The sequence below is a fragment of the Protopterus annectens genome, chromosome 10.part0 (assembly GCF_019279795.1).
Source record: "Protopterus annectens isolate FY-2018-M chromosome 10.part0, PAN1.0, whole genome shotgun sequence".
Taxonomy (NCBI): Eukaryota; Metazoa; Chordata; order Ceratodontiformes; family Protopteridae; genus Protopterus; species Protopterus annectens.
The window spans coordinates 1787029697-1787101785 of NC_056744.1; the positions used below are offsets into that span (position 1 = coordinate 1787029697).

The 72089-nt window shown below is 39.4% G+C and overlaps 1 protein-coding gene across 1 annotated transcript; it reads right to left on the bottom strand.

Moving 5' to 3' along the window:
• Window positions 1-927: 927 nt before the first annotated feature.
• LOC122814501 (extracellular calcium-sensing receptor-like) lies at window positions 928-59471 on the bottom strand. Its single transcript, XM_044087076.1, has 5 exons — window positions 59217-59471; window positions 54138-54983; window positions 23375-23602; window positions 8939-9062; window positions 928-1841 (listed from the first exon to the last, which is right to left on the bottom strand). Exons 1-5 carry the CDS (start codon window positions 59469-59471, stop codon window positions 928-930), a joined length of 2367 nt encoding a protein of 788 aa, XP_043943011.1.
• Between the last annotated feature and the right edge of the window lie 12618 nt (window positions 59472-72089).

Consider the following 72089-nt stretch of genomic DNA (forward strand, 5'->3'; position numbering starts at 1 on the left):
ATTCAAGTCACCCATTATCAACACCAATTCTTGTTGTCCTGCTTTATCTAGTAGGTCCTGCAACTGCTATCTGAATGCAGTCACAACCCTGCTGTGAGGCATAGGCTGAGATTATGAGTACTTCCCTGCCATTAGGCTGGAGTCTGATTGCCATGCGTCTGTCACTAATTCTGAGAACATTTCTCAATGTCTTCTAAAGTCTCTCAATCACCACAATTCCCACACCATTTCTAGCCTGTCCCCCTCCTGAGTAGTGGACTCTGGATCCAAAGCCAAGTGGCGTTGCTGCACTGCTCTTCCATCTTGTCTCCTGGATACATACATAGGCTGTCCCATCTCCTCCTTACCATCGTGTCATCCACCTCCAAGCTCCATCTTGTCAGTGAATCTACATTGAGTGTAGCAATTATTAGCTCATGTTTTGCAGGTTGATTGGTTTCATGTTTTATGTCTTATTTATTTATTTATTGATTTATTTAACATTTGTTTACCAGGAAAGTCCAACTTGGAACAGAGACATTTTTAGTGGAGTCCCTGGGAGAAACGCTCCATAAACATCTTCTTAACGTGGGAGGAAACCGGAGCACCCAGAGGAAACCCACATGAATGCACTTGATCATTTAGTAGTCACTGTTTGCTACTTTCACATTTCTATATGTAATCCTTTTATGTTACACACAGGCACACATCCATACACACACAGACACACACACACAGACACACACACACACACACACACACACACACACACACACACACACACACACACACACACACACACACACACACACACACACACACACACACACACGCACGCACACACGCACACATGCACACAAGCGCACACTCATGCTTGCACACATCTGAGCTATTAAATCTAATTGTTTTATTCAGGAAATATGTCCTTCAAAGAGGCAGCTCTCTACATTAATGTCTATGCAGGTCCTGCTTCCTTCCAAAATGCCCTTTGGTATTAATTTCAGGTCGTAAAATAATAATATAACATTTTGGGAAATATATGCAGCCGAGTATCCCCAAGCCTGAAGATATGATAGCAAATATTTCCACAGCAACCATATATTTACCCTGAGTGCTAAGGTAGGCAGGGATAAAAGATATCCAAACACATACAAAAACCAGCATGCTAAATGTAATGTACTTGGCTTCATTAAAGGCATCTGGCAAGTGCCTTGCTAAGAAGGCTACAATGAAACTCACACTGGCTAGTAAGCCCATGTATCCCAGCATGCAGTAAAATGACACTATTGCACCCTCATTACAGCGAAGGATTATTCTTCCTGAATTAAATGTCATATCCTGTTCAGGGTAGGGAGGGGCACTGCCCAGCCAAGCAATACAAATAATCACTTGAACAAGCAAACAGAAAATTAAAATAATGTTTGGTGTCTTAGGCCTGACCCAGCTCCTTAGTTTGCTGTTGGGGTTTGTAGCACTGAATGCTATGACCACTGTGATGGTTTTGGCCAATATACAGGAAACACAAAGGGAGAAAGTCACACCAAATGTAACTTGATGGAGAAGACAGTTGATGTTCTTGGGATAACCAATGAAGATGAGGGAGCAGAGGAAGCAGAAAGTAAGGGAAAGGAGAAGAAGGTAGCTCAGACTGCGGTTGTTAGCTTTCACAACAGGGGTGTCCCGGTGTTTGAAGAAGACACAGAGAATAACTGCTGTGGTACAGGAAGCAAAAATGGAAATAGATGTCAAAGCACTTCCCATTGGTTCTTCAAAGGAGAGGAACTCAACGACCTTTGGAATGCACCGGTCAAACCTCTCATTGGACCAGTGATCAGCTGAGCACTTTAGGCAGTTGTTAGAGTCTGTGGAGAGAAAACAATATGTCAGCCATACTTCCATACAGTAGTAACAGATGAGAAACTGCAGCTGAATCCTCCATTATCATGAGTACTTCACCAGCATGAAAACTTGATTTATGCATTAATCTTATTTATATTTATTTTTAATTTATAACCACACACACACACACACACACACACACACACACACACACACACACACACACACACACACACACACACACACACAGACAAAATGTAACCCACTAAGAAGCAAACCAGGGGACAACAGCAACACTAAATACTGCAGTACTGAGCTGTTTTATAAATAGGCCAGTTAATCTATCACTAGTGTTTACTTTGCTTCATTTTATTTTTCATTATTTTTGCTCATTCTCTCCAAACTCCCTCTCCCTTGCTGTTTCTGGCCTACTACAGAGCTATCATCATGTTCTTAGTACTGGTCTACCCACACTATGCCAAACTGGATGACATGCCTTAAACCTGTTGGGAGAGGTTACTCCATTGTATTCATATGGCACAGGTCATGTCCCTCAAGTCAAGCCCTTTGGCCTCCCTCAGTAAAACATCAGCTTAGCAGAGTGTAGGACCAGAGTTGTGCTCAGTGTCATCACAAAAAGAACCAGAGTTGTACTCAGTGTCATCAGAAAACTTCTTAGGGGCAATAAGTAACAGAGAAAAGCAAAATATTTGTACTCGGCGGGGAACCTGATTGGAAATCCTTTCATAATGTAGCCACTTACAGGCAACCAGAAGCCAATGCAAATAATTTATTGGACCCCGCTCCCTTGTTAAAGAGAACATGTTATGAGATTATCCATGTTCTCTGCCTGCACCAACCTAGGCTTACTCTGACCTACTGCTGGTTCTCAGAGTCATGGACCACAGACTATAAACTATCTCTAATGGCTAGTAGGAAGAAGCCATTTAATACTAATTATTGATACAAACTCTCAGTGTCATGGACCACAGACTACAAACTATCTCTAATGGCTAGTAAGAAGAAGTCATTTAATACTAATTACTGATACAAACACAAAGCTACTGCTCACCTTATATATGACCCAGTTACAGGTCTGTGTATAGGCCATCTGTAACCTCCCATCCAAAAATAAGGGCACATCAAATGGAGATACTGCTGCCCCTTAGCTGCTGTCCTACATCCTGGCATTAGACAATCACCTAGGAAAACATTTATTCATTCATAAAGTTTCAATTAACCTGTTTTATATTTTGCAGGGTTGAGGAGATGCTGGTGCCAAAATAAAAATAGTGAAAAATAACAGCACCTGTTACCATGGAGTCCCAGCCTGAGTCAGCTTTTAGTTTTCTGAGTCAGTGTTGCAACTGCCTCATGTTTACTGACAGCTCACCTCTTCTAGAGAAATGCACCTTATCTAAGCTGGAGGCTAATCTCTCCATCCCACCTACCCACTGTGATTAACCTGCGCCGGATAAATACTGTATTACCACATTACCAAAAACATTGCTCCTACATATGCTGAAGTAGTAGAAACAAAATTCTTATGTAAGCCTCCCAGACCATCTAAACCTCCTACTAGCTAACTTCAGTCACATAGTACAAATACTAACACTTACACAAACACTTACTGTTACTGGGAGTCACCTGTACTGCAAGCCTGAACCCTTAAAATCCAATAAACCTGCAGTAAGTCCCAGAAATGGCTTAGTCATTGATGGCTCCATTATAAGAAATACAGACATAGCATTTACCAGGTTAGCAAAGAAAAACATGACCGCTGTGCCTGTGGTGAAAGGATTAGGGATGTAAAATGGACCTTTTGGTCACTGTGTCACCCCAGATGTAGTTATGACCTTGTAGTTGGACATAATTGGATAAATGGTTTTAAGCATTCCACTCGGGAAGGTGGTATGCAAGGAGACACTGCCGAGCTCTCTGTTTACATTTTCAAAGAGGGCAAGGTCCTGGCATTGAGCAATATTCTACCATCACCAGGAATGATAATCGAATTCAAGGATAAAGTAATTGGCTTCGATTGTTATCTAGTAAACTGATGTAATTCTAACCGGATCCAGTTTGTGTCTGCGTGGGATGAAATTGTCAATAGGCCCCTCCTCCCGCTTTGCCAAGAGTATTCACCCTTGGATTTCGCATATTGGCTAAAACTTTTGTTACCCTTATGGTGCCTTTTTTATGCAGAATTCATCTGCTGGACATCCCAACATAATAAGCTTCTGCCTGGATAATATCACGGTAGCACCACCGGATGGCAGAATCCTAAACATCAAACTTTGTGAACTTGTAACCTTCCTTAACCTCGAGGACATCAGCATTTGTGTAATTCCAGAAAGCCGGTTCCATTGCAGTGATAGCACTCCCAGCATTCCATGGTGCAACGCCTGTCATGCCATCAGCTGTGGGGAACTATCAGTATTTATTTATAACCCTATTGTCTGTCACCAGATTTCACTTGATGCAAATTTGGGAATGGTCAAAGTCTTAGTTACTCTCATAAAATAAGCTATCGCATTATAGCCAGTTATAGAGCTCTATCTGTGACCCCTTCCGAGCATGAATACTTTAACCAGTTAAAAAATTAGCAGTTGAACACAATACCTTTTTATGTGTAACTTAAACTATCCACATATAAACTGGCAAACATTTACTTCCAGCAACAAATATGCCCAGAGAGGTAAGGACTTTGCAAATGTCAGTACGCTTGATCAAATTGCCCCCCTAGCCACCAGAGGTGTTAATCTTCCTCATCATGTCCTCAGAAACATTTCTTCCAGTAGCACCATCTCGCTTATTAACCTTTCTCTGGTCAAATCTGCTGTGATATTCTCTATAAGAATTTGCTTTGTGGCTCCTAATAAATTCTCTACATTCAGGAATTACTTAAAGCAATTATTCACTATTTACTGATTGTATTGATAATCACAAATGGTATGGCTCCTGATCAAACCTTGTAACTGAAGCTGCTGCCCACTGCTTTGAATTTTACTCCCTCATAGGCAGATGGATTGAGGCATCCATACCAGACCAAAGTAAGCATAATTATATATTTCTAGAACTAGACCCACATGGTGGAACCACCTTATCACGAACTCTGTAACAAAAACAAAAAGCTCCTGAGCTTCATTAAAAGATGTCCACTTTATTGTTATAAAAGGGATTTAAAACTGGTAAGCCTTTAGGAAACAGAAGGCCAACTATAAACTTAGGGTTGCAGCGAATTCAGAAGAAGACCATAAGGCCTTCTTCAGATATATTAGGAAGTTTAGAAATAACTTACAGTTCTGTACTGAACTTATCACCAGCATTACCCCCTTCTTTGACCCAACATACATTGATAATAGTTTTCTCCTCCAGCTCCACTCCACATACACTCTCTTTTGCCCACCCCATTCCCCCTCACCCTCCCTCCTAAGATTAAGTTTAACCAAGTCCTTCTGGCACTCTCCAAAATTAGAAACACTCCTTCTGTGTGTACTGACATTATCCCTGGATGTGTGTCCTGACATTATCCCTGGATGTGTGTGTGCTGACATTATCCCTGGGTGTGTGTCCTGTCATTATCCCTGGATGTGTGTCTAGACATTATCCCTGGATGTGTGTCCAGACATTCTCCCTGGGTGCGTGTGTGCTGACATTATCCCTGGACATGTGTCCTGACATTATCCCTGGGTGTGTGTGCTGGCATTATCCCTGGACATGTGTCCTGACATTATCCCTGGGTGTGTGTGCTGACATTATCCCTGGATGTGTGTGCTGACATTATCCCTGGGTGTGTGTCCTGACATTATCCCTGGATGTGTGTCCAGACATTCTCCCTGGTTGTGTGTGCTGACATTATCCCTGGGCATGTGTCCTGACATTATCCCTGGGTGTGTGTGTTGACATTATCCCTGGACATGTGTCCTGACATTATCCCTGGGTGTGTGTGCTGACATTATCCTTGGATGTGTGTCCTGACATTATCCATGGGTATGTGTGCTGACATTATCCTTGGATGTGTGTGCTGACATTATCCCTGGGTGTATGTCCTGACATTATCCCTGGGTGTGTGTGCTGACATTATCCTTGGATGTGTGTCCTGACATTATCCCTGGGTGTGTGTGCTGACATTATGCCTGGATGTGTGTCCTGACATTATCCCTGGATGTGTGTGCTGACATTATGCCTGGATGTGTGTGCTGACATTATCCCTGGGTGTGTGTCCTGACATTATCCCTGGATGTGTGTCCTGACATAATGCCTGGATGTGTGTGCTGACATTATCCCTGGATGTGTGTGCTGACATTATCCCTGGGTGTGTGTCCTGACATTATCCCTGGATGTGTGTGTCCTGACATTATCCTTGGATGTGTGTCCTGACATTATTCCTGGGTGCGTGTCCTGACATTATCCCTGGATGTGTGTGCTGACATTATCCCTGGGTGTGTGTCCTGACATTATCCCTGGATGTGTGTGCTGACATTATCCTTGGATGTGTGTGCTGACATTATTCCCGATGTGTGTCATGACATTATCCCTGGATGTCTGCTGAGAAGTGCAAAGTCCAGTCCAGCAAAACCCCTCTGTGAACTCTTCAACCTGGGACGCTCCACTGGTTATGTCCTCAAGGTGTGGAGAATGGCTGTTGTTGTGTCCTTGTATAAAGCTGGTCCCACTAATGACCCTGGGAATTACAGGCCTAATAGTGTCACTAATATTATTTACAAGGATAACAAAGAATACATTACATTGGCACTAATAAACAATATAGTGACATTATATCCCTGGATACACAGAGGCTCAACTCTGTAAAAGGCAGAGAATATCTTCTTGACCTGGATGACCTCTTTGAAAAGGTTACTGAGGTCATGCATCAGCTCCCACTGATTATCTGAACCTTGCAAAGGCCTTTGACATTATCCCTCTTGCTGGGGTTATTGACGAATTCTCCCAACTCAGCATTAACCTGTAAATACATCAAAGGATAGGTAACTGTCTGGCTGAGAAAACTCATGGTGTTGGGGTTGAGTATTTGGTCTAGACATAAAAATGTCACCAGTCATGTCCCACAGGGCTCTCTCCTGAGTCCCCTTCTCTTTGATATATATTTATTTATTTATATTTATATATATTTCTCTGACATAAAAGGCAGTATAAGGTGACTATAGCTAATCAAGTTTGCTAATGATTGCATGATTGGCTAGATCAAACAAGTGCTTGTTGTATTAATCATAGTTTTTCCCTTAACACAAAAAAAAAATTGGCATTGTTTCGTAGCATCACTACTACTTACCTTATAGATAACATTCCACTTAAATTTGACATAGTCGTCAGGGTCTTGGGTGGGAATGTTGCTAACAATCTCTTCCTTGATCACCATGTGTCTGTGGGGGTTAGAAAATACTTCTACCTCACACAACTCGTCCTTCATGGTATCCCATCAAGGTCCTAAGAAGTTATAGCCCCTCTTTATTCATCTCTTGCCAGGTCCGTCACTGAATAAAACGCACCCTTCAGTATGTACCAGACCAAGCACCTAAACCAGCTGGTAAGACCTCAGTGTTTCCTCACCAAAAAAAGTTCTCAGGACTCAGTACCCTGAGCTACTCTGATAGAATAAAAGCTCCTTTAGTCCTCTTAGTGTCATCAGATTCCTGAAGGGGGTCTCTACTTCACCTTCCGTGTTACAAATGACTCAGTACCCTTTGAACTCCTTCACCTAAAAAAGACAAGAGGTAAAGCAAACATCCATTATAAAGACCAAAATCTGTGCTCCCACATCAATAATACAAAATGGCATGGCAGATACCTAATCCAGTGTATACCCTTTTTCTGGAATAGGCTGCCCTTAGCTATCAAGCAGAATACCTTCCTAGTAACCTGCAAAACCAGTCTGGATGACTGGATGGGTGAATGCAACTTTTCACTGGGAATATGTGGAGAAAGTCTACTTAATGAGGGACATTGATAATCTCCCATATTACTGGGTGATGTTGCAGAGCTTCTTAATGGCCTCCTTTGGCCATAAACTTAGCAAAAACCTGTGAACCTCAGACCCTATGAATCGGTCAGTGCCAGGCACTGAGAGCCCATTCTGGAAAGGGCACAAGTCCCTGACAGGATGCACAGACACACACCTGCAGCCCAATTTGCAGAATTCCTGTTCGGCTGTTGTTTGTCTTTGGGAGGTGGGTGGAAACCAGAACACTTGGAGAAGATACACATGGATGCATGGAGTGCATGCAGCCTGTGTAACGTTGTAGCATATTCAAAGCAGCTAAAGATGAAGAGAAGTTATTCGGAGTAACATGTTACTTTCAACATCTCCTTGTGTACTACATGCTGTATCTTTTCTGTCTTATTAACAGTATCTCAGGTCCTGGCAGAAAACAGTTCAGTGTGAATGAGTCCGTCCGCCCAGCTAACAAGCAAACAAATACATGCATAAGTACTCAAATGGCAAATAAACCAAATAATCTACTATGAAATATCAAACCTTACACATATTACAGTTAAATTCATCAGTATTATAAAAATAATTGTACAAAACAGCATAAAATACTAACCATTAATTGTTTTTGGAGATGAGCAGCGCCCTCATTGTAGGGCAAAACTCACACCTCCCATCTCAATACATTTTCCTTTTGGAGTCACACAAACTTAGAGAAAAGGACAGATATGTCAGAAGATTAAACAGCTTTTTCTCTTCTCTGAGTTCCTTGGATTCCTTGCAAAGCAGAGCACCTGTGTCACAGCAAACCCTAAGGTACTAACATGTCTACAATGACAACATCGAATGTGATTTTATCTCTGATATTTTAAGTTCCAGCAGCAGAAAGCGCAATCAATGGTTGTGATGTTCCTTGAATAAATAAATCCTTTGCATGTAGTAATGTGAGCAACAGAAGGCAGAACACTGATCCACATTGGCACCCACGTACATACTATGTGGTCAAGCAGATAAGATACCTAATGGCATACCTAACACTGGTTACGTTATTGATAATTAGTAATCCCTCAAACGGATCAGTAAAAGAGCTTTAAAATATCCCAGTAACAATACAACAAAGAAACACAAAAACATTTGCAAAAAATATAATTTGAGCAAAATGTGACTCACCTGTCTGGTTAGCAATTTCTCCAGGTGGACACAGGATACAGTCGTAACAGCAAAGTGGCATTCCACGGATCATAGACTTCCGATATCCTAGGGGACATTTTTCATTACACACAGACTGAGGTACCTAAATCAAAAGACAAAAAGGGTTGCTGTCATATTTTATTCATTTATTGTTTGATAACTAGGTCACACCTTGTATAACTATACGTTTTATGTTTCCATTCCCATTGTTTTTACTTTTTAAATGTTAAAGTAATTTATAAAGAGAAAAAAAATGCAAGAGTTTAGCTGTGAATTAAACTTCTGTCACTTATCCAGAAACACTCTCTCTGTGAAACCGGGGTTTTGTGTCCCTGACAAACACATTCTTTGAGACTTGATTTGCACACACACACACACACACACACACACACACACACACACACACACACACACACACACACACACACACACACACACACACACACACAAATGTATAACTTCGGTAGATTGCTGAAGCCTTATAAACTGATATGCTTTTTCTAGACTTTTCTCTCTGGTATGGCTTGGATTCCGTAATCATTTTCACTTGGATTGAAAATTTTCTCTGAGTCTGTAATACTTGTAAGAACTGGAGTGACTCTGAAAATAGTTTTATAAAACTACCTTTGCGAATGAAGTAGTCTATAAACATTGGCTGACCATGGACATAACTAAAACTGGAAATACACACCAGTAAACCATGGCATGCAATGTAAATTTTTAATTTGAATATCCCCTAGTTTTAACATATATTTTTTTACTACTGACATTCATTTCTCCTCCACTTCTCTTGCTTCCTTCAATTTCATTCTTATTACTCCGCATCTGAAATACTGTTATTCTATACCACTGCATTACTATCCCTGTCAGCTGCTGCCTTCCTTCCATCTTACCAACACATAGGTCTGCATGCAGTGTAGCTAAATGGGTAGAGTCATGGTCTCGTGTGCAGTAGGCCCATGGTTCGAATACATCTGTGACACCCGTGTCCTGGCCCAGCAATCAAGGAGCCTCAATCCTCACCACTAACACCAGAGAGGACGTCTCATATATGAGAAAAGGATAACAAATACACACAGTAAAGTACAATTTCCCTTAAGAGCACACAGAGATCACAGTCAGTCTGGGGCTGGTCACTCCCTTGCTCCCCAGGTCCCCAATAAGACTCCCTACTGGGACAGCTATAGGGTCCAGATCTCAGCCTAGCTGGGCAAGATAAAATTTCCAGCACCCCCAGCACCCTCTCTGTCCAACCAGTACTTCGTGTCCCTGCCCACGTAGCTGACACACACAAATTTAAGTTTAAACAACCACACAGACACTCCTCGGGAAGGCTGGCACAAGTTCTCCAGCTGTGCCCCTTTTACCCAGACTATACAGTAGTAATTACTGCCACCACCCAGCTAATATTATCAGCTACCCAAAGGCCCTTAAAAGGGTGTCCAATTATTACTGTACAATATTATTATCCAATTAGTAAGTGTGACTAAACAGTCTTAAGGCTTATTATAATGACCTGGTACAGTATCCTTATATACATGCAATGTACTCTATCTCTACACAAAACCAGCCACAGTTAAAAGGTTTTAAAATATTTAATAATAAATAATTAAAACCACAAGACAATACTTTCTACTACACAGTTAGTGCTAGTCAAACATTCAGAGATCACACAGAAATACTTAAAATAAATCAGTAGTACAGTTCTGACGTCACAGAAAAACACTTAGCCTAATATTTCTAGCTACTAGCTATCTACAAGAAAACACACTTCTAAAATAACTTACTTACATACAGCAACAGGCAGTGCTATGAGTTGGATAGTCAGACAAAAATGCTTAATAATCTCTGATTTTCTCTCTGTTTAAATTGCTATTTTCAGTCCTGATAAACATTACCATCTTTTTACTTCCTGGAGTTCCCAGGCTACACATTAACTACATTTACATTCTTAACATCTTGCTTTTGTTATCTTGCAGCTGGTCAGGAACAGAGCAATAAAAATACATTTGCATGTTTAAATCTAGCAATTTAACTCTTGGTTAAAACAATAGAAGAATTTCTTCATCTAGACTTTTCTGCACCACTGTCCCTTCATAGGTTCATAGGTTCATACTAGGCTATCTGCCCTAGGGCATTTATAAGCCTAGCCAGAATGTGTTTGGCTTTCACCACGCATTTTAAATTTATTTTGCTATGCCCTTTTTCGAGGTTAGTATACTGTGCCTCTGTCTAACAGTGACACAGAAGTGATACCCGGGGTAAACCTACGATCTCCCATCCACTCATCAAGATTCCTCTTGAAGAGAGTCAATGAGGGACTCTGCCTAACCTGGACTAGCATTTTATTCCAGAGTGAAGGGAGCCTCTGGGTTATGAATCTGTCCCTCCAGCATGTCCTATTTATTTCAGTGCTGAGGTTCAAGTCTCTCGAGCGCGTAGCTCGATGGGATTTGGATTTTCTGAGGTGCAGCATGTCCATTAATTCCGGGTTGGACATGGCTTTATACGTTAGGCAAAGATCGCCTCTGAACAGGCGGTATGCCACTGAGTAGAGCTGGAGTTTCTTTAACCGGGCAGCATATGGCATCTGTTTGAGCCCTTTGATCCTCTTGGTGAGGTACTTTTGGGGTCTTTCCAGTTGCTGCAGGTGTCTGGTAAGGTACATCCCAAAAGGGGCATTGTACTCAATTATGGGCCTGATGAGAGATGAGTAAAGAGGCACGATGACCTCCCCTGATCTAGATGTGAATCCCTTCATGATTAGGTGGGCTATATAAAATGTTTTTCTAACCACTTTGGCTACATGGTTGTCAAATGAGAGATTGCTATCAACTTGGGTCCCCAAGTCCCTAATTACTTCTTCTGTACTTAATGGATTACCACCTATGTGGTAATTTGTGGGCACTTTGTTTTGCCAAAGGGGATGACTATACACTATTTGGCATTTAGCTTGAGGCCATGGCTCTGGCACCAGTTGTCTGTTTCTATGAGGCCCTTTTGGAGGATGCTTGTGTCAGCTGGAGAGTCGATTATGGCACCCAGTTTGCAGTCATCTGCGAACTTGGTCAGCCACAGTCCTTCTGTGTTGGCCTGTACCTCCGAGAAATATATACCGAACAAGAGAGGTCCCAGGGCTGAGCCTTGTGGGACACCACTTGTAACTGGTTTGGAGTCTGACATGGCTCCAGCAATTCTAACCATGTGGGTTCTGTCCTTGAGCCAGTTTGCAATCCATCTAGTGACATAGGGGTTTATATTTAAGCTGGTGAGCTTATCTATAATGCCAGAGTGGGGTATTGTATCGAAGGCTTTTGTGAGGTCCAGGTAGGCTGTGTGGACCACCTTCCCCTCATCAATGGCCTTGGTGACTGTTTCAAAGAAATCAACCAGGTTTAAGAGGCAGGATCTGCCCTTAACAAAGCCGAACTGGGTAGGATCCAGTGTTTGTAGGTCCCCAATATCTTTATGTATGAGGTCCATGATGATCCTTTCCATAGCTTTGCAGACCAAGCTAGTCAGGCTTATGGGGTGATAGTTTCCAGGATCCGTTGAGGCACCACCTTTATGGAGAGGGACCACTGTTGCTGTACGTCACTCTTTGAAAACATATCCTGTAGTAAGGCTGAGATTGAACAGTAGTTTTATGTTTGGGTTTAGCTCTTCTTGGAGTTCATGTAGGACGCAGCCCAGGACACCGTCTGGTCCCATTGACGCTGTGTTTTTTGCTTTGGAGAGGGCGACTCTTACCTGAGCATCTGAGATGTCAGGGGGGCAGCACTCTGCTGGGATAGATATTTGCCCTTTTGGTGGGGAGAAGTTTGCTGAACCTGTCAGCTAGGATGTTGGCAATGTCTGTGGGTTCAGTGTATTTTTTGTCATTTTGGACTAATTCTGAGCATATCTGGGAATTACCACCCAGGTTCCTAACATAACTAAAGAAAGCCTTGTGATTATCCTTAGTGTCCTGTGCAATTTTTCTCTCGAAGCTGGCCCTAGACAATTTTATGAGTGCTCGTAGTTTTTTGCTAATACTGATCAGTGATGCCTTCCCTTTCTGGGATTTTGCTCTATCATTTAGTAGCTTCCTCCTTCTATTGTATAGTTTGTTTATGGCTGGGGTCCACCAGACAGGAAGTCTGCCTTTGGAGGATTGGGTCTTGGTTTTATTTGGGATCGCATGATCCATGCATTCCTGAAGGTGTTCATAGAATGCGTTTATAAAGGAATCTGTGGTCTGGGCCATATTTTCCACAGGCCCGGAGGCTTTGAAGGATTCCACCTCGGTTTTGAGGAGTGTGAAATTTGCTTTAGAGAAGTTTTTCACTGTGGTTTTCTGGGCAGGGAGTGGGGCTGGGATGTGAATATCCAGTGAGATTAGTTTATGGTCTGATCTTACCAGTGAGGGATACACTTCTGGTCTGGAGCATAGAGTCCCCATGTTGGTGATGATCAGGTCCAGTATGTTTTCTCCTCTTGTGGGAGTGGTAACAAGTTGTTCCATAGCATTTGAGTTTATAAATTCTAGGAACCTTTGGGCTAGGGTGTTGGAGCTAGAGTAATGCTCCCAGTCTATGTTTGGGTAGTTGACGTCGCCCAATGTAATGGTGTTTGGAGAGACCTTCATATTTTTCAGTGTTCTCAGGAAGGCCGAGTGGGGTTCCTGGGTTTGGGAGGGTGGTCTGTAGCAGGCTATAAACTGGAAGGCAGTTTTACCCACTGTTAGTTGCACATGGATAGTCTCTGATGCTTCGTGCTTTGCCACCAACCTGGAGGTGTGGGTATCTTTGATGAATATTGATACTCCCCCTCCTTTTGTGGTTCGGTCCAAGTTTTGGGGTTGAAAAGCATGGTATGAGGTATAACCTGGTAGTGCTGGGGTGCTCTTGGGAGCCCTGAACCAGGTTTCTGTTACTGCACAGATATCGATGTTCTCCATGCTAAGGAGAGTTTTGAGTGCGTGCATCTTGAGGTTTAGACTTCTGGCGTTGAGTAGCATTACTCTTAGTTTCTTATCCCTTGTGATACCTATGGAGGTGGGTTTGTCTTTTGAGCCTTGCCTAAAAAAGGCACTATGGGGGTAGCAAGAGCCTTTGCCAATATCCGAAAGCCCAGGGGTGACAGGTGCAAGCCGTCCCTAGCGAAGCATCGTGGCTTGCCGAGCATATCATCCCAAGCTGACAGGCATTGGATCCCCTTTAAATGACACCAGTACTTAAGCCAGTTGTTGAAATTGATCATCTTGTCTTCATATTGTGGCATCATTCTTGGTGAGGGTAAGATGCTACTCAAGGTCAGGGTCATACCAGCCTGTGCTACATGCTCAGAGAGCTCCTTTATGTCTCTTTTCATGTAGTCCAGGGAGGTACGTCTCAGGTCATTCACACCAGCATGGACAATGACTGAGTCATATTTGTACTTGCCTTGGAGTGACCTGAGTGATTGTGTTATGTGGCGGAGCTTAGCGCCTGACAGGCTGCTCACTGTGACCCTCTCCTTGTTCAGCCTGGTGAGCGGGACGTCAGTGTGCCTGACGATAGAGTGACCTATTACAAGTGTATCAGGTGTGTTGTTTAGTCTTAAGGGCTGTGACTGTTCGGCACACTGGCTTTGTGAGATATGTGTTGCACGTGTTTTGTTTTGGGGTAGCAGTTGCTTAGGTGTCTGCTTTGGAGGTCTCTGCTGCTTAGGCAGATCTTTATTTAGAGCCTCCGAGTATGTTTTTGTGTGATTATGTGTTTGGTTTGCTGTCGTGGTAGGTCTATGTGAGACTGGAATTGTAGTGAGTGTGGTTTCCTTCTCCTCCTGACTGGTTATGCCAGTACTGAGTTGAGAGAGCTTAGCCTCCAGTTTGGTTATATGGTTGCATCTCTCACATGTGTTGGAATTTGTTGGGAGGAAGAGAGGGTTGTCTGTGTACATGAGGCAGTTGTAACATTGCCTCAAGATTCCCAGATTCACCAGCTGGACCGGAGAGGAGATTGACAACTGACCTTTGGACATGCTAGAATAATATTGGGAATTCCTTAATAATTGAAAACAAGGGCCAGTGGGGAGTGAGGGTGTAGTGCTTTTAATTTTTAGTGCTGACTTATATAATTGCTTTAGTGAGCAAGTGCCAGGTAACTTAAGTGCAATGTGTTACAGGTAACTTAAATGCAAAAACGACAAACAGTAACTTTCTTTCAAGTGAAACAAGAAATAAGTACAGTAAGCAATGCAGATATCACTAGTGATCCACAGAAGTGCTGAGAAGCTGCGTATTAGGTGGAATTAGCATTCCAGGGAAATAACAAGCAAACAAACAACAAGCATATAAACAAAGCTAGATTCAGCAGGCCTGGATCTAGTCTATGCTACAGCAAACAAGGTGTACCAATTTCAGTAAGATACAGTTCAAATATTCAGGCACTATAAACCTTTAACCAGAAATTCCCAGCTCAGAAGGGCAGAGTCCAGCCTCTTCTCCCACAAGAGTGCAGACCACGAACCTTCTTAATGTAAAATAACTGGCCTGAAGCCCAAGTGCTTAAACCAGAACTAATACACTTTAAGAATAACAGACACTGGGCTCTCAATCAGCAGTTCCCAACTTAGAAGGATGAAAGCTACCTGTCCTGCCACCACAGTGCATGCCACAAACCTTCCTAATGTAAAACAACTGGTCTGAACCCCAAGTGCTTAATCCAAAAGACTTAGAATGATAGCTACACTTTAATCAAGTTACTACCAAGCAGTAATAAATACAATTGAATACTTTAGAGAATGCCTGGATTAGTGCTCAAGTTACACAAACAAAGCTAGATCCAGCAGGCCCGAATCCAGTCTATGCCACAGCAAACAAGGCGCACCAACTTCAGTAAGAAGCAGATCAGATATGCATGCACTATAAGCCTTTAACCAGAAATTCCCAGCTCAGAAGGGCAGAGTCCAGCCTCTCCTCCCACAAGAGGGCAGACCACGAACCCTCTTAATGTAAAATAACTGGCCTGAAAGCCCAGGTGCTTAAACCAGAATTGATACTTTTAGAATAACAGACACTGAGCCCTCAGTCAGCAGTTCCCAACCTAGAAGGATGTAAGCTACCTGTCCTGCCACTACAGTGCAGACCAAAAACCCTCTCAGTGCAAAACAACTGGTCCGAAGCCCAAGTGTTTAAACCAAAAGGCTTAGAATGAGTTACGCCAAGCAGTAATAAATACAATTGAGTACTTTTAAGATGATGCAAAAGTAAAATAAAGTAGGTAGAAACACAAGTACAGTAAAAGCAGATGAATTTTTTTTTTCTGAACAAGTGCTGAGATCAAAGAAACAGATTTGAGTGCTGAAACTAGAAAACTGGCTAGTTATAAGAAAAAAAAACTAAGCTAGAAGGCTTCCCTCCAACACAGAAGGGCTTGGGGGCTCAGAAGCCTACAAATAGTCTATACCACTAAACAGGAAAGGCAGGAAACAAGCTTAATTTTTTTTTCTGTTTCCCAGATGCTCTCTTTGTACACAGTAGGAGTGCCTGAAAACAGAATATGATCTCACTGCACTCAGTTGAGTGAGCAAATGAGATGGGCCCAGAAGGAGTATCCAAACACAAATTTACAAGAGGGGTGGGCAGTTTCAAGGCCACTAAGATTAACACCAAAACAAAAACAGGGAGGGTGGGTAGGACTAACTGAAGAGCAGAGTCAAAACTTCCAGTTCAGTTAATATTCCTGCAACACAGTCAAAATCAATTTAAATACTGTATTTTCTTGAAAAAAAGTGCAGATAAAGGTACTTAAATTCTCTTATACGTCCAGTTGAATACAGCAAGTTCTTAGCCGGCCAAAGCTGAGGTTTTTAAGCAGAAAATATTTCACACTGTACCACTTAAATAGGCAAGGACAGGAAATCAAAGAATATGGCTACCCCCACACCTGTAATTACTAGCAAATAACAAAATTCAGCAAACACTGACTAACTTCCAGTTCAGTTAATATTCCTGCAACACAGTCAAAATCAATTTAAATACTGTATTTTTTGAAAAAAAGTGCAGATAAAGGTACTTAAATTCTCTTATATGTCCAGTTGAATACAGCAAGTTCTTAGCCAGCCAAAGCTGAGGTTTCAAAGGGTCACCACAGGTTTTTTCTGGGTCAGTAGAGAGTACTGTTGCCACATTTTTGTAACAGCATTTTTTTTTTCATTTAAAACAAGCTTGTGATTCACATTCATATTTACAAATGATAGAATTATGTATAAAATTCTATCGGGCTAGGCTGGCAGCCTTCACCCATCTCTACCAGTCTTCACAACATCTAGGGGAAAGTGAGCATTAATTTTGTTGGGAGGTTGGCATAATGGTTAAGGTGTTTACCTTACAGACACAAGGTACAAGGTTTGATTCTCACATGGGGTAATTAGCTAGGCTTAAAATTGCATACAAGGACAGTTAGCCTAGTACTAATCTATGAACCTATGAACTCTTCATCCCCAGCCCATTCATCTCTCAAAATGTGACACATGTCCAGCTATTAATAACCCCTAGTCTCTTCTCTGCTACTGTCAACCTCTTTAAAAGTGTTTCTCCTACAAAAAACATAATCAACAAGCCTTCCTCTAGAACAAGGCTGAATTTCAAACACTCTTATGTATACTCTCTGTGGTCTTTTCACTTGTAAACATGTGATGACAGCCATCTTAACCCAGTTCCTGCAGCCACTAAGCAAAATAAACAAGACTGCCACATCAATAAATGGTCATCCCCAAAGCCATTCAGTCTCCATGTATTCACAGCTAACCATAGAAGTATAAGAAACAGGCTAACTGATGTGCATGCCTGGGTAGCGTACCTCTCCCCAGATATACCAGTAGCCACAGAAACATGGCTTAAACAAGAAATGAAAGATGGAGACATTTTATAGCAGGCATAAAACACCTTAAAATTTGACAGAACCCATAAAAAAGGTGTGGTGGGAGTGGCCATGTTCTACAAGACTACTTTAAACCTCTGTAGGTCTCATATAACTCAACCCCACTCTTCAATGCTGAAATAATTACAGTATCCTTGAAAATTAATGTTCAGAAAAGCCTTTGCATTATAGGAGCCTACACCCCCCCAGGCAATATCACACTATCCTTAAGTGAATTACTCTGTCACACTATTCTTAAGTTTGTTTACTCTATCATGTATGCCTGCTGCTTTGGAAACAGTTTCAGACTGAGTTTTCTCTCTGTCTTCATTGTGCTAACTGAATAGCTGCTTGCAAGCCTTCTTTTTGGCATCATTATAAACAAATGTCTGTTTGTGGGTCTTATAGATAATAATTACAATGGTGTCAGCTTTAACATTGCATACACTAATCTACAAAAAGGAATGATGGATACAGAGTCCATGTTGGACATCTGTATCCTGGCCCACACTCCATGGCAGCATGCAAGAAAAGTATGTCTCAGCGGCTTACCTACAATATCTGCCCCCCCCCCCTCCCAGTGATATAGGGTGCCCTCCAAAAAATAGGGAGCCAGAAATCCAAATCTGTAAGCAATGTATGCTGTTATTCTGGGGTGTCTTTCAGTAACAGAATATCCTCAAACCATCCACCTAAGTAACCGTAGTATAGTACCAACAGCAGAGATACCCTTACTGAGTTTCTAGCATGTCTCTAATGAACTGAAGTATGAAGATGGAATATGCTGATGGTATTGTGTTGCATGCAAGATTGTCTGCTACCGAGATGTTCGTGAATCATTTAGATGGCATGTTATGGAAAACCACAGCATTACAACAATATGCTTTGAGAACGTGTGGCAGAGCACATTACTGTCTGGGTGAATGCAGTCAGTCAGTGTTCGGTAGTTTCTTGCACATACTCCCTTGCCCATTATGCCAGTCTAGGTTTGCCCACAGACTTTCGCAGATGCGGAGATGTGGAGGTATTCACAAACAGAGCAGCAGTTCACTATACTGCATCGCTTTGCAGAATCGGATCTCAAGTTTAAAGTCCATTGTGCAGCGCAGTTTTTTTTGCAAAGTTATGTTCATTTGATGTTAGCTTTTTTGTTTTATTTACATATCCCAGTTAACTCGATTAACTTTTTTTAACAGATGCTTCTATTTTATTAGATTATCATAATATAGTCAGATCAACTTCACATTTTATTTTTTAAATATAAGAGTAAATTAGCTTTCTATATATTTCTTAAAATAATACCATGAAACATATTCTCAGAACAATTCTTTACATTCGACACAAAAGGCTTGGTAGTTTGTTTTCCATGTTCTAGCCCATCTTTTGACTTAGGTCATGGCTCAAAATGGTCTTTAGACCAGTCCATCTATCATTACAATTATTAAATCAATTAATCAACAAATAGAATTCTGACCTTCTGTATTTCTTCAAAAACTGCCTATAACTTTAGCATCAGCTTAAATGCCACAGGGGGATAAACCCTAATCATGACCTAGGTGACTTGGGGTGAGTTTGACTAATGGATCATCACCTGCTAGAGCCAGTGTATGAGAAAAGAGGAATGAAGAGATGTAGCCGGCTTTCTTCTCCTGAAAGGTAGGGGAGAGGGCACATGTCCGTGGTAGAAACTGTGGTATAGACTGTCAGTCACTCACATGTGCCTGTGTGACATTGGATCACATCTCATACACATGAACATGCACCACCAATCTCACTGCATGCTTATTCCTTGAATGCTGATGAGCAAGTGCAGTAGGTGATGAGCATGTGCAGTACATGATGAGCATGTGCAGTAGGTGATGAGATGTGCAGTACATGATGAGCATGTGCAGTAGGTGATGAGCATGTGCAGTACATGATGAGCATGTGCAGTAAGATGAAAGGACTCAAGTAGAAAACTCTGTTTTGCTGCAAGGATGATGTTGCCTCTCCCACTGCATGCAATCCTCACCTCTAGGAACTCAAGCAAAACAAATGGATTAATGGGGTAGTGGCAGAGCTGATAGTAAACAGTGGAGCAGCACAAAGAATGCAAACAATTATTGCCTGTAACTTCAGCCTACATTCTTTGAGTAGCTTTTTACAAAAATGAAATACTTTTTTTCTAATAAAATTTTGTTTCACATGACCTGTTGCTGGTTTTAACCAAATCTGATGCAATTGCCATTTTAGTAAAATGTGTCTTATTTGTAAACAATCTGAACTCATTCATTAATAATTTATAATGTTATTTCCGATTTGGAAATAATTACTTCCACATGAATCCTATTGAAACAGATAATTTTTTTAAACCCTACTAGGAGTATATTACTAATTATTGCTGTTTTTTTTCCTTTTCACCCTTTTTGTAATAGTTACATATTGATCCCATGTTTAATATGAACTTCCTATTTTATTTACCCAGTAACCTGTAATTTCTTAAATCAAATGTCCATCAGTGAAATATATTTCTTTTGTTCTACTGAAGTCACCTAATGGATGGATTTACTTGATACTATGCAAGGGCTTAACTGTGTTACCTCAAAAAAAAAAAAAAATAGAAACAATAAACCTGCACATATTTATGTCTCATCAAAATTCCCATGTTTAATGTTGGTGAAAAGAATATTATTTTATTATATGTAGAAATGTCAGGAGTTTATTTTTTAAAAGAAAATGAAGTGCTCAATGATCTAAAAACTCAGTTTTTGTGTAAAAAGAAGAAGCAAAGAAATGAAACAAAGAACTGAAGTAGTGAGTGGCTAAATCCCAAATCTCTATAAGTACGTTCAGTACTGCTACCACTAAAACTTGGTAAAGTAAGCCACAGACTAATTTGTTTTTTTATATGTAGTTCACTAGGTTTTTTTGTACTGTATAAAGCATAACAAAAGTAATCAAGAGCTAGGTGAGTGCTTTTGCCTTCCTTGGTTTGTTCAAATCTAGTGGAAGTTATGTTTAGTATTCAAAAAGGCAAGTGCCTTTACGTGTTTGCAGTAAAAACTACAAAAAAAATCCAGCCAAGTGAGAGTTTTCGCTGTGTGATATTTGTATGTCTTTAAGGGGTCATTTGCATATATCCCATGGGCCTCCATTACAGGAGGTTTAAGGTATCACACAGTTAAAAGTCTAGCTTGGCTGGGTTTTCTTGCAGCTTTTACAGAATGGTTTGTCGGTGTGATCTTTTTACCCTTAAGATGTTATGTGCTTGCAAAGTGGGAGGACCACCCATGGAGTATAAGGAAGACCATGGGAAAACATTTGTGGCTCTTTTACAGACAGGGTGATAGCTCTTCATCTTGCAGTTAGCCATATGAAGAAATCATGATTATTGATGATAATAATAATAGCAATAATGTTGTTAGAGGGTTGACAGTACATTTTTCTCCTCTCTTTTGTTTATGACATTGCTATGTGTTTAAGCTGGTTAATACTCAAAGAAACTGTACATAGAACATGGTTCTCCAGCCAGTGCAATGTCTCATGAAAATTGCCATGTTTAATGTTGGTGCAAACAGTATTATTTTGTTATATGTAGAAATGTCACGAGTTTGTTTTTTTAAAGAAAATGAAGTGCTCAATGATTTTTTTTTTTGACGACATGCTCTGCATCAAGAAATTGTGCAGTCCCTAAGAATCTGAAAACAGCAACCTAAGTGAGACTACCAAATAGCAGGGTTTTGGTTTTAATATCAACAGTCAGGTAGTGCACATGTAATCACAAAAGCATACTGTTAGGTCATTCTGTAAGGCTTTCAGGTGACTGCAGTGCTTGCCGGGATGGAAAAGGATAATTCATTCATCTTTATATATGTTTGTCTAAATAGGGGCTCATATGGCCATCTCTGCAGTATTAGCCACCCGCTTATGCTATGGAGTTCCACACATATTTCTATGATCAAGCAACGTATGTCTAGATGCATATGTGTGTGTGTGTGTGTGTGTGTGTGTGTGTGTGTGTGTGTGTGTGTGTGTGTGTGTGTGTGTGTATATATATATATATATATATATATATAGGTTCACTTTATAATCCCGAAATACTGAAATATTGAATTTCACTATCTCAAGACTATAATAGTGAAAGCGGAATTACACAAAAGACCACATAACCGAATCCGGAAATGTCGAATTAGTGGTTATTGTGGTGGGCTGTGTTTTACTGGACAGCTGGAGATTGAGGTAAGTGTTTATATTTTAAAATTTTGGGTAGGAAATTTATTGTATGTTAGTGTGGTGGGAAGTTCTAGGTGTAGGTTAAGGTATGTAGGTAAGAGTGTGAGTGTGTAAGTGTTGAGAATGGTGTTGTTTGTATGTATGTGATGTGTGTTTGGGCGAGGGGAATGTAGATTGTGTAGTGGTGGGTTTTGTGTCTGTGCCATTTTTAGTGTGACCTCAGAGTTGATATATATATATATATATATATATATATATATATATAAGTAGTGGGGGCATGGGTGGCACAGCCCCCCACATGGTGCGTGCAGGGGGGCTTGCCTCCTGCTTATATCTAGGGTAGGTGTGTGTCTTTGTGTTGTTTTATTTGTGTGTGTTTTATTTGCTTGTTGTAGTATGGGGAGTAGGGTGTATGTGTATTTTTGTGGTGTAGGGTGTGTTTATAAGGCGCGGTTTTGGGGTTTCTATATTTTGATTTTTCAGCTTTATAGTCTCAAGATACTGAAATTCGATATTTCAGTATTTCGAGATTATAAAGTGAATCTATATATATATATATATATATATATATATATATATATATATATATATATACATATATATGTTTGTGTGTGTGTGTGTGTGTGTGTGCATATACTGTACATACTGTGTAAACACCCCATACACCAAACAGGAAGCAGAGTGAGAGGTATGTATGAGACTCTGAGAGCAGATGTACACTGTCCACACCATACGGCTTCCATCCAGTGACTAGATTAGTTCAGGAGGGAACATACTCCAATCTCCTTGACCACATTCAACTGGGGAGGTTACGCAGGACATGTGGGCACAACTTAGGAAACACCACATCTTGGACATGCAGCATTAGAAAAACAGAATAATAAAGCAGAAAAGGAAAGAAAAATTAAAAAAGAGTAATGAAATAAATAAAGTAAGAAAACAAAGGATTGAAAAAGGAAGGATTAAATGGGTAAGAAACTAGATGGAGAGAAAAGTAAATGTAAATAATGAAGCAAATAAAAAATAAAACAAAGATTGAATCAAAAATAATGAGCACAAAGCAGCCGTTTCTAACAAAAAGCATGAAGTCATGAAACTAAAAGCAGAAGGCCTACTTTCAAAAATGTCACAAGTTATTGTTATTACTGCTAATGTATACGTCTAACGTATAGCTGATGGAGCAGAGTTCTTGGAAGCAGCACGGCCAGGAATGGACAAGTGAATACACAAATGAATGAATGAACAAGATATACGTGAATAATTAAAGTAGTGAATGAATGAATGAATAAACGACAGCATCTGAGACAGAGCTCCTTACATCAGTAACTCCTTGGTTCCACATGATGGCAGTTTTGTTGATGACAATGCCCTGACCAGGGGAGGTTTGAGGGGTATATTTGCCCACTTTGGCATACTTCTCAGGAATCCCAGGAATCAGCTGCCAGTTCAATATGTCATAATAAGGCTGAGGGTCTCCATTATCATCAAAAAATATCTCCTCGCCTGCTTTATTCTCAAATCGGACATGCCTGAGATAGTGTAAAACCTGGAAAGGTACAAGAAATTCAGTTATTGATGCAACAGCAAGAAAGCTTTTTGTCTACATAACTGTGGTTACACATAGAGTTTAAGCAGTTAAAAGTCCAGTGTCAACATGTTAGAATAAATGCTTTCATCATAGAAGACAATATATTCAAAACTTAAGTTGTCTGCAGCCTCAGTCAATGTATATCTGAAATAGTTTCTTTCACTATAGTAATATTTCAGTACATGTTTTTAGACAATATGTATTGCAAATGGAATAGCATGGCTACATGATCATGCATTTGTTTGTTTGTTTTCTAATATCCACATGAATAGCATGGCTACATGATCATGCATTCGTTCGTTTGTTTGTTTGTTTTCTAATATCCACATGAATAGTACGGCTACATGCTCATGCATTCATTTGTTTGTTTGTTTTCTAATATCCACATGAATAGAATGGCTACATGATCATGCATTCATTTGTTTGTTTGTTTTCTAATATCCACATGAATAGCATGGCTACATGATCATGCATTCGTTTGTTTGTTTGTTTTCTAATATCCACATGAATAGCATGGCTACATGCTCATGCATTCATTTGTTTGTTTGTTTTCTAATATCCACATGAATAGAATGGCTACATGATCATGCATTCATTTGTTTGTTTGTTTTCTAATATCCACATGAATAGCATGGCTACATGGCCATGCATTCGTTTGTTTGTTTGTTTTCTAAAATCCACATGAATAGCATGGCTACATGATTATGCATTTGTTTGTTTGTTTGTTTTCTAATATCCACATAAATAGCATGGCTTCACGATCTTGCATTTGTTTGTTTGTTTGTTTTTCTAATATCCACATGACTAGCATGGCTACATGATCATGCATTCGTTTGTTTGTTTGTTTTCTAATATCCACATAAATAGCATGGCTTCACGATCTTGCATTCGTTTGTTTGTTTGTTTTCTAATATCCACATGAATAGCATGACTACATGATCATGCATTCATTTGTTTGTTTGTTTTCTAATATCCACATGAATAGCATGGCTACATGATCATGCATTTGTTTGTTTGTTTTCTAATATCCACAAGAATAGCATGGCTACATGATCATGCATTCTTTTGTTTGTTTGTTTTCTAATATCCACAAGAATAGCATGGCTACATGATCATGCATTCTTTTGTTTTCTAATATCCACAAGAATAGCATGGCTACATGATCATGCATTTGTTTGTCTGGCTGCAGTTTTGTATATAATTGTAAATTACCCTAATATCCACATGAATAGCATGGTTACATGATCATGCATTCATTTGTTTGTTTGTTTTCTAATATTCACATGAATATCATGGCTACATGATCATGCATTCATTTGTTTGTTTGTTTTCTAATATCCACATGAATAGCATGGATACATGATCATGCATCCATTTGTTTTCTAATACCCACATGACTAGCATGGCTACATGATCATGCATTCATTTATTTGTTTGTTTTCTAATATTCACATGAATAGCATGGCTACATGATCATGCATTCATTTGTTTGTTTGTTTTCTAATATCCACATGAATAACATGGATACATGATCATGCATTTGTTTGTTTGTTTTCTAATATCCACATGAAAAGCATGGATACATGATCATGCATTTGTTTGTTTGTTTGTTTTCTAATATTCATATGAATAGCATGGCTACATGATCATGAATTTGTTTGTTTGTTTTCTAATACCCACATTATCCTATTCAGGGTCATGTGTGGGCTGAAATTTCTCCTGGCAGAGAATGGGCATAAGGTATGCTACCATTCCTAGGGTGCACCACACCAAGGATGTTTTCTAGGCAGAAATGTAGACAGTCACAAGGAAGGCATGCATACTCTGCACAGAAGAGACCCCAGCCAGGAACTGAACCTGAGAACCATGTGCTGAGAAACAGAAACTCTAACTGCTATATGACTGTGCCACCCAAACAGTCCTTTGATTTACATCTAGTTAATTTTGTTTCTGCGAAAAGGAAATGGAATTCAGATTTTTGCTCCACTTCACTCACATTACTCATGTAATCAGCGTTAAGGCTACCGCACCACAGAACCATGGGAAATGTGAATTTCACCTTCTGTGACCAATGTGTAGCTTCAGCAAACCGTTGATTAGTACAGAGCCAGTCACTGCAGATTTGTTTGGCTCTTCCTTAGATCTTATATCCTGATTTAAATGCATTGTAAACTTTAATTTAGCTAAAATGATCATACCCTGCAGCCAGGAAACCGATTCTGGGACACTTCAATGCTGTTATGGTAAATGATATAGGCAGTTGAATGGTCCTGGTTGGGAGGTGTAGCTTGCTTGATCTGAACCTGAGTGGGAACTGTTGTTAGATTTTTGTGTTCACCATGGCTTTCCCATAATGAACATCAAGTTTTAACACCTGACTGGTCATAACTTTACTTAATATTAGAGCAACTCAGGCCTATGAGTAATGACCAAATCTGTAGTTTTGCCATTGGATCTGAGAACATAGGTTCTGGACATTTGGGTTAGGAGAAGTGCTAAACCGTCAACTGATGAGACTTCCTCGTGACTTGGGTCAGATGGTGAGGGTGATAGCTTGACAGATCTGGGGAAACCCCAATGTGTAGTGAAGATGTCATAAGAATGCTTAGCAGATGGTCCTGAGTAAAGGGAGTTCAACTCCCACCTCTGGAACAGCTTCTTCTATATACAGTGGGGGAAGGTCAGAAATGTGAAATCCAAATGGACCTTCTTTAAGACCCAATGGCAAGGAGCTGTGCCCAGAAGTTAGTTTGAGCTTGTTATGGTTGACATAATGGTTAAAGTGCTTACCTTACAAACACAAGATACAGAGTTTGATTCTTATCTCTGAGGGGAAATTGGCTAGCCTTAAAATGGCCTGCGAGGACAGCTATCCTAGTATTTACCTATGAACCTATGGGAGGAAACCCAAGGACTGACCACTGATTACCAATGTATAGCAGAGACCTTCTGCAGAATGGTAACACAGGTTTCTCTAGATCTGTCTGTCAGATTGTGAGCATATCAGATATTGTTATCTGTACTAACATGTCTGGCTGCAGTTTTGAATATAATTGTAAATTACCCTGTGTTATATATGCCAGCATGACTAGCTATAATTTTGCAAATAAGTTTATATTTTTGATTATTACTTTGGTTTATGTAAAATGTTAAAATCAAACAGTGTTTGTCTGGCTGACCGAATGTACATGCTTTTTAAAATGAATTCTGAATGCAGGTTGTGCCAGTCAGCAGACCTGGAGGTGATGTCATCGCGTACCAGAGCTGAAAGAAATAGAATCTCCACAGCGGTTGTTTTTGTTTACTTTTCAAAAGTTTGAAATAAGAGAGTAGAATTCTCATAAAGCTTTCTGTGACTTTTAAAAGATTATTCTATAAAAAGCAGGTTCTGAATCAGTTGTGTTGTGTTGCTCAGTTTAATCAGATGTTCAGTAGTCACTGGTTGTTTTCCAGATCACTATTTATCACTCAGTTTTTTTTTCAGAGCTGTTCAGCAGAAATAATAGGATTTTCTATTCCAGTAGCTGAGGACCGGACAAAACGGACAACAGCCTGAAGAGTGGACACATATTTTTATTTTGCTTGCAGAAGTAAGAGTATCATCTTGCCTTGCTGAATAAATTAAGATTAGAGGGGCAGTTAATGTTTAAACAGTTAAATATTTACAGTTAGATAGTTGTGGAGTTTTTCTTCAATCAGTGTGAAACCTATCCTACAGTGTTATTTTCATAATTCCTGTTTGTGAAACTTGGTGGTTTATTGAAATCAGTTACTCAGTGTATATATGTCTTAAATCATTTTTATTCATTAAATATTTTACTACCTTCTATTGTGGCTGAAGGATAGAAGGGTAAGGGTACTATAAGGTAGTTATCACTGCCACCAGAACTCCTGCCAACTACTTTAAGGTTCTTACAAGGGTACCCAATTATAATGAGTGAAATTAGTATTAATACAAATGGTAATGTTGACCAAAGAGCATGCCTTTCAGAAGTGGCCACAGTTATCACCAAATAAATATGTGCAAATACTCTCAGAACTTAAACATTTTCTAAAAAGGACTAGCCACAATGAGAAGTTTAAATATTAAATAATAAAAGAACATGAAGATACTAAATATCTATTTATGAGAGCTGCGGTGGTGCAGTGGTTAGCGTTGTTGCCTCACAGCAAGAGGTTCTCCCATTTGATTTTCAGCTGGAGCGCCTTTTGTGTTGAGTCTCCATGTCCTCCCTGCGGTCGAGTGATGTATAAAGACATGCAGGTAGGTGCATGCATGAATGGGTGTGCCTTCTTTGACGGTTGGGAGTCAGGCTGGCAATTCAGCACCGTAAAAATCCACTGCCAATTATTAGCGGACCGGAGTTCGGCTGTGGCGACCTCTAACTGGGAAAAGCCAAAAGACATTACTTTTAGTAAACACCAGAGTTTCTGTCACAGGAGATATTAAAAAATAACACCAATGGAAAGTTTCACACAGTTATAGAAAAACAGTATTTCTGATCTCACTATTTGTTCCTGACTAATTTACAAGAATTACTGTTCCCTTGTTAAGTTACTTACTACCGCAGACAAGATGGGTGAGTGGTCCTTGCTGTCAAATCCAAGACAGAATACAGAATGCTGAGAGCAATCTCCTACTAATATCTAAATATTATTTCTGAGTTGATTACACAGTGACATCACATCAGGTCACCTGAGTCTGTTTCCCACACTCACCATTGCTAGAAGCTGCTAAGGTTTTAGCATCTATGTGTTAGCATACACACATACAGTGCTTTGCTCAGATGTGGTGCAGCTGCTGGAAGTCATAAAACCATAAAACCATCCCACTCTTCCTATAGGAACTACAACCTATTGTCTAGCACTGACATTGTGTTTCTGACTACATTCAAAACTGTTGGATAACATTTTTATGGCTTAACCCATAAAGTAATTTGATTTCAGATATATGTTGAAGTTTAAGATTAACCTTTTCATTTCCAGTCCTCTGTTAAAACATATACATTTAATTTGGTTACAATAGTGCATGTATATTTCCTTTCCTTCCAGCAGGGCACACTGCTGATACATTTTAACACAAGCAAATCTCACAGATACATTTTCAGCAGAAGTATCTGTACAAATCAGTTTGATATACAAATGACATATAATTATTTATTAAATTCCAGCTAGCTGTGCTGGCACATGTCACACATTCACTGCCCAGCAGACAGACAGAGTCAAATCAGGGACAACTGGCTAATGCTAGTCAGAGGGACTGAGTTGGTTTTCTGATGCATTATACCAATGCCAACAGTATTTTCTGTGATATAATAAAAAAGAATTGGTCAGTTTTGTTATCAGATGCCAAGATAGGTAATGCTGTAGGACCATATCCACACTTTGTATTTAGGAACAAACATTTGTTAAAGTGACTTCTTTGCCATGAAAAAAGAAAAGAAAAAATCCGCAGACCGTAAGAGGAACTACATCTTGTGGAAATTGTAATTTTTGCCAGTTTATAGATTTTAATAGTGTTTTTGTGCGTCCTGAAACAAATTAACAGCATAGGCTGAATGTTGGAGCTACTTGCAATAGCACCAATGTGATTTATCTGGCTAGCTGTCAGCTATGCTCATGTTTTTATATAGAAAAACGGTGAGGATGTTAAGGGAGAGAATAAGGGAACACTTACAGGCTATCAGGAGTCAAGATTTGAGGAATGCTTTAGCTAAGCATATTTACAAGGAAGGTGATACTCATGTCTTTAGTTTTAGAGTATTGGATATGGTAGAACAAAGCATCAGACTGGGGGATGTTAATAATGCATTGGAACAGAGAGAGAGACAAGGTGGATAGTAAGACTACAGGCAGATGTACATCTAGGATTGAATGGGCATGTTCCTTTAAAGCCCATTTTACAGGCATGAACCTTATTTAAATAAATAATTTATTGAGAGACTTTGCTTAAGTAATGCATTATTGGTCATGTGATACTGATTTTTTAGTGCTTTTGTGGAGTGGGTTTTAGCTTTGTTTTTATTGGTCTGAAGAAGTGCTCAGGAGAGCATGAAAGTGTTAACCTTATATTAAACTACGCATTTTATTCTAATCTGATGTAGTGGCTCTGTGGATTTTATTTTATTTTGTTTTTCTGGTGTTCTTGTTACTTCCACAGACCCTTTGTCCCACAGTGGATTACTTCTTTGTCGTTACAATAGTACATGTACATTTCTTTTCCTTCAAGCAGGGCACACTGTTGATACATTTTAACACAAGCAAACCTCACAGATACATTTTCAGCGCAAGCATCTGTACAAATCAGTTTGATATACAAATGACATATAATTATTTACAAAATTCCAGGTAGCTGTGCTGGCATGTCACATATCCACTGCCCTACTTCTCCTGGCATGGCTGGTAGTACCTCCTGTCATCACATCTCTTCCCCTTTGAAGACTCAAGCTAGTTTTTAAAGTGCCCCTTGAGAAACATTGCTTGAGAGAAATGGGCCTGTCTGGGAATACATTATCCAATACCCTGCCTTGACAGCCCATCGGCATTGGAATTGCTAACCCCACTACGGTGCTGTACTGTCACATCATATGCCTGCAACCCTAGATTCCACCTTTGTAACTTTGCATTTTGCTGGCTGGCTTGATGTAGCCATGCTAAGGGACTGTGGTCTGTAACTACAGTGAATTTCCTTCCATACAGATATAATTGAAGTTTCTGCAGTGGCCATGCCATTGCTAAACATTCTTTTTCTACTGCTGCATAACATTCCTCCTAAGGTTGGAGTCTACGGCTGAGACATACCACTGGGTGCTCTTCTCCCTCTGAGGAGACCTGGTTGACTGAGTACAGCCCCCACTCCATGGTTTGAAGCATCCACATGCACAACAAATTCTTTGCTGCAGTCTGAACTGGCTAACACAGGAGGTCCTCCCAAAGCCCCTTTAAGCTTTTGCAATGCCTACTTACAGGCTGGGGTCCACACTACCTTGTCTGGTCTGTTTTTCTCCATCAGGTATGTGAGAGGAGCAGCTATTGTACTATAATTGGGAATGAACTTTCTATAGTACCCCACTGTCCCTAAGAATGCACTTACCTGTTTTTTATTACAGGGGCAGGGCAAGCCTGAGTGGCTTCCACGTTGGCAGGTTCTTGCCTGATCTTGCCACTCCCCACTCTGTGTCCCAGGTAGGAGACCTCTGCCATAGCCACCTGACACTTACTGGGCTTAATGGTTAACTCTGCCCTTTGCAGTCTGCCCAGGACCTCCCTGACATGTTGAAGGTGCTCATGCCAGGAATGGCTGTAAATGGCAATTTCATACAGGTAAGCAAGGGCATACCCTCCTGCTCCTGCTAGGATACAATCTACCAGCTTCTGGAAAGCTTCTGGGGCATTTTTCATCCCAAAGAGCATTTTTGTGAACTCATATAATCTGAAAGAAGTCACAAAGGCTGACCTCTCTAGCCATGGGAGTCAAGGGCACCTCTGAGTAGCTCTTGGTCAGATCAACAGTGGTCATATGCTTAGCCCCACCCAGCTGGTCAAAGGCTTCATCTGTTCTAGGCTTGGAGTAAGCATCTGACTCTGTGTGACTATTTCATTTCCGGTAGTCCACACAGAACCTGGTGCTACCATCTTTCTTTAGTACCAGCACCACTGGGAAGACCCAGGGACTGCTAGACTCCTGGAATACCCCCAGTTCCAACATTTTCTGTATCTCTTCCCTCAAAGTCTGTCTGACTCTCTCAGGCACCATGTAAGAGGCCTGCTTGATAGCCCTTTGGGGTCCTGTATCCACATGGTGCTGTACCAGGTGGGTGCACCCTTCCCAGTGAACATGCCCCCAAACTCCTGTAACACTGCTCGGATTTCTCGAACTTGGGTAGGGGATAGCTGCTGGGACATTACTACCCCTTCCACTGAGGTGTCAGTCCAAGCCTCACTAAGAAGATCATTCACCAGATCCCCCTCAGACTTCTCCTGCCATCCACTGCAAATACTTAGCAGAAGGGCCTCCCTATCATGGTAAGGTTTCATTATATTAACATGGTATAATTTATGCTCCTGCCTCCTGCCTAGCACTTCTACCATGTAGTTAACATCACTGACCTTCTTTACCACTTTGAAGGGTCCCTCCCAAGCTGCCTGCAGCTTATTGTGCATGACAGGAATGCGAACCATAACCTGCTGCCCCACTGCATACTCTCTGGCTTAAGCATTCCAGTCATACCAGACCTTTTTCTGCTGTTGGGTTCCTACCAAGTTCTCCTGGGCCAAGTCCATGAGCTTCCTAAGTCTTGTCCTGGGGTTTAGGACATATGCCACAACAGACTCCTTGTGGGATTCACACTCACCCTCTCACTCATCACAAATCAAATCTAAAGGTCCCCTCACCCTACGCCCATACAGCAACTCGAAGGGTGAAAAAAACTATAGATTCCTGGGGTACTTCTCTGTAAGCAAACAGCAGAGGGGTAAAATATTTGTACCACTCACTCTTAAACTGGTGTGCAAATGCCTGTAGCATGGTCTTTAGTGTAGAGTTTAACCTCTACACAAGACTATTTGTCTGGGGAAGGTAAGGGTGGTCTTTTGGTGCTTCACCCCACAGTGCTTCTGCAGACAAGCCAACAGGGCTGACATGAAATTGGCACCTCTGTCAGTCAGTATTTATATTGGGAAACCTGCCCTGCTGAAAATCTCTAACAAAGCATTTACCACCTTCTCTGCCTCAACGGAGGGCAAAGCCACTGCTTTAGGGTATCTGGTAGCATAATCTACTACCACTTGGATATACTTCTTCCTTGTGAAACTTAGGGTACTCAGTGACCCCACAATATTCATAGCTACCCTTTGAAATGGCTCCTCAATCACAGGCGAAGGTACCAAAGGAGCTTTGACCTTGTCTCATGGCTTGCCTACTTTTTGGCACTTCTCACAGGTCCTGCAGTACCCTGTTACATCTCTGGAAATTTCAGGCCAATCAACGTGTATAATATGTCTTTTGGTATGCTTAATGGCCATATGACCTGCAAAAGGAATGTCATGGGCTATGGCTAGAAGTACCAGATGATAGTCTCTAGGCACTCTAAACAGCTGTATTTCCTTCCCCTCTAGCCCTATTTTAGGGGTCCAGTCTCTATACAGCAACCCTTTGCTCCAGTATAAATATTACTCCTTTCCTTGAGAATTAGGTTATTGCTTAGCTACCTCCCTCAAGCCTCTTAGTGTAGGGTCTGAGAGCTGAGCCTGTCTCAGCTCTACTTTTGTGACTCTTCCCAGCTCCCTTTCCACAGGGAGCCTGGTATCCTCTGACAGCAGTGGCTCACTGTCAGCCTGGGTACTACTACTCACCTCTACCTTTGCAGTCACTCTGTCCAAGGGACCATCAGTACCCACAAGCAGCTGTGGCTCACCTTCAGTCTCACTGCAATAGGGTAGCTCTCTCCCTGTAATAGCCACCTCACCAGCCCTGGCTTCAGGTGTGGGGTCTGTCTGAGTCTCTCCCAGGCTACCAGACCCACATGCATGTCTCCAAGCCTGACTGAGTGTAACTGCATAGACACAAGGTACTCCATTATCAAAAGCATTCCCTATCAGGACATCTGCAGGGATATCCTCAAACACTCCCACATGCTTGCTTCCTTTTCCACACTCCCAGTTAAAGTGTACCCTGGCCAAAGGCATTTGGAATGAGGTCTCTCCTAAAGCTCTGACTGGAGTGGACTACCTAAGCAAGTACTGTTCCTCTTTAACCACTGCAGGCTTCACAGTGATTATGTCAGAGGCTGTGTCTCTCTTAGCAGTGGCCTATTTTCCTATCCACTAAGATAGGATATAACCTCGTGTGATAGTTTGGTACCCCTGTTGTCTCCAGACAACTTACCATTAGCATACAGTTATTCCCACTTGCTGGCTCCCCCACCTTTTGTTCCTTACCTTACCTCTGTGGCCATATATATGCTACATGGCCCCACTGGTTACATTTACATTTAAAATGGTTAACCCTTGATCCTGGCCAAGTACCTGAACTAGTGGATTCCCCTGTTACTGGCAGACTCTGTTGGAGTAGTTTACACCCCCACCATGGTTTCCTTTATATCCATGTGCAGCACTGGGTATCCCCTTCCTGTGCAGTGATGCCCTGCTTGCTAAGTAGAGATCCCCTTTCTTCCCCAGCTCATCTTCAGAATTATATTCTTGGTCTGCAAAGCAGATTCACATGTCCTCAAGCAATGTGCTAATGGCCTGTTCCCTCACCAAAAGGTCTGCAAGCCCTTCAAAAGTAGTGACCTGGCACCCACTTATGAAAATAAGTGCTTAATTCAGTAATATAATGACACACACTTTCATCTGCCTTGTGTCTGTGATCATAAAACTTTTTTTCTGTAAGCTTCAGTGTTAACTTAAAACATTCAAGTATACATTTCTTGACTTTTTCATAGTTTAAACAATCAATATCAGACAATTTGGAAACAGCAGTTACAGCTTTAGCATGGAGTAAGGGGGTTATGAACCATACCCAGAGACCTTGGTCAGCATTATACTGTTTACATACCCTTTCAAACATATGAATAAAACTCTCAAGATTATCACCCTCTGTAAACTGTGGAAGAAGTTTACTAACCTTTGTTGCTTCTGGAGTTTGGTTATTCCCTTCCCTATTACCTCCATTACCCTGGTGAAGGGTCAGCATCTCCCTCTCATGTTGATGCTGCTTCTCCTTTTCATGACCCTGGTGAAGGGTCAGCATGTCCCTCTCATGTTGATGCTGCTTCTCCTTTTCATGACCCTGGCGAAGGGTCAGGATGTCCCTCTCATGTTGATGCTGCTTCTCCTTTTCATGACCCTGGTGAAGGGTCAGCATGTCCCTCTCATGTTGATGCTGCTTCTCCTTTTCATGACCCTGGTGGAGGTCTCTACTCATGTGATGCTGCTTCTCCTTTTCATGACCATGGTGAAGGGTCAGCATATCCCTCTCATGTTGATGCTGCTTCTCCTTTTCATGACCCTGGAGAAGGGTCAGCATCTCCCTCTCATGTTGATGCTGCTTCTCCTTTTCATGAACCTGGTGAAGGGTCAGCATGTCCCTCTCATGTTGATGCTGCTTCTCCTTTTCATGACCCTGGCGAAGGGTCAGCGTGTCCCCTCTCATGTTGATGCTGCTTCTCCTTTTCATGACCCTGGTGAAGGGTCAGCATGTCCCTCTCATGTTGATGCAGCTTCTCCTTTTCATGACCCTGGTGAAGGGTCAGCATGTCTCTCTCATGTTGATGCTGCTTCTCCTTTTCATGACCCTGGTGAAGGGTCAGCATCTCCCTCTCATGTTGATGCTGCTTCTCCTTTTCATGACCCTAGTGAAGGGTCAGCATCTCCCTCGCATGTTGATGCTGCTTCTCCTTTTCATGACCCTGGTGAAGGGTCAGCATCACCCTCTCATGTTGATGCTGCTTCTCCTTTTCATGATCCTGGTGAAGGGTCAGCGTCTCCCTCTCATGTTGATGCTGCTTCTCATTTTCATGACCCTGGTGGAGGGTCAGCATGTCCCTGTCATGTTGATGCTGGTTCTCCTTTTCATGACCCTGGTGAAGGGTCAGCGTCTCCCTCTCATGTTGATGCTGCTTCTCATTTTCATGACCCTGGTGGAGGGTCAGCATGTCCCTGTCATGTTGATGCTGCTTGTCCTTTTCATGACCCTGGTGAAGGGTCAGCATCTCCCGCTCATGTTGATGCTGCTTCTCCTTTTCATGACTCTGGTGAAGGGTCAGCATGTCCCTCTCATGTTGATGCTGCTTCTCCTTTTCATGACCCTGGTGAAGGGTCAGCATGTCCCTCTCATGTTGATGCTGCTTCTCCTTTTCATGACCCTGGTGAAAGGTCAGCGTCTCCCTCTCATGTTGATGCTGCTTCTCATTTTCATGACCTTGGTGAAGGGTCAGCATCCCCCACTCATGTTGATGCTGCTTCTCCTTTTCATGACCCTGGTGAAGGGTCAGCATCTCCCTCTCATGTTGATGCTGCTTCTCCTTTTCACGACCCTGGTGAAGGTTCAGCATCTCCCTCTCATGTTGATGCTGCTTCTCCTTTTCATGACCCTGGTGAAGGGTCAGCATGTCCCTCTCATGTTGATGCTGCTTCTCCTTTTCATGACCCTGGTGAAGGGTCAGCATGTCCCTCTCATGTTGATGCTGCTTCTCCTTTTCATGACCCTGGTGAAGGGTCAGCATGTCCCTCTCATGTTGACGCTGCTTCTCCTTTTCTTGACCCTGGTGAAGGGTCAGCATCTCCCTCTCATGTTGACGCTGCTTCTCCTTTTCATGACCCTGGTGAAGGGTCAGCATGTCCCTCTCATGTTGATGCTGCTTCTCCTTTTCATGACCCTGGTGAAGGGTCAGCATCTCCCTCTCATGTTGATGCTGCTTCTCCTTTTCATGACCCTAGTGAATGGTCAGCATGTCCCTCTCATGTTGATGCTGCTTCTCCTTTTTATGACCCTGGTGAAGGGTCAGCATGTCCCTCTCATGTTGATGCTGCTTCTCCTTTTCATGACCCTGGTGAAGGGTCAGCATGTCCATCTCAAGTTGATGCTGCTTCTCCTTTTCATGACCCTGGTGAAGGGTCAGCATCTCCCTCTCACGTTGACGCTGCTTCTCCTTTTCATGACCCTGGTGAAGGGTCAGCATCTCCCTCTCATGTTGATGCTGCTTCTCCTTTTCATGACCCTGGTGAAGGGTCAGCATCTCCCTCTCATGTTGATGCTGCTTGTCCTTTTCATGACCCTGGTGAAGGGTCAGCATCTCCCTCTCATGTTGATGCTGCTTCTCATTTTGTTTAGCCTCCAAACACTGCAGTCTCTCTGCTGATTCTAGTTCCAAGTGTTTGGCCTCCAGTTCATATCTCTTTAACTCCAGATGGATTTTTAAGTCCTCTGAGAAAAAAAATAAACTGTCCTGTTTCTAAGAGCTGCAAGTCCCCATCAACAGACTGGTTATCTTCCTGGATGCTATCCTGAGCTGTGAGTAAGGCTGAAATCATTTCCGTTTTAGTCAGGTTGGCATATACCAGTCCTTTGGCTTCACACACCTTGGACAACTGGTTCTTTGCCAGCTTACCATAATCCTCTGCTAACATCCTTGCTTGCTCTCCCTGACTAAACTAAACTAACAAAAAGAAATAAAAAAATGTTGTAATAAGAAACTCTGAATGTCTACTTTGTGGCTGCTTGAGAGTACAAACACCTTTAGTGACAATAACTTACAGGCTACAGAAGTTCAATATCCACACCACTGCTCACCAGAATGTGATGTCCCCACTCTGGGCCAGTAATCAAGGAGCATGAATCCTTACCACTGACACTGGAGAGGGACGTTCACTTAGAATACTAATGGACACACTCAGTATTTCCAGATGAAGACCTCTCTGCATCAAGCACAATTTCCCTTAAGAGAACCCAGGGAACACGCTCAGTCTGGGGGCTAGTTTCTCTATATATCTGTCCAGACCCCCGGAAAGACTGCCCACTAGCACAGCTTAGAGTTGAATCCTTAGCCGGGGTTCCAGGTTAAGTCCTCCCACACCCTCTCTGTGAAACCAGTACTGTGTGTCCCTGCTCCAAGTAGCTGACACACACAATCTTTGAGATTTGATTTGCAGACATACACACACACACACACACACACACACACACACACACACACACACACACACACACACACACACACACACGCACACACACACACACACACACACACACACACACACACACACACACACACACACACACACACACACTCCTGGAAAAGGCTGGCACAGATTCACCTGCTGTGCCCCCTTCTGCCCAGACTATAAGGTAGTTATCACTGCCACCAGAACCCCTGCCAGCTACTTTAAAGCTCTTACAAGGATACCCAATTATACTGAGTGAAATTAATATTAATACAAATGGCGATGCTGACCAAACAGCAAGGCTTTCAGGAGTGGCCACAGTTATCACCGAATGAGTATGTGCAAATACTACCAGAAATTATGTTTTCTAAAAAAGGCCAGCCACAATGAGAAGCTTAAATATATTTAATAATAAATAATAAAAGAACATGAAGATACTAAATATTTATTTATTTTATTTATTTTTATTTAATATTTGTTTACCGGGATGGTCCAGCTGGAGAACAGTGTCCATTTTCAGTGGAGGCCAGAGGGGGAAAGCACCAGCAAAGTATATTTTTACAAATACAACAAAAAAAAGTTCACTATACCACTATATATGTATCTGCTTACAGTCTAGCAAAGATCAGTACAGCAATTTATATACACAGAAAATTAATCAACAGAAATATATACATGAGAGATGTGAAAAACACATTAAGTAAAGTACAAATACAGTATGTCTTAGATTTTCTTATGCCTCTACAGTACATTTGGTATGTCATCTAATAGAAAGCAGTTTACAACTGCGACAAAGACAAGGGGATATAGATAAGGGAGAAGGAGGTTACAGGAGTTATAGAGTGGATATAAGTGTAGTTTCAGGTTCTATCTGAGGGAGGGAAAGTTATCCAGGGTTAGTACATGAGCAGAACCAGGTAGTTAGATGATCTTTTAGTAATTTCTTAAACCTGGTGATTTTGGAGGTGGATCTAATAATAAATATCTATTTACAGTAAACACGAGAGTTTCAGTCACAGGAGATATTAAAAATAACACAGATGGAAAGTTTCACATAGATATAGAAAAATATTATTTTTAATCTCACTATGTTTTCCTGACTAATCTAAAATAACTACTGTTCCATAGTTAAGTTAATTGCTACCACAAGGCAAGATGGGTGACTGGTCCTTGTTGTCAGAACCAAGACAGAATACAGAATGTTGAGAACAATTTCTACTAATATCTAAATATTATTTCTGAACTGATTACACAATGACATCACATCTGGTCATCTGACTCTGTTTCCTACACTCACAAACACTTGAAGCTGCTAGGGTTTTAGCACCTATGTGTTACCATACACACATATAGAGCTTTGTTCAGATGTGGTGCAGCTGCTGGAAATCATAAAACCATAAAACCATTCCACTCTTCCTACAGGAGCTACAACTTATTTTCTAGCACAGACACTGTGTCTCTGGCTCCATTCAAAACTGTGGGATAACATCTTTATGGCTTAACCCATAAAGTAATTTAATTTCAGATATATTTTGAAGTTTAAGATTAATCTCTTCACTTCCAGTCCTCTGTTAAAGCATATACATTTAATTTAGTTGCAATAATACATGTACATTTCTTTTCCTTCTAGCAGGGCACACTGCTGATACATTTTAACACAAGCAAACCTCACAGATACATTTTCAGTGCAAGTATCTGTACAAATCAGTTTGATATACAAATGACATATAATTATTTACTAAATTCCAGCTAGCTATGCTGGAACATATCATATATCCACTGCCCTACTTCTCCTGGAATGGCTGGCAGTATCTCCTATCATCACACCTTGCTTGTGACCAGGATCCACTTTCTGTGGAGGTTCTTGTGGTTATCTCTTGTTTGTTTGAATTGTACCTGGTGGGTTAGCATATTCTTCAGTTAAAGCTCACCTTTCAGCTATTTTTGCTTGTCTGCTTCTGACTCTTCCTTTGGCCTCTAGGTATGAGGTCAAACAATTTCTTAAAGGCATCCTTCACATTAGGCCTCCAAGAAGCCTATTCCTCCTTCCTGGGACCTTAATTTTGCTCTTGATAAATTGACTGAGGCTCCTTTTGAAGTTGCAGCATCAGCTACCTGGTAACATTGTACATGGAAGACTGTTCTTATTTTGTCCCTTACTTCAGCTAGGAGGGTTTCTGAGCTTCAGGCCCTTATGGCTTTCCCTCCTTTTTTAGTTTTTCATAGGCACAGGGTGTCATTTTGTACTAATCTTTCTTTTATGCCGAAGGTGATTAATGGATTGTCTCTTAACCAGTCTATTAATTTACCCACTTTTTTTACTTTCTCCACAGTCTGCCAGTGAGAAGGTTCTTCATACCTTGGATTTGCATAGACAACTCAGATATTATTTGGATAAGACTAAGTCCATTTGCAAGTCTGAGCAACTTTTTGTTTATTTTCATTCTAGATCTCTAGGTTTGGCTTTTTCTAAGCAAACCATTTCTTGATCATGCTTTAAAGTCATTTGGTATACTGGCCAGACGTCGGGCTACCTTTGGCAGGAGATCCCTTTAGTATAGAATACTGCAACAGTGAAAGGAAGCACATATACTGTTACAGTAAGATTTTACATAATTGTACTTTATATGTGTTATAGATACCACTGTATGGTATATCATATTGTATACTGTGAACTCTCTGGGATACCATTACTGACCTCTACAAGGATGACCAACCTCTTGGGGAAGGTCCTTCTCCATGTACGTATTGTCTGTGTGCTCATGACACATACACATCTACCCTGCATATGTCTGCATGACATATAAAGTATCATTGTATTACAAACATGCTGTTTTGTGGCTGTGCGCATGCATGTCATGCTAACATGTTGATACTCCTCCATCACTTCCATAACACAGCATGAACACTTGCTTTGATATAGTATGAACACCCGCTATGACACTGCATAAATACCTGCTGAAACCTAGCATAAACACCTGCTGTAACCTACCATCAACACCTGCTATGACACAGCATGAACACCTGCTGTAACCTAGCATCAACACCTGCTATGACACAGCATGAACACCTGCTGTAACCTAGCATCAACACCTGCTATGACACAGCATGAACACCTGCTGTAACCTAGCATCAACACCTTCTATGACACAGCATGAACACCTGCTGTAATCTAGCATGAACATCTGCTATATCCTAGCAAGTAAACCTGCTGTAACACAGCATGAACACCTGCTGTAACACAGCATGTAAACCTGCTGTAACCTAGCATAAACACCTGCTGTAACGTAGCATGAACACCTGCTGTAACACAGCATGAACACCTGCTGTAACCTAGAATGAACACCTGCTATAACCCAGCATGAACACCTGCTATGATACAGCATAAACACCTGCTGTAACGTAGCATGAACACCTGCTATAACACAGCATGAACACCTGCTGTAACCTAGAATGAACACCTGCTATAACCCAGCATGAACACCTGCTGTAACCTAGCATGAACACCTGCTGTAACACAGCATGAACACCTGCTGTAACACAGCATGTAAACCTGCTGTAACCTAGCATAAACACCTGCTGTAATCTAGCATGAACACCTGCTGTAACACAGCATGTAAACCTGCTGTAACCTAGCATAAACACCTGCTGTAACACAGCATGAACACTTGCTGTAACGTAGCATGAACACCTGCTATAACACAGCATGAACACCTGCTGTAACCTAGCATGAACACCTGCTATAACCCAGCATGAACACCTGCTATGATACAGCATGAACACCTGCTGTAACCTAGCATGAACACCTGCTGTAACGTAGCATGAACACCTGCTGTAACACAGCATGAACACCTGTTGTGACCTAGCATGAACACTTTCTGTAACATAGTATGAACATCTGCTGTAATCTAGTGTGAACAACTGCTGTAACCTAGTATGAGCACCTGCTGTGATATAGCATGAACATCTGAGGGCCTCACATGCCCATCTCCTGTGATGTATTTGCAGATGTGTGTGTAAGCAGTTTAGCTCTATGCTGTCTATATGATGATATGTAATTAAATAGTTTGTGTGTGTGTGTGTGTGTGTGTGTGTGTGTGTGTGTGTGTGTGTGTGATTGTGTTCCCTGTAAGGCACTGCACTTTTCCAGTATTTATGGCATGGTACTGCTACGTTTAGTCTCTTACAGTGACAGATATTAATATGGAGTCCTGCAGCTGTGCTATTTTTCTTCAGCATGCATGAGTGAAATGGTATCACATCACAATCATGTATGACACCTGCCCGTAACATGCCTTGTTGTATGCCCCTATTTACTCTAGCTATTACTCACATGACATATTGTACCACCTTTGTTCAGGAAACTCTGTCTGCCACCTGATTTATGCAATTGCCTTGGTATGCCAACCTAGAGGCAGGTAACCGATGCTTCCTTCATAATATTATAGGATCACAGGAGATTACTAGGCTAATGGCCCTGGGGACCTTACAAGCCTAGCCAAGAGTTTATTCCCAGAAAAGAAACCTCAGTCAGCACCTGTCTACCTTGTCAATGAGGGACAGAGATGGAACCCCTTGGACAAACTTGTGGTTGCCCATCCACTCATTAACGTTGCGCTTGAAGAGGGTCAGCGATGTACTTTGCTTGACATGTATGGGGAGTCTATTCCAGATATGGGGCAGCCACTGGGAGACAAACATGTCTCTCCAGCAGGTTTTGTTAATGTCACATATTAGATTTAAGCCTTCTGATCGGGTATTACGCGAGGAGTTAGACTTACGGATATGCAGCATCTCTAGTAGAGCAGAGTCTGAGTTTGCATTGTAGGCAAGACACAGGTCACCTCTGAGCAATCTGTATGATACAGAGTAGAGTGATAGTGATCTGAGCCTGTCCACATAGGACAGGTGTTGGAGGCCATGGATTCCCTTTGTGAGGTATGTCTGTGGCCTTTCCAGTTGGTGCAGGTGTTTGGAGAGGTACATACTAAATGGGGCATTGTACTCAAGTATTGGCCTAATGAGGGAGGAGTACAGAGAGGTAATAACCTCCTTTTTTCTGGATGCAATCCCTTTACTTATGAGATGAACCAAGTTAAAGGCTTTCCTGACCACTGCTGCTACGTGATGGTCAAATGTGAGATTGTTGTCAACTTGTGTACCCAGGTCTCTCACCACAGGTTGTGCACTTAGGGGATTGCCGCTAATGTGGTAATCAGTACGGGGTCGTGTTTTTGCCAGATGGCGTGATAATACATTTTTTGCATTTAACTTTAGGCCATGAGTTTGGCACCAGTATTTGTTGCTGTGAGACCCTCTTGAAGTATGTTAACATCATTTGGGGAGTCAATGACAGCACCCAACTTACAGTTGTCTGCAAAATTGGACAGCCACAGGCCTTTTGTCTTTGCCTGGACCTCCAAGATGTATATTCCAAACAATAGGGGTCAAAGGACAGATCCCTGGGTGATACCACTAGTGACAAGTCTGCTATCAGTGGTAGTAGCACCTATTTTGATCTTGTGGGTCCTATCAGTGAGCCATTTGGCCACCCACCTGAAGAGATAGGGATTTACACCAAGTTCTGTTAGCTTTTCAATGATGCCTGAGTGGGCAATTGTGTCAAAGGCTTTGGCCAAGTCAAGGTAAGCTGTGTGTACTGACTTTCCCTCATCCAGTGCCTTGGAGACAGTCTCAAAAAAGTTAACTAGGTTCAACAGGCATGAAATACTTTTGTGCAAGGACATTGTGGTTTGTGATAGAACATATACCATCCACAGCCCTGAAGCTCTTTTTATCTGTGTAGACAAAGGCAGGTATAACTTGAAGTGATACAGTATGAGCCAAGTCTGTCAGTGTAGCTGTCTTTACCTGTGTTTGTGTATGTTGTGCATTCCGATGCACAATTTCTTCCTCTGACATTTGCCACTCACATTTGCACATGCCCGTGCATGTGTTTGTCATGTTCTTCAATGCCATCCATTGTGTATGCCTTCCTCTGCCTTTCTGCTGTGCATTTTTTAGCTTGTGTTCAGTCATTTTCATGATGTGTTGTCCTAGTGGCTGCAGGTGTGCCACACTGCTGCTCATTGTGTACCTCAGTGACATTTGCAGCACAATGTTACAGTAGCTAGATGTGCCACAAACGTACAAGCGAGATCACTTCATTGCCTAGCACTTCAGCAACGCAACTGGTTAGAACTCCAACTCCTAAAACATACACAACTCACAATGGCCCATACAATTCTCTCAAATCCTGAAAAAATACCTGCCCTACAAACACTTTGTCAACCCTATGCTACCAGCAGACCTCCCCCATCCACCAATAAGAAAACGCATAAAAACCTATATATCTAAAAATCAAGCAGGAGATTCCCTCTTTGCAAACTACATACATAAGATCTGGAATGACCTGTCAGCGAACCTTACCTCCTTAACATCCCTAGCACTATTTAAACCAAGCTGAAAAAAACACCTCCTTAGCAAGTGGCTCTGCCCTAGCTCTACTTCCGGCTAATAGCTACCTACTCACTCTCCACTGTCACATCTCAACTCTTCTCCACTCTTTTCACAATCTTACCTACAGACCTTTTCCACCTCAAACCACCCACTTTACAACCCCTGTCCACCTGACGTACCAACAAAATACTTTTAAGAAGAAAGCATATCTATAACTCTTGCCTGTTTAATATTTTTTATAATGTTAACTACCTTGTAAATATGGATCACTCATTGATGGCTGGATTCAAAATGAAACAAACTATGTGATTTTTGCTATTACTATAATGTAACCCCTCTCTCTGAGAATCTGTTTTTCCTAAATGCATGTATAACATTCCACATGTCCTACTGTTTGTATAACATTAGATTGTGTATCACATTGTATAGTACTGCTGCCTATCCTCTTTGACTTGTACAGCTTAGATCTAGATTTTAGGTTCAAACTATTCCTATGATGTATTTTTTAACTTTTATTGTTACATTTATGTTCCATATGTTATGTATATCACTGTTCCAACTGGAGCTTTTCTCCCCAGGTCTCCACTGAAAAAGGACATGTGTCGTCAGATTTTCCCATTAAAAAAATGTAAAATAATAAAAAATAAACAATAAACACATTCACACTAGCCCAAATACATCGCAATACAGATATTATTTATGGTTGAGATACACCCACTGACCTCCTTCACACAGTGTAAGTGTGCAACTTTGTTGTGTGTCTCTTCCTCTTTATTGATGGTGAGGTGTGGTGTTGATTTGCTTTCACAGCAATGACAGTATATGTGTGTCCGCACTGTCTGCATTTTTAGTACTGCCTGATTTCTACATACACGAAGCATGCTTTGCATCCAATGTGTCGTCAAAGTCGTATTCACATTTTTGATGAGTGGGCCATCTAGCAGACTATGTTACACATATCCTCCGTATTGCACATGCCCATAGCATTTATATAGTAACTGGGTGTGTCAGTATTGCCTGCCCTAACAATCAGCCTGTCAAAATCACTGTGACATTATATACCATTACATGTCCTGTGTATATACTCACCTCAGTATTTGCACTGGTACACCAGCATGTACATATCACATGCATCTGCATTACATTGCATATCATTACACTGTACACATCTGAAATACTACTGAAGCACCATTGAATGTAACTAGTATGCTGCTGTTGTATACTGCATAGGCTTCATTGAATTGTGTCACAGTGATGTGGCCACAGTCCTGTCCTGCACATACTATGGGATACCATATTGCATCCAGGACACTTATCCTATCTTCATGTGGTTGCTGTTGTCTTTTCTCCATGTGTATTAGCCAGCCCATTTTGGCACATTTAGCTGTTGGCCACTATTGTTCATTGTTGCCATAAAATGCAGTATTTTGTGCTACCTTCTCTGTTGTCTGTGCAGACATACGGCAACTGATTACTTGTTCACGCAGCACGTTAATTGCATCTCCACTAAAACACATTCAGCTCTGTCTATTTGCTGGCACAGTATATGCCAGCTTTGTAATACATGCTTGATCCATGACCCAGGCTTATTTCTCCATCACATCATAGTTGGTTTTTATTGTGTTTACCTGTTGCATGTTTTCCAGCCCTCAGTGGCAGTTCTGTGCACTATGAGCCTGTCCTGTTCAGGGTCACACATTTAGCTGGCTTCATGTTGTCTATACCCCATGCCCAATGAGACCTTTGTTGTTTCATACCTATGTACTTTACCTAGCATTTCAGTGTCCATTTATATGCATGTCACTGCTGTGGACATGGTGTGCTGCCACCCATGTCCCCTGCTGACATGTTCTGTGTTACCCTGTATCTGCTCCTGCATCACAAGCCACTATTGCCCTACCCTGTCACCTCTCATAGCAGTGCAAGTGCATAACACCTGACACTTGCATTTGCACATATGCACGTCAGGTTCCCTGTCGGTGGCCCTGTAGACAGTAGTGAACACACATGCCAAACAGCAGTTCCTCCCTTACACTGTGCCATGTAGTATGGACCAATGACACACCTGGCTTAGCTTTACATACTTGAGACAACAGAAAAAAAGTAATTTCAGTTGCACCCTATAAAGCTTAATGTGCCTATATTAGAATACATAGCTAAAATGAGAAAATTAACCCAGTACTGTAACCACAGAAAGATATTGCACCAAATATTAAGAGAAATAATGACATGACATGACATGAAATGATATAATATGATATTCATTCATCCATCCACAGCCCACTTTCCCATTTTACACATGGGGTCTGGGTGCCACTTTAACAGTGATAATCATCTACAGTCAAGGTTTACATCGTTGGGCGGCTATCTGCAGCGTATTATATTATATTATATTATATTTTGTTATATTATATTATATTATTTATTCATTTGATGTTTACAGATAAGCATTTACAGTAAAATACACAAAGGACAATAACAATAAAACTTCAGCAGTATAATTACAAAAAAAAACATGTGAGTAATAATATAACTGATTTTCAAACATGTGAGTAATATGAAAACTGTATAATATGAATAATAAATGCTGAATATATACAAAACAATTGTCAGAAACAGGGCGTGATTAACAAGAGGGGAGGCTGATGGAGATGCATCTCTAAGCACACACATCTGAAATATGCCCTGCTGTTTCCATTCCAAGTTTCGTCTGAAATCCTGTGTTATTGTCACACAAAAAAAAAGGCCCCTTATAATTTTCAGGTCTATATTATAATAACAAAAGTTTAAAATTGTGAACGCTCTAAATATCAAAAATGCCAGACCTCAAACTTGCTGTTGTGGGAGTCTGCACCCCCCCCAGTTAAATATAGATATATATATATATATATATATATATATATATATATATATATATATATATATATATATATATATATACCAACTCCAAGATCGCACTACATTGAGGAAAGGGCAAATATTCTGATCTTCACTGTACTGCGATCTCACAAAAAGCACTTCAAGATCCGGCAATTTTGATATTTGAGTGTTTGCAATTTTAAACTTTCGTTGTTATATTATAGACCCATCATTTTCAACTCCAGGCCCATAAGGCCCATAATTCAGTGCTGATCAGAAAGTAATTTCATACTGAAAAATGCTTTAAGAATTGATTTGGCAGTGGAAGAAGCAAATAAAATATTCACGATTACAAGTGAAGCACTGACAATAGCATGTAACCATCCTCTTCTGTCCTGTTATACTTTTTCACTTTGTTCCTGTAGCTCCTCCTTTCTTCCTTTTAGGACCAACCACCATTTTACAATGATCCACACATTTCTCTAGGATAAAAATGATAAAGCCACAATATTTTAATGCTGCCCATAACATACAACTTCCCAAACTATTCCAGTAATTTCAAATGCCCTCTACTTAACTCTGTCTTTTTTGGTATTTGATAGCAATTAAGCACAAAATGTTATGATTTAAAAATAAGAACCTACTTGTAACTATCTCAGTATATAGCTTTCTAATTGTATAATCTGTCTTAGTGTATCAGTCCCCTCTTTTATATGTATTACCCTCTTATACAAAAGACTTTAATCCTGTTCAGTAAATAAAAAACTCCCTCATCACGCTTTTCTCTTTAAATTGAATGCTCCTTCTGGTCAGAATTTCCTAGTAAAATGACCACATCATATGATTTCATTCTTACATTGTAGGTAAGTTCAGATATTTAGGAACACGTTTTCCCTCTTAACAATGAATGTGGCCATTCATGCTAATAAAGCTTAGCTTCTTATTACTGCATTTCATATGCATCCCTTGGGCTCAGGAAAGATACACTGCCATGTTTTTCCAATCAACTAGAAACATAACAAAATGAAAGTCTTTATTTATGCTTCAGACCTATAAGTTTATAAAACTTCTCTGCCCCTTTCATTTCTGAGCTTCCTTGTTTACTCTTTAACTAGTTCAGTCTCCTCCTCTTCTTCTTCTTCTTCTTCATCCTGTACTCTCCCTCTTTGTGAACCCTTCTTATTTCCAGAGTAAGTGAGAAACTGGCTACTTCTGCCATGTGCTCCCTAAACCTTCCTTTATCAGCACAAAGTCTAGCCAAAATGTCCACCTTTTCCACATTTGGTAAATTTGGTGTTACATTCCACTGAAATCAGTCGCAGCTCACACTCATGTGTTATGTGTACTGAACTTTTGTATATGCCAATAATTACCACACCCACAATACTGTTTAGGTTCTTTTTCAGGTAATAAACTCTTTTTTCATGTGAATGTGGTTATTATAAAATTTTTCAATATGACATTTGCTTTCCAGTCCCCAATACAGAGCCCAAACCTGCCTCCAACTTTAGTACACCATCCGTTTATCTGCATATTTTCTGAACAACCCAAGAGTGCTCCATTCCATGGTAGCCTTGGTAAACTGCTTCATATACAATATTTCCTAGGATATATATTATAATTAAACTCAACAAACTGGAATACACAAATCAAAGACTGTTTAAGTGACAGAACTAATGTCCAAGTGACACCCATACCCTATGTTTATAAGAATTCCCATATATTTGAAGCTTGTTTTTCATGTCAGCTGAATTGTTGGCTCACAGAATTTGTATCATGTTGGAACACCTATGACACAATCCCACAACTGGAACTGTGAAACATTTTGCCCCTGAAATGAAGTCTGTGATATCGTAGCATATCTATAGCTATCTAGCTATATATATATATATATATATATATATATATATATATATATATATATATGTGTGTGTGTGTGTGTATGTAGACTTCATGTTGCAGTTATAGTTTCATCTCATTCTCCATTAGGTTCTTGTTCTCCCTTCAATGCTTGAACTCATTACAATCTGGGAACTCTAACCCTTACAAGGAATGTGTCAGACTTACACAAGTATTTGCACGGCCTTCCTCAGAAAATGCATTACGCATCTTATCAGTGAGTCAGTCCATGACAGATGATCACGACACATTGGATTCTCCTAGTACTACTGAGTTGAGGCATAATGTCATCTGGAAATCCATCCACCCCCCCCCCCCCAGACTACTAATTCATTCTTACAAACTACTCCACACAACAGAAGAACCAAATATTTCCCCTCTGTAGAGTCATCCAGCTTTTATTAATGGAGGCAAAACAAAAATCAGAATGTCTTATGACATATCAGTCTCATCATATTAAACACTAACAGGAAAAAGTAACAAGCCTCTCATAACTGAATGTATAATGTCAGCACACACTTAGCAATGTTTAAAGACTAGTTACTGTACTGTACCACATTCTGCTTGATATTAGGAAACCCATTTCTCTGTATATATCAGTCAAATAAACTGCTCAAACCAATGCTGAAACACTTGTCAAAATTAAAACGAGAAGTAGAAGCAAAACACAAGTGTATCCACCATGGAAATGACAGTAAGTACTCACACAGTCCAAATGAGGCGAAAAATTCTCTTTATTCCATGAACAAAACCAGGAGAAATAAGCGCTTTCGCGTAGCAACTGTACGCTTCATCAGATTCTATTTAAAACATAGTTTATTCAGTTTATATAGCTAAGCACTGTGCTTAATTGATATAATTAAACAATTAACTGGCTAATGAATCATCCCATTTAAAGCAACATCTTCCTTTTATTGCACTACTATTCAATTATCTCATTTCTAAAATATAAAACCATTTTAATGCATTTTTTAAAAACTTTTTAAAAAATTCAAATATTATATAACTTACACTAAATAGCACATGACATTAATATATAAAATAAAATAAATATACGTAAATGAAGGTGTCTAATACCTTTTTCTCATTTCAGTGTATATTTAACTTATAATCACCTAATATTGTTCTAAACTAACATATAATCAATAAAGTAAAAAACATAGGTTGTTTGAACCATTAGATGGACATATCAAAAGTGCTTGGTGCAAATGTACATACAACTACTAAATGAATATAAATATATATGTATAAATAACCATCAAATCCCATCTATTAAATATAAATAAATATATAAAACACATACAACTAAAAACTGCATTATTTGTGATATTTTAAAACGGGCTTCAAAGGGACATATTGATTTAAACCAGGAGGGTAATGTGCTCTCAACCTTAATATCCATTCTAATTCCCTTTGTTCTAATATATTCACAAAATCACCCCCTCTTTCATTCTTATTTACAATTTGTAGAACTCTAAATTTGAAATTATGATCATTATATTATATTATGTGCTTTGCTAGTGCATTAAGTTCATTACTCTTCTTGATGTCATATATATGATTGTATAATCTTTTCTTTAATTTCCTTTTTGTGAGTCCTATATAATACGCAGAACAACATTCACAGGTGGCCAAATAAATAATATTACATGTATCACAAGATGCATAAAACCTAGGAGTAAAAGAGTAATTCAACACAGGATGAGTGAAAGTTTGTGTCCTGTGATGTACTTACACATATTGCAATTATTGCAAGGAAATGTTCCACATTTTGTTCTAACATGGGTTACTATTGTTTCCCTTCTACTATGTGTAGTACATAACAATCTCTTTAAATTTTTACTGTTTCGATATGTAAAACTAGGAATATGACCTACTAATTCTAGCGTCTTGCTATCTGTAGTTAATATTTGCCAATGACTACTAATAATATCCCTAATTATTTTATTGTCATTAGTATATGTTGTGACAAAATGTATTCTCTCATCATATCTCAAAGTCTGTCTTTTACTTTGATTAGAGCTCGCTCTTACTGTCTCTAATTCATTTGATGTTCCTATAGTTCTCATTACATGATTCTTGGCTTCTTTCACCATTGCTTTGTTATAACCTCTCTTTATAAATAAATCTTCCATCTTATCAGCCTCTAATATCAAATCGGAGTTTTCTTTACAAATTCTAGCTAACCTAATAAATTGGCTTTTCAAAATACCTTTAAATACATATCTCGGATGCATAATATCGTAACTGAGAAGTGTATTCTTCCAACACTTCTTCCTATATAACGTAGAACTAATTTTACCATTTTTGATTCTTAAGTTCATATCCAAGAAGTTAGCTTCTACATACGAGGCTTCCATAGTAAATTTTAAAAAGCTAGATGTACTTTCTAAATATAATAAAAAGCTCTCAAATTCTTCTACTGTACCCTCCCACACAATCAGTATATCATCTACAAATCTGGTATATAGCAAAATCTTGTTATATAATTCATTTGTAAATAAATATTCTCTCTCCCAACGATGGACCACTAAATTAGCGTATGTATTTGCGCAGGGTGTGCCCATTGCAACACCCCACTTTTGTAGATATAATTGCCCTAAAAAGGAAAAGGCATTATTGGAGAGTACATTTTTTTTAAGAAATTGTAATTGATTGTGGATTTTTATTGGCTGAAGCTTGTATTTAAACCTGTTAGTTGTAATGAAGTATATTCTGATGAAGTTTTTGACAAAAGCGTGGAATAAAGAGTTGTGCACGCTAAAAATATTTTGTATCTTTGCACTCATCCTAGTTCCAGTTTTTTCTTTTCTTCCAAATATGCAGATTTGATGACAAAGACCATGTGTGTTTGAACACAGCAAGTACTGAGAAACTGGTACATCCCAAGTACTATTACGCTCACAAAATAGAAAACCCTCAAAATTAGCAAAAAAATGGGAGTTTTTAATTACATGTAGAGAGAGAGAGAAAGAGATGTTACTGGTGGGTCTTTTTAAATCTTTTTTTGCCACTTTCCCTGATGACCATCAGCCTCCTTTCTGCTAACCAAATGGCCCATTCATTCCCTTATCCCATGGCTCTTAGGCCAATGACAGGGGAAAGAAATGGTCAGCTGAAACAAAATCAACAAAATCATCCCTATATGTCTCTGGATTTTTTTTTTTTTGCCCTATTAGTTCTTCCTCTAATAGCTTTAAGTATGCATTGGCAAAGCAGGGTTTGCAATGCTGGTCAGGAATTTCATGCATACACTGAATCTGGCTATAGTGCTGAGAGCTGCTTGGCAGACTAAACACACATCACCAGCCATGAGCTGCCTGCAGCTCCACATGGCCACCACTAGGTGTCAGTACAGCAGTAGGATGACCTATATTGGTCCCCATGAGAGACACAGTATCAAAAGTTCACTTGCAGTCTCCCCTTTTCACTCAAGTGACCAGGTCAGCAGTTGACTCTAGTTCATTTAGGCCATAAATAGGACTTTATTACTGGGTGTAATGGAGCCATTTAGTGCTTGGAACATTTTATTTGTTTAGAATATAATTCAGCATAATGCTTCTAACATTAAAATCACTAAAACAGAGTTGATTATTGATCAAGTTTTGATTCTGCCTGACTTTTCTTGTGTTTTCAGTCACAGAGATATACTGACAAAACTAAACTTTGTCACAGACTGTAAGCTTGACTACATCTGACCATTACTTTAATCGGTCTGCCGGCATGAAGTACGTGAATTTAGAATTGGAACTATCATTCATTCAGTTATAGTTCTTATATGATTCATAAGAATATGAACACATGAAGTGAGCCCATTAAAAACAGTCATGTTTCTTATGTAGCCTGTCCCATACTGTAGACCACAGACGCTCACACACACACACACACACACACACACACACACGCACACACGCACACACACACACACACACACACACACACACACACACACACACACACACACACACGTCCCTGTCTCTGAAACCTGATAGGTCAGCATGCAAACAGGAACAAAACTCTCTCTCTTTTTTTTGACAAAGTGTACAGTATCCAAATATGCCAAAAGATGCACTCTACACACAATGAGATATATTCACTTGTGTAACAATTGTTGCTGCATTAGCACTGATTGTGATTCAAGGTTTTTCTTCCTTTCCATGTCACTTGTTTGCACTGGTGACAATATTGCACACCTAATATTTTATTCAGGAAATTGTTCAAAAAACTGTCTGGACAAAGTGGTATGTCAAGACCAGTTATTCAGAATTGAAAATGGACTCCCTTTCCCTGTTGTTGCAGCAACTTGAATTTAAATATAAAAAATTAGCAAATGCAGGCATATTGGTTTCCTGAGAAAATGTTGGTTATTTTTGGTCCAAGCTACCTGCTTGAAAACCAACATACAGGTCTTTGCAGAAATAGTCTTCAATTTTCCAAACTATATTAGTTTTAGTGGGTGGAAAGTGATGTTTGTAGAGGTGATTGCCTTCCTATATTTATTAAGTGTGGAAATATGTTAAAAGGTCATATAACTAGTTAATATTGTCTAAGCAGAATTTTTCAACCCCTCCCATGCACACTCAAGAGAGACACTAAGAACACAACATCAAATGACACCCAGTGAATGCAGTAATTTGTCATTTGAGTAACAATGCAAATGGCCTTCTTCAGAAAATGTAAGAAAAAGCCTCCATTCCATGTCATCATTTAAATAATGAAACATAACAGCCACATGACAAAAATGTATTATTTTGAAGAAGTCTACGGACGAAAGCGGATAATTAAACAGTGTACGCTATTTCCTTTGAGTTTTTGAGTCATTTCCAGTTGCTTCTGCCTTGATTTGGATTTATTTGTTTTGGTTCTGGACTTTACCAAAATGTAACAGGAGACTAAGTTAAAATATTGTTTAATATAAATAACCAAAAAAAAAAAGAAAGCAGACTGATAAATTTGACATATAAAGTACAACAGTTATTCCAATTGTTATAAATTAGCTAAAATGGTTTCAGAACATTAGTGGCAGAAATATCATCATTAAATCTAGGCAATAACTCACCATTTAACTTAAGCTGTCAAATTATTTCATGATTTTCAAAGTGATCCCCTCAACTTCCACCTCTGTTCCTTGACAAATTTTCTAAAACAAAAATAAGGAACCCTAAAATTGACACAAACCTGTATAGGCTTGCTAAGTTCATTATCACCGTTTTTTAATTGGTAATGTTAATTGTTGTTTGTTTTATTTTTATTGTTTAAATCGGTTATTTGGTTTCAGTTTTATTAGTTAACCGAGTAAGTAAGTGCACTGGAGACAAATGTCCCTATTCAGAGAACTATATAGTTAAGTGAACTGATAGAAAATGGATGCTGTGGGAATCAAACTATAGACTACCGGAAGCAGCCCATTAACAATGTTTAGCCTTACTACAGTATGCTATTTATCAGACAAAAATTAATAAAAAAAATCAATCAATCACTAGATAAATAAATCACTCCTTCTGTTCAACCTCATTTTGTAAAAAATAAAAAAAGATCAATATGCATCAGAAAAGTTTTTTACCACTTAATTTTAAATAAAGATAAAAAAAATGGCACATGCTTTACTTACTTGCCAAGGCTGAAAACTCTCAACACCTGGACAGGTGTTATTAATGAATGGGCTTTTGTTTGGTCTGCATGTGATGAGGTCATGTAATGCGTGCGCCACTGCATGGACAGAATTGTACAGGTTGTACACAAATCGAAGGTTGAACACATCCAGCACTGACGATTTTAGATTTTCAATTTTTTCTTCACCAGTACAAGTGCGAATATCATTCTGTGCTTTTGTGGAATCAGTATTTTGTCTGTAAGTGACGTTTCGCCATCTGCAACCAAATGCTTCTTCCCAAAAGGTTATGATGAAAATATCATCTGGAGAGGCTTGAGAAGGGTGAATGTTGTAAACAAACTCTGTAAATCCTGAAATTTGTCCTTTATGATATGCAAACCCTAAAGAGCCATTTAGTGTTTTCCAAACTTCCATTGGAAATAAGTCTAAACTGATAGACCAGCCATCAGGTGCCAGCCAGACCTTTCCTGTTATCCTTTTTCTGGTTACTTCCACCATTAGTGAGGACAATTCCTGCTGAGTAGAATAAGCCAGTATAACTGTGGTTGTTGAAGATATGATTTTGTCTGCAACTTTGAGGGTGTGCATATCTGAGCTGTGTAGTGGTAGGGTTTCAAATAATGCAAGACAAGCACCGTTGCTCCTGAGTTCCTTAATAATTCTGTCACTTCCTTGTCTGCCATAATCGTTATCTGCTGCTAGGATCCCAACCCAGGTCCAGCCAAAATGTAGTATCAAGTGTGCCAAACCAGAAGACAGGATATTGTCATTTGGAGCGGTCCTTACGAATGAGGGAAATTGGGCTTTGTCATTAAGGAGAGAAAGAGTTGCACCATAGCTGACCTACAATTAAAAAAAATGTCAAGAGGTAAAACATATATTTGAGTAAGAAAGTGCATGTTCTGTTCTGTTCTAGTCAGTGTGCTTCCTCTTGACTGGTTTTAAATTTTCAAATGGAGCATATATAACACCTTGTTCATAGCTATCATTTCATCTTTTAACTGTATCCCCCTTAAAGACTTTTGTCTTACAAAAGAATTAACTTCACCCTAAACAACTAAAACCAGTATTTGCAGATTTATTACTTTAGCCCCATAAAACAAACAGTTCAGTCTGCAGTAAAGTTAAATATCTACTTGTAAAAGATAGGGTCACAGCATTACTGGACAGCATTCGGTTCAAAATACTGGAACTGGAATCTTTCCTTAAAAACTGAATACCAGCACATCACAAAAATGAAATCTTAGTAATAGGATGACCACATAAAGACCACTCAGGTGATTACTTCTTTCTAATTCTAGGGCCCAAAACACAGGATTCCTTCTCATTACACCCTAGAAGCATCTCCAACATTCACTATTTCAGTAAACAGCTTCTTTTATTCCCTTGCGATAGGCTGATAACACTCTTTGCTTAACCACCATCTTAGTATTTGAACATTTTCACCCCATCTTTCCAGCTCTGTCATACAATTCCTTAGGCACTGTTCTCTCTTTCTACAATACATGCTTTAGGTTCACATCCTATAAATCATGTAGATGTGACTACTGCATACAATTTGTTCATAGGTGATTATGAGGCAAATGAGCCTAGGAGCCCTTCTTAAGCCTAGCCACCTAAGCTGAAAATCAAACCCTGTACCTAGTATATGTAGGGTAAATCTCTAACCTCCACAACTGCTTATTTTGTTTCCTTATTTACCTTTAATTTTTAAACTAAACCTTATGATTTTTGTCACCTTTTCTGAATAAATGTTACCAGTGCAAACCTGGTGTTTGTTTGGTATAACCAGATCTATGGAATGTTGTCAGCTGTGTTATATTCATGCTTTACTGTATACTCAATGTCTGTGGTATAAATGTCTGGGCCATGAACCAAGACTATCCCTGAAATCTGCCCAAGGTGAATTATTAAGTATGCCTTCCCAGTAACAAAGTTTAAGTAAAGGCACCAAACAATAAATAAATAAAGTCCTGGCTTAACCTACGGGAGAATTGTGGGGCAACAAGTGACAGAGAGACAGATAGACAGATAAGGGGAGAAACAGACAGAGAAGGGCAGAAGAGAAAGGGATGGAGAAAGAGAAAGATGAAAATATGTATCATAAAATCTCATTCTGGTTGATTAATTAGCTCTTCTCCCCTGCGACTCCCTGTGCCACATTACTTAGACTTGCTCTAGCTGTATTTACTCAGTTTTTCTTTTACTTGCTAAGCTGGTCAGCTCAAGTTGTTGTTTGTTCATGTATGCAACTGCTCACTGCTTACTATAGTAATGTGTTTACACTTAAAATATTTCTGTTTATTGTTCTCCAAGATAAAAGTAAGGGGTTATGAGGAGCAAAGTTCATCCACAGAAACACTTAGTTTAGACTTTTGGACAAAGTTTCATTCTGCTCACACCTGTACCTGTGAGTTCCCTGGCTTGCCATTGCATTCCTGCACTGCTTATATGTGCTCAAAGTAATGCATTTCATTCAGAGATGTACAAACTATCATGCTTAGAGTGTATGCATGTTGATGTAACACAGTAGACCTATCTTTGTTGATTTCTGTGACTCAAGTAATCTCAACTGTGGACAACTCAAGTGTGATATGTCAGCTTAACTGATGGTCATGGTGTAGCAGTGTGGGCCTACAGTGCCTATCCAGAGAACTCACAGGTACAAGTAACAGCAAGGTAATCAGGACAACATGTTTTCCATCTATCCTTCCATGATATGGGCATGCAATATCATCAGCATACCATGCAGAAGTTCTTCATTTATATTTTATATTTATTTATTTTCTTAAGCAGTTGCCAATGGGGTTGAATCCTACTTTCAGTGAAAACCCAAGTGAGCACGGTCTGGTTAAGTGACTTGCTCAGATTCACAGAGTAGTCAAATGGAGATGGATGAAATTAAACCCACAACTACGGACTGTTATTTATTTATTTATTTATTTAATTATTCATATTTACTTGTTTGCTGACCAGAGATAGTGGCCTGATTCATAATGAGCCAATTTCAGCCACAATGTGGGCCCCAGAAAGCAAGTGTAAAGTAAAATGCTGGCATTATAAAAATAATCATGTCATGAACAAATTGCAATGGAAATAAATATATGGAATGAATTGTGCATACAATGATAAGAAACCTAAAAAATGAACATTTACTGCATTGTGCCATAACAGGATTAGGAATACATGAAGGTCATTACTTAAACATAGAAGAAAATGAAAAAAAAAACAGATGTACTCATTTCTGTGAAGTGTAACAAAAAAAATGTAAAAAAGCCACCAAACAAAGTCCATTTATTGAATTAAATGTATTCATCCCATAAATACCAGAGGCTTCATCAGAATAAATAAAACACATTTAAAACATATTATATAGCCAAAGTCACATGATTTGTAGCATGTGTTTACTTTAAAAATATAATCTTGTCTATTCAAACTTTTGGCTGTACAGAGTTTAAAATAGTTCCCACCAAATGTGCACACACACATGCATATGAACACACACACACACACACACACACACACACACACACACACACACACACACACACACACACACACATTTTAATAACATTATTAGTATGTCATAGCTGAATCATAACCAGTGTCAGTGTCCTTTGAGATATCACTTTTCTCAAAGCAAATTCTTATTTCTATTTTTCTTATTTTGATCTTTATTTTAATACATATTCCCCAGTAGCAAAAAAAAAAAAAAAAAAAATTAAGAGTAGCTATAGAAGTTCTGACTAACTCTTTGTAGGGCATCTTTCCACTCCTGTGCACTGATGTTACCCAGAAATGTGTGAAATGTGTGTATGTATCTGCTGTTTCAACCCCTTTGAATTGCCATGAGAGAGTGTTTTAGTTCTATAGAATTTTGCTTAAATAAAACCAGTCTCGATTAATAGCACCAGTCAGCTACCCTAAGGCTCTTACAAGGGTACCTGGTTATACTGTATAAAACTAATACCAATACAAAGGCAAATGGTAGAGTATGACCAAAGCAGAAAGGGTTTCAGGAGTGGCTGCAGTGTCACTAAAATAACCATAAATACTCTGAATATGTTAAAAAATATTCTCTAAAGGACCAGGCACAATGAAAAGTATTAAACTATTTAATGATAAATAATAAAACAGAAAATAGGAGAATACTGAATACAATAAACAACAGGGTTTCAACTACAGAGATATAAAAATAATACAGTTGAATCATTTCTCACAGATGGAGAAACCAATACTAAACTAGTCTCACTAAATTCCCTGACAGACTAAGAATTACTGTTCCCTGACTACTTATTAAAGCAAGGCAAGCTGATGTGTGCTGAGTGTCTTACCACAGCAAAAGCCAGACGATGTTTGTCTTTGTCTGTGTGGATGTGTAAGATATATATCCTTTCAGAAATCTTTCCTGTCAGGTTCCAAAGTGTGGCTGTAAGAGTTCCAAAGAAACCAGATGCTGGTTAGAGGATGACATCACCTGACTCTGGTGCGATACACACACAGAGCTTTGCTAAGATCTGTGACAGCATTTGAAAGATATAACACACTTTCAAACTTTCTGCCCTTCCAGGGTTTTCTGATAAACATACACATTTCATCAGTTGCAACAAAACAACCTAATATACATGCATTCATTCTTTCTGTCCAGCAGGAGCTACTGTTGATGCATTTTTAACACAAACAACTTTGCCAATATATTTTTAACTCAAACAGCTGTATAAATCAGTGTGATAGCCAATAACATACAATTATTTACAAAAGTCCAGTTAGCTAGTTAGCTATGCTGGTATATGTACACATGTACTGCCCTACTCTCCCTGGCACAAATGGCACTACATGATAACATCACAGAATATATATATAGTTATTTTATTTGTGTGTGTGTGTGTGTGTGTGTGTGTGTGTGTGTGTGTGTGTGTGTGTGTGTGTGTGTGTGTGTGTGCGCATGTGTAAAAGTATCACACTGCAGAGTACATTTCTGCAGAATTATATTTTTATAAGGAAGTACAGAATTGCTAGAATGTCACACAGATATCACAGGCTACTTCTAACCAACAGCAAGGTTCTGTCCCATACCTGTGGATATCTATAAATTCCCAATAATCTTGCCATGGGTAGAGATGTCAAAGATGATTCATCCCCAATGATTGCTGAGACAAATGCCTGCGATCCACAATGGTAATTTGGAACAAGCTTGGCCTGTCCAGACAACAGTCCTATAGTACCTTCTAGGGCTTTCACCTCAGAGTAGCAAGTATCATAAATCCTGAACCCCAAAGATTTGTTTTGCAACATTTCCAAATCTTGATTCAGTTCCTCAGTGGCAAACATGATTCCAAGAAGATAGAGGTATGAGTCGGTGCTGAATCTTTTCAAACATTTAAATGAAAAGACAAAAATAACATTTTACGTTTGTGTACTTGTTAAATTAGCAATTGATTTCTAGTAATTCATCTTTTCTTATAATGTGTTAAAATATATTTGCCTAGACCATTTCATCAGATATAATAAAACAACACATAGTGGTGTTTGAATTATAACAGGATTTACATGCCAGGTTTAGTTTATTTATTTACATGTTTTAAGTTATGATAATCTTGAATATCAGTGTAAATTAACCAAGGAACATAATTAATGTTGGAGTCCTGATTATAAAAGTGCAATTCAACCTGCCAAACAGTATATGCATGTAACACAACAGCTGGAACTAGACATTCAAGAAAAAAGCTGTTATACATAAAAGATGGAAATAATAACTTTTTAATACAATGATGCTTTTTGTAATGTCTTTAAACGTCAATGCTCTCACAGATAAATACAAAAAAGAAATATTAGTGAACTATATTAAAATATAGAGTACAAGTAGTTATGCTACAGGAGACACACTTGAAAAGAACTGAACATGTGAATTTGATAAAGAAAGGTTTTCAGGGTGGTTATTCAGTGTAATATTTTATTTTATTTATTTATTTTATTTTACATTTGTTGACCGGGATAGTCTAACTGGATTTATGTCCATTTTCAGTAGAGTCCCAGGGAGATAAGCTCCAGGAGATTACTAGACTACTAACATATGGGTACTAGTTGTTATACAGTTAAATACTATAAATTTTAAACAGTTCAGGAATCTTCACAGTTTATACAAAAAACACGTTACAAACATTAGATACGATATTTTAGACTTTATGTACAAGACTTCATTAGTAACTAGAAAGTAATTGTTAAACAAATACATACTTCAAATTTCAACAGTTCAGCAATGCTCACAGTTTAAACAATACTTGTTGCCTGCCTTAGGTAGGATGCTTTAGAATTACATGCAGAATAATTTAACTAGGTATTTTAAATTATCTCTATTAGGATAAGATATGTTTTTGCCAAGGATAGGCCTTGATCTAAAAAGACACAGATAGAGCAGGAATTAGATCTTAAGAGAGGGTATTTTGGATATAGTATGAGATCAGTCTGGATTTGTACAGAGACATAACCAATGAAGACAGTGATGTAAGTTCATGGGGGAGTTGGTTCCAATACTTTCCAACTGCATTTGAGGAAAGAGCATCTCCTGCCATATTATTAGATTTACATGTTGATACTAGCAGTTTATTAGATGAGCGTAAAGTTGAAAAGTTCTTATATTGGGTAATGAGACTAGCAAGTATTGGGGTATTAGTAGGTTGGAAAAGGGTTTTGTGCGCAATGGTGAGTTGTTTAAAGTGAATCTGATTCAGAAGCTCTAACCAGCCTAATTGTTTCAGGTTATGGCAGTGATGGGTCCTAAAGGAGGAAGCAGTAGCAAATCTGGTAATGCTATTGTAAGCATTGGCTAGCTTGTTAAGGTTATTTTTGACAAGTTAGTATATATGGAAGAAGCATAGAGAAGCGTGGAGATAAGGTGGGAATATGCAATAGTGGTTCTGGCTAGTGGGGAGAGAAAGGGTTTTATCCTATAGAGGGAACCTAGTTTCCTGTTGACAGTTTTTATGGTATTGTTGATATGGGTTTCAAAGTTCAGGTTGTTATCAATGGTTACTCCTAGAAGTTTAGTTGTTGGATCGGGAGATATGAGTGTACCATTATTGGATAAGACTGAAAAGTTCATTGGGAGTGATTTACTGGTAGGAGTGAAGAGGAGGAGTTTGTTTTTTTTGGGGGGGGGTTCAAGAGGAGGCAGCGTTGTAGAAACCAATTTTCTGTTTTATTGAACATTGAGTTAGAGCCTGTAGTTGGGATTGAGATTTAGCTGAGCAGATTATTGTTGAATCATCTGTGTGTTGTACACAGATAGTTAAAGGAATAGCTAGGTTGAGGTCATTGATAAATATTGAGAAAAGGAGGGGGCCCAATATAGAGCCCTGAGGAACACCTAGGGTAACTGGAAGATGGGATGAGAGGTTGTTGTCCCATAGCACTGCCTGCTGTCTGTTATCAAGGTAGGACTGGAACCATTTTATAGTCTTTGTGTCCAGAGAGAAGAATTTTAGAATATTGAGAAGTAAGTGGTGGTTGACCATGTCGAATGCTTTTGAAAGGTCGATGAAAAGTGCTAAAGAGAGAACATTGTTATTACGGTTTTTATTGATGCTGTCAGTGAAGGATAGGAGTGCAGTTGTACTGTGGAAAGGCCTGAAGCCATGTTGAGATTTGGCCAGTAAATTGTTCTGGAGTAGGTGGTCTAGTAACTGTCTGTGGATGCACTTTTCCATTATTTTAGCTAATGGGGAAAGTAGTGCTATGGGACGATAGTTAGAATATTCTCTGGTGTTTCCACCCTTGTGTAGGGGGATAATGTAGAAGATTTTCCACATGGTGGGAATAGTGCTTTCTTGTATGGTTCTATTTATCAGCAATGATACAGGATACGCTATGACTTTGGCTGCCTTTTGCAGGTATTCAGCAGGTAGCTGGTCAGCTGAGGGGGTAGTAGGTTTTAGTTTACTTAAGAGGTTGCAGATGAGGGAAGTTGGGACAGGTTGCAGGTTTAGAGTTGGGAGAGAGTTAGTAGTATTGGTTTGGAAGGGCAGAGCTATTGGCTGTTAGTTGATTAGCAAGTGTTTGGATGGTCTCAGTGAAGAAGGTATTAAAAGCATTAGCAGTTTGCTTTGGATTGTCAGAATTTGATCCTGTAGGGGGTGGTGTTGTGGATTGGCCTGGTTGAAGTAGTCTGTTTATGCTAGCCCAGAACTTTTGTGGATTATTTTGGTTGTTCTGTTGGTGGTGGAAGTAAAAGTTTTCTTTATCTTCAAGTACAGCTTTCTTAGTGTCATTTCTTTTTTGCCTGAATTGTTGTTGGTCTACGAGGTTTTTAGTTGTTCTCCATAGTGCCCAAACTTTATATCTCTGTTGAATTTTCTGCCTGGTTTTCTTTGTAAGCCATGGGGTGGGTTTAGATTTAATTTTGATGGAACACTTTGGTGCATGGTGGTTAAGGATTGTTAAGAATTTTGAGTTAAAGTAGTTTGTTACTTCGTCAAGTGGGAGGTATTTTATAGGTGAAAAAATCACATTCTTTTAATTCAGCTTGGAAGTTATTGGGGTTAAAGTTTCTGTTGCTTCTTATTGTTTTATATATGGTTGGGTTGTGTGAGCTCGACCTTTGCCTGATTATGTAAGTGAGAGAATGGTCACTTACATCGTCAGGGAGGGTCCCTACATTATAGAGTTGTTGATGATTATTTATTAGAATCCAGTCTAGGATGGATTCTTTGTTATTGGGTTTATTAATTCTGGTTGGGGAGTTAACTGTTTGTGAGAAGCCATTAAGGTCACTATGGGAAATTGATGATTCAGTAGAGCAGTCCTTCCAGTCTATATTAAAGTCTCCAAGATTTATTGTTTCTTGGGGAATTTTGTGGAGAATTCAGCAAGGATACTTTCCAGAGTGGTGATGTTGTTACCAGGGGGCAAGTAGATACATATTATATTTAGGGATTTGCTGGGATTAAGTTGAAGTTTGGTGCTAATGATTTCTGCTTTGTTTTCAGAAGAGGAACCAAGATCTAGTATAGATATTTGTAGCCCTTATTTATAGAGGATAGCAACACTCCCTCCTTTTTTTACTTTGCGGTCTTGTCTCAAGATGTTGTACCCAGATGGAATAATTTCAACATCTTGTGTAGTAGGTTTTAGCCATGTTTCTGTTAAACAAAGTATATCAAAGGAATAAACATCCAGGAGAGTATGGAGATGGGCAATTTTATTATTTATGCTGCGAATATTGAGGTAAGCTATATAGAGTGAGTTGGGAGATTTAGATGGAATATTTGGGGTAGAGGGAACATGAATTTGTGGTTCTGTGCTAGTTTTATGCCCTGGTCCTGGGTTAAGATGAATGTCCCCATCTAGTAAGGAAAGGTGTAATAGTTTGTTTAAGGGATTGTGGAGGTTAAAGTAATAGTGAAGAGTTTTTTTAGGTTTTAGATAGTTGTATTTGATATGGGGTCAGTCTGTGATATTTAGCAGGTAAATAGCTAGGTAAATATGTTATATTTATATGTTCTGGGGGGTTAATTAGAGGTATAGTACTTGTTTGCGCATTAGGGAAGTTCAGCTGTAAATATTTGACTGTTCATATGAGGTTAGCAGGTAGGGTGCTGTTAGAGAAAGTAGGAGAAAGACAATGGTTATGAGCTTTAGTTGGATTCGGAAAGGTTGTGTTTGCATAGTAACTATTAAGCTTACTGGTGTTCTTTAAAGGGGAGTGGTTATACTAGGGGTGATTAGAGAGAGGTGTATGTAGAATGTTATCAAGATGACTGTTGTGATTGGAGTGGAGAGGAAGAGGGTGTGGTGAGGATGTATAAGCTTAGGAGCAGTAGGGATGCGTGGGAAATGGGGGTAGGGTAGGGGAGCGGAGTGAGCCTGCAGGGCGAACGGAGCAGGTAGAGACAAGAGAGGTAAGGAGCTGAAAAGAACAATCAGTTGAAGCAGGGATTACAGTAGGTAGGTAACCCTAAATACTAGAATAAACTTAAAAGAGTAGATAATAGAGCTATTTGGAGGGTGTGTGAGAGCTAACCATAAAAATAAATAGATGCTATGGGCTACAGTTTAATAGCAAGTCTGTGGATAAACAGTATATAGAAAAGGTATAGTACAGGTCAGGAGAAGGCTTCAAGGCCTGGAAGAGACAGGTCTGCCACCTGATGGCCCAAATTAATTTATTGTAAGCAAGGTAAAAAAGGAGGGAGTTTAGGTTCCAAATGCAAGAAAAAGAGTAGTGGTTCTGAATGTCTTTAAATGGTGGAAAAAGTAGATTAGATTGGTTACAGAGTAGGGAGGGAGTAAAGCTGCTGGTTTTCCTGGCTAGCACTTTATAGCCACCTAGATCTAATAATAAGTTATATGGTATACTGGCCATGATAGTTTAGACACATACTTTCATGCTCCCTTTACTGAGAAAGTACAAGGATAGGTTGCTCAACTGTGGAGACTGAAGGGAGTTTGGACAGGGTCCTTGTTCTTCAGTTTGTGTCCTAGAGCAGTGTGCTCAGATTGGAGAGCTGGGATTGTTTTAGGAGGAAAAGAGAGAGAGAAAAATAGTAGAAACAAGATATTTAGTTTAGTATCAAAGGCATTGTAATTAAACAGAATATTACAAGCATATAATCACGTAGAACTGTACAAAAATGTAGTTCAGGCTATCAGGTTCTCAAGTTGTCTAGAAAGATGCATCACTCCTTGCATGTCTTCTAATCAGTATTATAACAAGTCCTTATCAAAAGTAAGTCAGCAAAATTCTGGTCAAATCTTATTATTCTAACTAGGCTAGGAACAAGACTATAGGAAGCTACAAGGTATATATCCAGTTATGTAACAATGATAGCTGTAAAGTTATCATTAGCACTAACACTATAGAGCAATAACTAACTATAGCTTAACTATAGCTTACATTAATAATGTAGTTCACGCTTTTTATTAACAGCTCATATATATAAATAAATAATGCAGATAGTAACTATATATGCATGCCTATATGTGCTTAATGAACATAAGTATTGTAAAAGCGTAGCATGGTTAAATAATCATATACAATTATTCCTGTATGAATGCTATCTGCTAAAACATTTACAATTGTTACAGCACTCTCAATGTTTTTAATCATAGACCTGAAACAATAACGTTAGGTGGACATTGCAGGGAAGTAGATTTCTCTAACTTAATGCAGGGACCTTGGACGTAGTAAATATGTGGGAGCATTAAGAAAAGTAAAGACTCAAGCATTAAAAATACTACATTAAATGACCACTCATATGGGGCATCTGATTTAAGGCGGTGCAGCTTTTACATCAATGTTTAAGACTTAAGAACACCCTTCAGGTAGTGTACTGTAAAAACAAATTCACTTAGCAATACTTAAAGTCATTATGTCTAATGGTACACTAATTAATTGAGGACAAAGCTGAATTCTAATGTAGAAGCTGTAGGTGTGGATATTTAGCTAAGGCAAAACTCAAGTTTAGAGTTAGCCTCTCCGTTAATTTTTTATTTTATTGTTATCTATATTGGCTAGTTGCGGTGCAGTCCTAGCATTCTCACATATACCTCTTATCTTTGTTGAAATTTACAAATGCTACTTGTGTAAAAATCAGCCAAGTTCGTACATTTCACATTAAATTAGCTAGTAGAGGTGTGGTTAGTGATTACCATAAGCATCTATTACTCTAGATGCAATCTTAAATGTAGGCAAGTATGTCTCCTCATTTATTTCTTAGTCTGCTTTTAAACTATATTGGCTAGAGTATTCTGTTATGGCTTTCCAGACTCTCCGATAATCTGTGGTGAAGATGAAAGTAAGAGTCAAATTATGACATCATACAGGTATCCCAGCCCTGATACCGCTCTGCTATTGCATTCTCTAAATGTACGTGGAAGTTACAGCAAATTGGTCTTATTGTGAAGACAACAATACATAGACCAGATTTGTTAAGATGCTGTTTAAATAAGGTTCTTACGTTTAGAGCAGCGTGAGTTAGGGAAACAATAATAGTGTGGAAAACAGCTGTAGCTGAGCACAATTGTACAAACTCTACGTGTACCTTAAGGTAGTACCATATCAGATATACTGATATAATGGGGTGTCTTACAAAAGGTGGAAATTACAAGTTCCTTTAAATGATAAAAACAAAACTGAAGAGAAAGTGTAATAAAGTACTTCCTAATGGGGTTCTTAGAGGTAGAGCACCGTAGGTTTAGAAGCTATTTAGCTCTTCCCAAGTTCCTTAAGTGGGGTTGGTCGCTAAGGACTCTCCACGTGGGTGGCGCAGTTTGAGAAGCCTAGGTTTATATTGTTCTTAAAATGAGATGTGAGATACCCTTTACGTAGCTTCTCAGTGCCATGTTAGCTGGATTGCGTATTGGTCAAATTTATGTAAACTACAGCAACCAGATAATATTGCTTTGCTTAAGAAACATAGAAGTCTCTTAGCGTATTCACCAAAAGTTCTACAGAAGCACACTTTGAAGTACAGTAATGCTACACAGCTAAGGCTAACACTCTAACACATTGGAGAATAAACGTGCATCATTAACATAGAATTCTTTTAGCGTACGCACCAAAAGTTCTACAGAAGCTCACTTTGAATTACAGTAATGCTACACTGCTAAGGCTAGCACTCTAACACATTGGAGAATAAATGTGCACCATTAATGGGAGACACCTATAAACTACCTCTCAAGGGAGTGTAGTAAAAAGTTAAGTATTCATATATGAATCTACACCAAAAGAAAAATTAAACATATGTTACCATGAAAGCCTCACTTCCTTCTTAAACAGTACATACTGCTCAACAATAAGGCAATAGTTCAGTACTTACATTAGCCAAGACGCTGGGCCAGGAACATGCAGTAGCTGGGGGCAGTTCTATAAAGGAAATGGCAGCCCAGGACAGCATGTATTTATAGGAAAAGTGGAAGATGTGAGGTAGGAGGATGGGGGAAGGAGAGATGGGAAAAGTGGAGGATGTGAGGTAGGAGGGTGCAGGAAGGAGAGATGAGGGCTAAGAACTAGGAGGGGCTAGTGCTACCAGAAATTGGATAGGCTGATAGACGTATAGATAAAATACCAGTGTGTAGAAGTATGATGTGAAGACGGGGGCGGAGAGAGGGGACAGTGAAGTAATGATGAGTCAAAGTCTTAGCTAGGTGGGGGAAGGGGAGGAGATGGTATAGGTTAAATAGGGAGAGAGACAAGAGAGGTAAGGAGCTGAAAAGAACAATCAGTTGAAGCAGGGATTACAGTAGATAGGTAACCCTAAATACTGGAATAAAGTTAAAAGAGTAGATAATAGAGCTATTTGGAGGGTCAGGAGAAGGCTTCAAGGCCTGGAAGGGACAAGTCTGCCACCTGGTGGCCCAAATTAATTTATTGTAAGCAGGGTAAAAAAGGAGGGAGTTTAGGTTCCTAATGCAGGAAAAGGAGTAGTGGTTCCGAGTGTCTTTAAATGGTGGAAAAAGTAGATTAGATTGGTTACAGAGTAGGGAGGGAGTAAAGCTGCTGGTTTTCCTGGCTAGCACTTTATAGCCACCTAGATCTAATAATAAGTTATAGGCTATACTGGCCGTGATAGTTTCGACACTTTCATGCTCCCTTTACTGAGAAAGTACAGGGACAGGTTGTTCAACTGTGGAGACTGAAGGTAGTTTGGACAGGGCCTTGTTCTTCAGGTTGTTAGTTTCTGGGTCCTAGAGCAGTGTACTCAGATTGGAGAGATTAGCCAAGACGCTGGGCCAGGAACACACAGCAGCTGGGGGCAGTACTATAAAAAGTCTGAGGCAAAGGAAAATAGGAGTGTTTACATTTAATTGCAAGAAGAGCTCCAATACTGATAGAAGAGCATAAAAAAGATAATAATGGTATATTTGTAGTACTAAGGGGTGACTGGAAAGGGAGGGGTATTATACTGGCATGTGCTTCTATTTCACCTAAAACTGCTGTAATGGAGCTTAAGAAAATTCTGGGAGAAATACTTGGTTTTGGCAAGGAATATTACTTATAGGTGGGTACTGGAATTTAATTTGCAGCAGTGAAGATGTGTCTGGGGGGCCCAGAAGGGAAAGTATAACAAAGGAGGATAGACATTTGAAGAAATTTATGAAAGTATTTGGCATGGAAAATGCAAATTCAGTACGTGGAGTTCTGAGTGAATTTACACATTATTCCCAAGATACAAAAACTGGGGTAGGCTAGAGAGAACTTGCATTTCATAGGAACATGTGCATTTAATTGAAGGTCTTGATATGCATCCAATAACTATTTCAGATCATGTACCAATAACAACTAAAATTAAAACACAGGGTAATTAAATAAAAATGAGACACTGTTGCCTTCCCACCTATTTGTTCAAAAGAGATTAATTTATGGAATGCATAGTGGAGATTATTCAGGAGCTATTTGAGAGGATATAAATAATTTCTGAAAATATAGCTAGAGAGTGGGATAAAATTAAGGTGGAATTTAAAAACAGGGTGGGAATAAAAGAAAGGGAACTATGGTAGTTAGGATAGGAGGAGTTGAGATAAAAATGGTGATGTATAACCAAATCTACAGGAAACTCCCCAGGAATAGATGGTATTCCTGTGGAAGTTAGGAAGCTAGGAGGGGAAAACTGAAAGATCCGGAAGGTTTTGTTTAACAGTATTTTAAGAGGAGGAGAAGTACAGGCATCCTGGAAGAAAGCAGTGTTAGCTGTAATACCTAAAAAGGGTAATGATCCATCAGATCCAGCTTCATACAGGCCCATTTCAATACTAAACCATGGTTATAAAGTGCTCATGTCTATAATGACTAAAAGAATGGCAAAAGTAATGCCAAAATTAATAGATATGTCTCAATGTGGTTTTGTAGGGGGGAGGCAAATATGTGACAGCATTAACTCAACATTGATGATCCAGATGGAAGCAGAATGCAAGAAAACACCATTGTTGTTGTTGGGTCTTGATGCAGAGAAAGCATTTGACAGAGTAAGCAGGGACTTTATGAGCAGGGCAATGTAAGCTTTTGCATTCCCCTGATAAAATTATATGGCTAATTAGGAGGATATATGAGGGATCGAAGGTGAAAATTAAAATGGGTGGGGTCCTCTCTGATAATTTCTGCTTGAGTAGAAGAACCAGGCAGGGGTGTCCTCTTTTTTCTTTGTTATTTGCATAATATTTAGAACCATTGGCAAAGAAAATAAGGGACTCAGAAATGCAAGGATCTTATTGGTATAGTAGTCAAGAAAAGCTGCCTCTATTTGCAGATGATATTATTTTATACCTGACAAAACCAAAAAAGGACATTACAGTGTTGTGGAACATTTTGAGACACTTTCAAATCTTTTTCGGGAACAAAATGAATAAAGCTAAAACAAAGGCAATAGCAGAACTAAGCCAACATGGGAATGGGGAAAGAAATTCTGCCAGTAGGGGTGACTGCAATTAGGGGTACAGACAACAGGCAAGAGGGAACTGGAATTTACTGGAGGAAATGTTAAAGGAACCAAGGTACTGGGAGTAAATAACTACATAGGGAAAGATAATACAGTATAAAGAGGCCAAGAATTTATTTGTACTGCAGGTTTGAGATTGCCTTCCCTAGCAAGGATCGATATCAGAGTACAGGCAATAAGAAATAAATAGAGGTGTCCTAAATGAAAGACCAGCACTGGTAGAGTTTTTACTAGAATCTACAACAGAAGCTGCCATTAAAAAGGAATAATTAGTACAGCATATAATATATTGCATGAAAACTATAAGAATCAAGCAGAGGAGGTTAGAAAGAACTGGGAAGAGAGATCGGATACGCAATTTAAAAAGAAACAATGGGGATATATGTATGTCTCCCAAATATGCAACAAAATCTAGAAGATTTAGGATTTTTGCTTAGAAATGTTTACATAGATATGTTATACCTCAAGTAGACTCCAGAGAATTTTTCCTCAGATAGACAGCAAATGTTGGAGGTGTGATGGGGAAGAAAGACTCAACTGAATTGGCAAGCTTTAAAGATTCCTTGCAGACTACTCTGTCAGAGATACTGGGTGAGCAAACTGATGTAACCAGGGAAATGATTTTTCTGAGTTATGATACAGAATTGGAATTGTCTAGACATTGAAAGGCCTTACCGAGTCTAATTATGTTGGCTGACAAAAAAGCAATTACTAGAAAATGGAAATGAAAGTGTAAACAAGCAGTACTAGAAGTAGTGAATGTAGTAACAGAGTTAAAAAACTGGAATTGGGATCTTTAGAAAAATGTAGGAGCAAATTACATAGGAAAATTTGGAATTGTGGGAACAATACATACAGGGGAGGAATGAGTTTAAAAGTTGTCAGGATTTGAATGAGCTATGTAATGTCTGACTGACAATGACTGGGCAGACTGTAAGTGATATTGAAAGAATAGTATTATTCTGTTTTATTCGCTGTCTTTTTAAACTGTTGCTAGCATGATTATTAGCTTGAATAAAAAGCTACAAAAATAGTATGAAATATAAAGGGTTAATCTAGAATAATATAAATGCTGAAAAATAGAAAGTCGCATATGTGCTGGCAAACATATAATAGCTTAAATAGATTGTTGGCATCCATGTGAAGGAGTATGTTATTGAGAAACAAAGTCTGTAAATATAACTGTGTAGATGGCAACTGCAAGGACATTCATGAAGTAAAGAAATGAAACATCAAGCAAGATAAAGATGAAACATAGATTGTGCTGGAACACTACGTTTCAGACAACTGAGTTTCCTTGGACCACTGACCTTAAAGAAAGGACAAATCATAAATTAAAAGAACAAAGAAAAACTGTTCTACAAAGAAAGAACTGTTTTGCATCAGACTCTGGAAAAATACCAGATCTTCTAGTATAAATGTAACTATGCATAAACAGACTTTGGGAATTTGCTATAGAGAGCTGACAGCATATGTGTTGCATGTTTGTAGAACCAAAAGTCAAATGTAACAGAAATGTCGTACTAACTAAAGCAGTTTACTGAAGCAGTTTGCCTCCTTGTATTTATTGTACTTAGTACAATCCAGTATTTAAAAGTAGTTGGTTATACTAAGAGTTAATATACTGTGGTGTGCTTGCATGCAAATGTAAATAACAAGAAGTGACCAACAGAAGGCAGCACAGAATTCTTCAGGTATAATGTTTGCAACTAGAATTCTGTCAATATGGTTTGTTTTCATTTATATAGATGTATGATTGCCTATGCCATATGTGATACTTTAATAAAGATGTTTTTTGTTTAAAAAATGCTGGAGTCCTGATTCATCAAATACTCTGTTCTGGTACAATTATTATTATTATTATTATTATTATTATTATTATTATTATTATTATTATTATTATTATTATTATTATCTTCTTCTGGACCTGCCAAATGGCTCTACTGGCTGGTCCATTCATTCCATCAAGGTGAGAGCCAGGTATCTCCTGGTAAAGCAAAAGTCCTGTAACCCACTCATTCCTGTCCAGGAATCTGAAACAGTCAATTTGTCCCCCATCTGACAAGAGTCAGGTAGTAGGGAGAAGGCCAGCTTTCAAGTCCAGTGGAGAGGCCTACCCTTGTTCTGCCTTTGCCCTGCATGCTTGGTTAGCACTTCTTTTAGTGAGACTTGAAAAAGGCATCATTGCTTCCCCAAGGGTATAAGCAGGCAGAACAATGCCTGCCCCCTCATATTAAGACCCCAGAGGCAGCATCACAGGCTCCACCATGTGTGCCATGAAGCACACACATCCTTATTCTACCCACTTCCGAGAGATGTCAGTGGTCTTTTCCTCTTCAGTACATTTAACTCAACCTATTTAATTCCTTGCTGTCTAACAAATGACACAACTGTTCTTATTATCCTGATTGCTGGTCTGACCTCTTCTTCAAAGCAGCCTTAATTGGAAGTACTCTTTTTAAATTGTGTAATTATTGGCTTTCTGCATTCAAGTAATGGTCACAGTTTTTCCTGTACA

Coding starts and splice junctions, on each gene's coding strand:
- LOC122814501 (XM_044087076.1), bottom strand. CDS start 59,471: ATGTTTGCCACTGAGGAACTGAATCAAGATTTGGAAATGTTGCAAAAC. Junction 9,063..23,374: donor GGAACCAAGGAGTTACTGAT/GTAAGGAGCTCT, acceptor CTTTTGATTTAG/GTACCTCAGTCTGTGTGTAA. Junction 1,842..8,938: donor AGAAATTGCTAACCAGACAG/GTGAGTCACATT, acceptor TTCTCTCCACAG/ACTCTAACAACTGCCTAAAG.